General features: G+C 41.3%; 1 gene segment (V, D, J or C); it reads left to right on the forward strand.

The window, feature by feature from the left end:
• Positions 1 to 26,301: 26,301 nt before the first annotated feature.
• Positions 26,302 to 26,733, forward strand: LOC133113229 (immunoglobulin heavy variable 3-11-like; the record flags this gene model as incomplete). The annotated part of the segment is given in 2 exon segments: positions 26,302 to 26,347; positions 26,435 to 26,733. Coding segments are annotated over 2 exon segments (345 nt in total), but the record flags the coding sequence as incomplete, so codon positions are not given.
• Positions 26,734 to 72,089: the final 45,356 nt, after the last annotated feature.

Here is a 72,089-nt window from a genome sequence, read left to right on the forward strand (position 1 = left end):
GTGCTTTACAAGCATGTTTTAATCTGCCATTTACTGAATCTGCCATTTTCAGTAAAATTGTATTTGTCATGTTGTTCATTGTCATATCAATGTCTCTCCTCATTTCCCAGGTGTTGAATGTCAGACACTGACTGAGTCTGAACCAGCAGTTAAAAAGCCTGGAGAATCCCACAAACTGACCTGTACAGCCTCTGGGTTCACATTCAGCAGCTACTGGATGGGCTGGATCAGACAGGCTCCTGGGAAGGGGCTGGAGTGGACCTCAATCATTGACTATGACAGTGATAATAAATTATACTCTAAGTCTGTTCAAGGAAGATTCACAAATAGCAGAGACAACAGCAAGAACCAGCTGTATTTACACCTGAGCAGCCTGTTAGCTGAAGACACTGCTGTGTATTACTGTGCCAGAGACACACAGTGAGAGAGAGTGAGGGGAGAGCCACACAAAAACCTCTTCCCCTTTATCACACAGAGCTACAGCAGAGAGCCCTGGAATTAACTCTGCTGTATGAAGTGAAACTCAGGGTTTCTGTTAAAAATATCACTGATGTGTTTTTTGGTCTAATTCATGCTAATAGGTGCTGGTTAATTCTTGAACATCTTTTATATACCTTTCAGAGTCACCTTCTAGACTGCAGACAATAATGCTGTTGTGTCTCTACAGTATTCGGTATGGATTGTGATCATGAGGACAAGTCAGAGCAACGTGTTTCAAAATGACACCTCACAACGATATTTAAAAATCCAGTAAATCTTGCATAAATGTTTCCTCAGTGGTCCACTATCTCTTACCTATGTTCAACACACTATATGTTTATTTACTGTAAAATATAAACATACAGGCTGCTTTGTTTGAACTGTATTGGCTTAATGGCACAATTTTACTTATTACTGTCACTGAGGGGAAAGAGGACCACTTCTGTAAATGTAAATGTGCACATTACCACTCTTACACTCACAAAAGGTTTAACTTTTAAAACCCTGCGTGTTCTTTGTCATATCTGCAAAATATTAAATCAACACATTTTATACAAAAAACATCTGTCTTATTTACAGAAACATAAGCATACACAATACTTTATTTGTATGTACATTTCAGAGATATGTGGAGTAATCTATAGTCTTTGGTGTAAGGGAGGACTGTAAATAAGTACATTATCATTGGACACAAAAAGTCCAGATACAAAGATCTTGGTAAATCTGTCGATCATGAATAAAAAAAACTTGAACAGCTTGCTGATCTGCTGATTTAATTCTCCTCCAGGAGGGGGCAGCAGTGCTCCTCAGAATGGATATTCTGACCCTCTGAATGTAACTTGTTTTTCTCCTTCCTCCAACCCCCAGAGATTTAAACAAATTCAGCCCACAGTATTTCCTATTAAAGCCCCTGAAAATTCTCCTCCCAACACAGGAACATCACTTGTAAGACCGAGAGGGAGATCTGTGTGTGACAATGGGAGCTATTGTAGCATTAGCAGTGTTACTGGGAACTTTCTCTTGTAAGTAACCATGCTGTATTTAGATTTTCTGTTTTGAAATACAATTATTTGGTGATGTTTTCCAGTTTTACTTACTTTAAATACTATGTAAATATATATTTAAAAAATTTCTTCTTCATGTTTTCTGTTCATTTCTATGATTATATTGCTTAATGCGACACATATCTTTCTTATTTCTGTCTCCACAGATGGTCACTGTGTTGAACTCACACAGCAAGGCTCTATGATAGTAAAACCAGGAGAGTCTCTGACCATCTCCTGTAAAGTCTCATATTCAGTTACCAGTGAATACACAGCCTGGATCCGTCAGCCTGCAGGGAAAGCTCTGGAGTGGATTGGGTATATAGGCTCGGGTGGAGGCACTGGTTATAAAGATTCACTAAAAAACAAGTTCAGCATCTCCAGAGACACCTCCAGTAACACACTGTTTTTGAAAGGGAGCAGCCTGCAGACTGGAGACACAGCTGTGTATTACTGTGCCCGAGAGTCACAGTGCAGCAAAGCTACAGCAGGGCTGTACAAAAACCCACCCTGATGAGTTCTGCAGTAAAACACACACCATAATGCCATAAAGTGGAATACTTGGCATTAATAAGTACAATAAATAAGTACAATAAAAAAAATGCCCCAACCCAACAACCATGTCTTTTCGACAATCATCATACATTTGAGGAAAATAAATCTATTAAATGCATTTTGATTAATAAGAGGATTACACTTTGAACTCCCTTGAACTTTATTAATGCATCGAAAAAACATCCTATTATTCTGTGAGTTAGTCATAGCATCATAGAATAAGTATTATTAATTAATTAATTCATTCATTATCCTAACCCGCGTATCCTGATCAGGGTCGCAGGGGAGCTGGAGCCGATCCCAGCATTCATTGGGCGAAAAGCAGGAATACACCCTGGACAGGTCGCCAGTCCATCGCAGGGCACACACACCATTCGCTCACACCTATGGGCACTTTAGACTCTCCAATCAGCCTAACCTGCATGTCTTTGGACTGTGGGAGGAAACCAGAGTACCCGGAGGAAACCCATGCAAACACGGGGAGAACATGCAAACTCCACACAGAGAGGCCCCGGCCGATGGGGATTTGAACCCAGGACCTCCTTGGTGTGAGGCGGCAGTGCTAACCACTGCACCATCCGTGCCGCCAGAATAAGTATTAATCCATCTGAAATTTTGATCAAAAACTTATTTGATATTTGATTTGAAACTTACTGATGAGTTTCACAATAATGTTGGTGAAATATTTTTTCCATTTCTAAGTGTTACATGTGCAGCGTCTAGTGTTTACCACAGGACATCAGGGTGCTTTCTGTACTGAGTGATCCTATGCTGTCTGTGTTGGACACTCTCATTAGAGTGACTTGTGATGTACTGAGTACTGGGGAGCTCCTGGCTCCACTCTCCCACCCTCACCTGCCAGGAAACTCCCTGGATTCACTAGGAATAATAATGCAGTCATCAGCCATGGAAGAGAGACACACGGCTGTAATGATGGATAATACTCATAACTGCTATATGATCTGAGCCCCGTCTACAGCTCTGACTGCTCTATTTAAACAGTGTGAGATCTGCCCACCCAGTGAGGAGGAGTTGATGCAAACTCTGAGCTCTTCCTTCTACATTTACCTCTCTGCACTGAGGGAGAAGGGACTGTTGTTGGAGACTGACTGTAGGACTATCATCACGGACTGCAGTCAAAGACTTTCACCATGACTGTTATAACCAGCCTGCTTCTGATTACTGTGTTCTTTACAAGTATGTTTTAACCTGCCATTCATTTAATTTTTATTGAAATCTTACTTCAGATGTTGTAGAGTACTAAATCTTTTTTTATTTTACAGGTGTTGAGTGTCAGACACTGACTGAGTCTGAACCAGCAGTTAAAAAGCCTGGAGAATCCCACAAACTGACCTGTACAGCCTCTGGGTTCACATTCAGTGGCTTATATCTGCACTGGATCAGACAGGCTCCTGGGAAGGGACTGGAGTGGGTTGCCTATATTAGCACAGCGAGTTCACCCATCTACTATTCCCAGTCTGTTCAGGGAAGATTCACTGTATCTAGAGACGACTCCAACAGCAAGCTGTATTTACAGATGAACAGCCTGACAGCTGAAGACACTGCTGTGTATTACTGTGCCAGACAGTCACTGTGAGAGAGAGTGAGGGGAGAGCCGCACAAAAACCTCTTCCTCTTTATCACACAGAGATACAGCAGAGAGCCCTGGAATTAATTCTGCTGTATGAAAGGAAACACAGGGTTTCTGTTAGACATATCACTGAAGTGTTCTGTTCTTTTGGCCTAATTCATGCTAATAGATGCTGGTTCATTCTTGGGCATAATTTATATACCTTTTAGAGTCACCTGCTAATCTGCAGGCTGTAAGGCTGTTGTGCCTCTACAATATTCGGTTTGTGATCATTGTGATCAGGATGACGAGTCAGAGAAAACGTACATTGCCAGAAACATGTTTCACACTGACACCAACCTCACATGGATATTTAAAAAATATCTACATCTTGCGTACATATTTCCCAAATGGTCCACTGTCTCTTATGTTCAACACACTATATTTTTATTTTCTGCAAAATATAAACAAGCAGGCTGCTTTCATGTTTGTTTGAACTGGATTGGCTTAATGAGACAATTTTTCTTATTACTGTCATTGAGGTGGAAGAGGACCACTTCTGTAAATGTAAATGTGCACATTACCATTATCTGCAAACCATTATTATACTAAAATCATCTGTGTTATTCATGGAAACATGGACAGAAATCTGCCGTCCTTTACATTTGTTTTTCAGCATTACATTTATTTCCAGTATAATGCACTGAAAATAAGGGGAATTTGTTTTCATAATACTGTATTGGTATGTAGATTTCAGAGATATGTGGAGTTGTCTGTACTCTTTGGGGCAAGGGAGGACTGTAAATAAGCACATTATCATTGGACCCAAAAAGTCCAGATACAAAGATCTTGGTAAATCTGTAGATCATGAATAAAACTTGAGCAGCTTGCTGATCTGCTGTTTTAATTCTCCTCCAGGAGGGGGCAGCAGTGCTCCTTATAATGGATATTCTGACCCTCTAAATTTATCTTGTTTTTCTCCTTCCTCCAACCCCCAGAGATTTAAGCAAATTCAGCCCACAGTATTTCCTATAAAAGCCCCTGAGAATTCTCCTCCCAACACAGGAGCATCACTTGTAAGACAGAGTGAGATCTGTGTGTGACAATGGGAGCTATTGTAGCATTAGCAGTGTTGCTGGGAACTTTATCTAGTAAGTGATCCTGCTGTTTTCATATTTTTATTTCACTTTAAGATTATTCTGTGACCATGCTGTATTAATAGTTTCTGTATTAATATTTTCTGTTTTGAAGTACAATTATTGGGTGATGTTTTCCAGTTTTATTTACTTTAAAAATCATGTAAATATTTTTTTTTAAATTCTTCATGTTTTCTATTTATTTCTATGATTATATTGCTGAATGAGATACATATCTTTCTTATTTCTGTCTCCACAGATGGTCACTGTGTTGAACTCACACAGCCAGGCTCTATGATAGTAAAACCAGGACAGCCTTTAACCATCTCCTGTAAAGTCTCATATTCAGTTAGCAGTGAACACACAGCCTGGATCCGACAGCCAGTAGGGAAAGCTCTGGAGTGGATTGGGTTTATAAGCTCGGGTGGTAGCACATATTATAAAGATTCACTGAAGAACAAGTTCACCATCTCCAGGGACACCTCCAGTAACACAGTGTCTTTACAAGGGAGCAGCCTGCAGACTGGAGACACAGCTGTGTATTACTGTGCCCGACAGACACAGTGCCACAAAGCTACAGCAGGGCTGTACAAAAACCCACCCTGATGAGTTCTGCAGTAAAACACGACCATCATGTGCCCACAGAATAATTCACAAAATAATGCCCCATCCGAACTACCACATCTTGACAACATTCATTCTTTAAAGCTACTCACTTAATTTAGATGAATAAGATGATTATACTTTGAATCCTTTGATCTGTATTACTGCATTTCAGAACTGAACAGATCATATTATTCTGAATCAGTCATAGCAACATAAAGTATTCATTAATATGACATTAATATGATATGGTTATTGTTGTTCTACTAGCGAATGGCACAACTGTGTGAACACAAAGTATGTGAAACATTTAAACCGTAAATAAACAGCTCGTTATAACAACTAGTGAAGTTGCCAATTATACCGAGGCGTGTTTCGAGTACGTAAGCTCTGCTTCGAGGAAAATCACGTGACCGAGGACACGAGTGAAGAACCACCTGATCGGTTTGGTTTGAGCATTGATCTCTGGTTTGAGTTTCGGGTTGTCGATATAAGGAAGCAAATCCCCACTTTCCCTCGCGGGTTGTCGTGGTGGTCGTTAAGTGCCGAGAGTGTCCCCAGTTACATAAGCACTTTTACTGCCCAGTCTAACCCAGACAAATTGTTCCTCTTTATTTCAATTTCCCGCATTGTGTTGTCAACAGGCACTTAACATAGGCTAATTGTATTTTTGACCTATTTTTTTAAACTTGTTGAATAGGACTTTATAAAATAAATTAGTAGGGAATAATTACATCAGCAAACATAGCCTAATGATAACTGTATCATGAATCATGAAGCGATCCCATGACAATCCTTCTTGGCAACACCACTCGTACATACCAAAACTGTTTCGGTCCGCTCCGGCGTGCTAGCTAATCAGTAAGGTAGTCTCGTATACGGAAAAGACAGCCCTTAGTCCCGGCTCATTTAGTGTTGTGATTAGTGCAACTGTCTTTCATGCAGAAGATTGCGGTTAAAAACGTACTAACTACGTCCTTTCCCCTCTTTGTTTCACTTAAAAAAAAATATATATATATTTAAGTATTTTATTTTTTTCCACCTCAGTGAAACAGGTCCATTGGAACAACGTTCAGTTGGGCAACTCCATTCCTGGAGGGCTGATGAGTTTGTCACTGTTACGACCCTGGCTCAAGGAATATAACAATAGAAACAGATAGTTAGTGTTTGAAAATAACGAAATTCATTGTAACACAGGAACTATGAACTGCTCAAAGCAAACCGGGGGCAGTTGAGGGCCCTGCTGTTGCAGAGCTGTCTGCCAAGACAAAGAGAGAGAGAGCATGTGGACCAAGGGGAGGAGTTTATATACTCCAGCCTATGGCAGGTGTGGTGGGTGAGTAATCAGTGCAGGGTACACCTCCTGGCTCCACCTGCAGGGCGAGACTAGAACCACATATACCCCCATACATAACAATCACTACCGGAAAAAGAAAACATTGAGAAATCACCGGCTCTCCCCCACCTCAGGGAAGGTCTCCTGGAAGCACATGAGCCAGCAGCCTGTCTTTGTCCCACACAGGGGACACCATGACCTCTGTACGAAGGGTGTGTCCTGTACAATTGTGGGAAGTTTGGATATAGTCTACATATTGAGCTGCTGTGCTTTAACCCTGTCATAACTGTAATCAGAATGTCAGGAATCAGAACACTGAACCCAAGAGCGAGACCACAAAAGTTAACGTTAAAGTCTTTATTGACTTCAAAACAGAACAACCAGGCAGGGGACGATATCCAGCAAACAGTAGTGACAGAGGTCAGGCTGTCTGAAAACGAGAGTCCAGACAAAGGGTCGGGACACAAGTAAACGGGTTCAGCAGGGATAATCCAATATGTGGCCGATGTGACAAGCAAAGGGTTGATAACAGATGGGCAGTGCAAACAAAAGGAGAAACCAAAATCAAAAGCCAGATAGGGAAACAGAGTCCAAACACAACGGGTCAAATCAGAACAAAAGGGTAAATCAAGAGACAGCAGTCTAGGTCAAAACAGGAGTCCACTGGAGAGCATGGCTAAGGCTCATGCCAGTCTGCCAACTAACTGCACAGAGGGTAACATAACACAGAAACACTAACCACTTAAACAAAAACGTGACAATGAAAAACACAGAACCTGACACAGAAATTGGCAACACAACAAGCAAAGCGCAATAAATGAATAAGATTTTCTGGAAATAGGACAAAATGTTATGAACAGTGCAGCCACTGTTTCTGTATACGGAGCTCTTTATCTCTCTCCCCATGCAGTTTGTACACTATCCTGCGGCTAATTTGTGACTCGCTGCACCTGCGGTGGCTCTATATATGACGTGGCCCAAGAGTCTGTTTCTGAAAAACAGGAAATACCTTCATTCCAGTTCTGTTATTACATGTAACACCCGTCGATGGTCATATTGATTAAAAATAGTGGCATCGCAACTGTTGATACTGAAAATATATAGAATTTATATCATATTTATATTATTTGAAATATTTGTACTGGTACAGGTTACTGGGCCGCTGCTCTGAGGGTTGAGGCCGTTGCTCACTTTCCGGCCACCAGGGAGCAGGGCTGCAGTGGCGAGTCCTCAGCAATACATGGTGGGGATTGAAGAAAAAATTGATACAATTGGCCAGGAAATTGGGAGAAAATGTTTTGTTTTTTTTTAAAGTGTGATTTTAAGAGGGGGGTCACACTTTTCCTACAAGCACACCTTTGAGTGTAAACAGCTGTCTGAAAAGATAGAGGAGGGATGGAGGTCCAGTGTGAGGCAGTTCTACAACTGTTTGGGTAATCTGGACTTGAATGTGAAGATCTTTATGAACGGGTAGAGATCTGCCCACCCGGTGAGGAGGAGTTGATGCAAACTCTGAGCTCTTCCTTCTACATTTACCTCTCTGCACTGAGGGAGGAGGGACTGTTGTTGGAGACTGACTGTAGGACTATCATCACAGACTGCAGTCAAAGACTTTCACCATGACTGTCATAACCAGCCTGCTTCTGATTACAGTGGTCTTTACAAGTATGTTTTAATCTGCCATTATTTCATTTTTTCTGAATTCTTACTTCAGATGTTGTAGAGTACTAAATCTTTGTTACTTTCACAGGTGTTGAATGTCAGACACTGACTGAGTCTGAACCAGCAGTTAAAAAGCCTGGAGAATCCCACAAACTGACCTGTACAGCCTCTGGGTTCTCATTCAGCAGCTCTAGGATGGCCTGGATCAGACAGGCTCCTGGGAAGGCACTGGAGTGGATTGCTTTTATTAGCACAGCGAGTTCACCCATCTACTATTCCCAGTCTGTTCAGGGAAGATTCACCATCTCCAGAGACGACTCCAACAACAAACTGTATTTACAGATGAACAGCCTGACAGCTGAAGACACTGCTGTGTATTACTGTGCCAGAGACCCACAGTGAGAGAGAGTGAGGGGAGAGCCACACAAAAACCTCTTCCCCTTTATCACACAGAGCAACAGCAGAGAGCCCTGGAATTAACTCTGCTGTATGAAGTGAAACTCAGGGTTTCTGTTATAAATATCACTGAAGAGTTCTGTTCTTTAGTTCTCATTCATACTATTAGATGCCTGATAATTCTTGGACATCTTTTAAATACCCTTTTGAGTCACCTGCTAACCAGCAGGCTGTAATGCTCTTCTGTCTCTACAATATTTGGTTTGGATTGTGATCATGATGACAAGACACAGACACATGTTTCAAATGTACACCAATCTCACAAGGATATTTTCAAAATCCAGTAAACCTTGCATGAATATTCCCAAATGGTCCACTGTCTCTTATGTTCAACACAATATATATATATTAATTTAATGTAAAATATAATCAAGCAGGCTGCTTTCATATTTGTTTGAATTGGATTGGCCAAATGGCACAATATTACTTACTACTGTCATTGAGTTGGAAGAGGACTACTTCTGTAAATGTCTATGAAGAAATTACCACTCTTACACTGACAAAAGCAGATAAAAACCTTCCTGTTCTTTGTCATATCTGCATACCATTAATGCAACAAAATTTATACCAAAATCACGTGTCGTATTTACGGAAACATGAACGTACAGAAAATACTTCAGTCATTTACATTTGTTTTTCAGCATTACATTTATTTCAATAAACAATTAACTGAAAATAAGGGGGAACTGTTTTTGGAATACTTTCTTGGTATGCAGATTTCTGAAATACACATGTGGACAAAATTGTTGGTACCCCTCTGTTAATGAAAGAAAAACCCACAATGGTCACTGAAATAACTTGAAACTGACAAAAGTAATAATAAATAAAAATTTACTGAAAATTAACCAATGAAAATCAGACATTGCTTTTGAATTGTGGCTCAACAGAATCATTTTAAAAAACAAACTAATGAAACAGGCCTGGACAAAAATGATGGTACCCTTAACTTAATATTTTGTTGCACAACCTTTTGAGGCACTCACTGCAATCAAACGATTTCTGTAACTGTCAATGAGACTTCTGCACCTGTCAACAGGTATTTTGGCCCACTCCTCCTGAGCAAACTGCTCCAGTTGTCTCAGGTTTGAAGGGTGCTTTCCCCAGACGGCATGTTTCAGCTCCTTCCACAGATGTTCAATAGGATTTAGATCAGGGTTCATAGAAGGCCACTTCAGAATAGTCCAATGTTTTGCTCTTAGCCATTCTTGGGTGTTTTTAGCTGTGTGTTTTGGGTCCTTATCCTGTTGGAAGACCCATGACCAAGCTTTCTGACACTAGGCAGCACATTTCTCTCCAGAATGCCTTGATAGTCTTGAGATTTCATTGTACCCTGCACAGATTCAAGACACCCTGTGCCAGATGCAGCAAAGCAGCCCCAGAACATAACCGAGCCTCCTCCATGGTTCACAGTAGGGACAGTGTTCTTTTCTTGGTATGCTTCATTTTTGCGTCTGTGAACATAGAGTTGATGTGCCTTGCCAAAAAGCTCTAGTTTTGTCTCATCTGTCCAAAGGACATTCTCCCAGAAGCTTTGTGGCTTGTCAATATGCATTTTGGCAAATTCAAGTCTCGCTTTTTTATGATTTGCTTTCAACAGTGGTGTCCTCCTTGGTTGTCTCCCATGAAGTCCACTTTGGCTCAAACAACAACGAACGGTGCGATCTGACACTGATGTACCTTGACCTTGGAGTTCACCTTTAATTTCTTTGGAGGTTGTTCTGGGCTCTTTGGTTACCATTCGTATTATCCATCTCTTCAATTTGTCATCAATTTTCCTCTTGCGGCCACGTCCAGGGAGGTTGGCTACAGTCCTGTGGACCTTACACTTCTGAATAATATGTGCAACTGTAGTCACGGGAACATCAAGCTGCTTGGAGATGGTCTTATAGCCTTTACCTTTAACAGGCTTGTCTATAATTTTCAGACAACTCTCTCCTTCGCTTTCTGTGGTCCATGTTCAGTGTGGTACCACCAAACAGCACAGTGACTACTTGTCACCCTATAAATAGGCAGACTGACTAAAGTTTGAAGACACCTGTGATGCTAATTAGAGGACACACCTTAGTTTAACATGTCCCTACGGTCAAATTATTTTCAATCTTTTCTAGGGGTACCATCATTTTTGTCCAGGCCCGTTTGTTTTTTAAAATGATTCTGTTGAGCCACAATTCAAAAGCAATGTCTGATTTTCATTGGTTAATTTTCAGTAAATTTTTATTTATTATTACTTTTGTCAGTTTCAAGTCATTTCAGTGACCATTGTGGGTTTTTCTTTCATTAACAGAGCGGTACCAACAATTTTGCCCACGTGTGTATGTGGAGTTATCTATACCCTTTGGGATAAGGGAGGATTGTATGAGTACATTATCATTGTGTACTTACAAAAAGTCCAGATACAAAGATCTTAGTAAATCTGTTCATGAATTAAACTTGAACGGCTTGCTGATCTGCTGTCTTAATTCTCCTCCAGGAGGGGGCAGCAGTGCTCCTCATAATGGATATTCTGACCCTCTGAATTTATCTCGTTTTTCTCCATCCCCCAACCCCCAGAGATTTAAACAAATTCAGCCCACAGTATTTCCTATAAAAGTTCCTGAGAATTCTCCTCCCAACACAGGAGCATCACCAGTAAGACAGAGAGGGAGATCTGTGTGTGACAGTGGGAGCTATTGTAGCATTAGCAGTGTTACTGGGAACTTTCTCTTGTAAGTGACCATGCTGTATTAATATTTTCTTTTGAAATACAATTATTTGGTGATGTTTTCTAGTTTCACTTACTTTAAATATTATGTAAATATTAAATATACATATTTTTTTCTTCTTGATGTTTTCTGTTAATTTCTATGATTATATTGCTTAATGAGATACATATCTTTCTTATTTCTGTCTCCACAAATGGTCACTGTGTTGAACACAGCCAGACTCTATGATAGGAAAAACCAGGAGAGTCTCTGACCATCTCCTGTAAAGTCTCATATTCAGTGAGCAGCGAACACACAGCCTGGATCCGCCAGCCTGCAGGGAAAGCTCTGGAGTGGATGAGGTGTATACGCTCGGGTGGAAGCACTGATTATAAAGATTCACTAAAGAGCAAGTTCACCATCTCCAGAGACACCTCCAGCAACACAGTGTCTTTACACGGGAGCAGCCTGCAGACTGGAGACATAGCTGTGTATTACTGTGCACGAAACACACAGTGCAGCAAAGCTACAAAAACCCACCCTGATGAGTTTTGCAGTAAAACACAACCACCATGTGGACATACATAAAATAATAAATAAAATAATGCCCCATCCCAGCTACCACGTCTTTACTGTGGGAAATTCAGAAACATATCTCAATTTCATGACTGTACATTTGATTACATTTGAATTCGATATCAAAATTCTACATTTAAATTCAAAAAGAGGACAGCTAGTTCGGCGTACATAAACGGAAAACTTACGGCACTCCTGGATAGAGTTTTCTGAGCTGCACTCCTTCGTTAATTGCGTCTTCCTAGCTATAATAGCTAGCTACTAGTGGGAAAGCAAAAGTAAGGGTATCCATTTTCCCGACCCGCACTGTATGAAATAAAACACATACGAATTAAGTTAGCTAACTTAACTTAGTAGTCAGCTAATAATGTATTTGTCTGTGTAGCTATAATAACAAATGTCACTTGCTAAAGTAACCTAAATTAGATAGAGCTGTAAGTTCGCTCAATGTAACTGCTAGCTCTAACGTTAGTTAACTGTCATATTGGGTGTGATCTGGGGGTGGCTACGGTTATCTTTTCATCAGATACTTTAAATTCGCCAAATTCATCTTGCAAACTCGTCCACAACGTTGATGGAAGTACGGCAAGCAACATAATATCGTGGATCTTGCTTTTGCAGTAGCCTACTTGGAACGGGCCTTTGAGGGATCTTGTGGAACAGGTGCAATCCATGTATTTAAATCAATATTTGACTCCCACTCTGTCCTTGACATTTTTTTTGTATTTTCCCCACTTATCCAACTTTAAAAACTGATGGCGTGGGCTGTATTAATGATAGCCTAGGCAACGTTTGATTTTCGAATGTGTCATTAGCAGAGATCGTTGCCTCAGTGCCGAAACAAAAGCAAGTGAAAACAAACCATGTAATAATATATTTTATATCTGTATTTATTGTTTGATAACAACTTGTTTGGTTACAATGTGTAATTTGTCAGAAAACAAAAACCGCCCAATAGTGTAAAAAGTAGCCCGAATTTTATCTATCCTCGGGCACCCGCCCAAACTGGCAACATTTATAGAATTTATCGTCAATGAACAGCAAAATATAACTTTTTGCCAGTAGATGGTATAAGCGTATAAGAAATTGGGAGAATGGTATTTTCTTGACTTAAATTAGCTAGTGAGCCAGTCAATTTATTTAATATCAGTTTAATTGATCAGAAGAATAATATGATGTCATGTAGCCTAAATGCGTAAAAAATAAATTAGAACGTCTTGTTCTACACAAACTGAATATAAACTACAGGACTGTAGCAAGTTGTCAGAGATCTGTGCTTATACACCTGGATGGAGAACATGTCGATGTAAGCGTTATGGCTGATCAGTTTCTTTTCCTGTCTTTTGAGGTTTTCAGCAAATGCAAACATTTAACTTAAAACCTAGTTTTTTTGCGATTAATATTAATATAAATCACAAAATGTACTCTACATTTCTGTGCAGAAATGAATGTGTTGAACTGAATGTGATGAACACTATGTTTCTGTGCAGCTGGAGTGAGTGTGGTCAGCAGTGGCCCTCACTCTGCCCTCCCCTAGAGGATGGTGCAGTGCAAACCTCCCACAGCTTTAAATGGAGCCAGTGTCAGTGTGAGAAGCAGAGCAGCAGTCAGTGGGACTCAGTCTGTACTTTAACTCAGCACTCCTCCTTCTCTCCTGCAGCCATGAAGCTCCTACCAGCCCTGCTGCTCCTCACAGCTCTCACTCTCTCAGGTCTCTCTCTCTCTCTCTCTCTCTCTCTCTCTCTCTCTCTCTCTCTCTCTCTCTCTCTCTCTCTCTCTCTTTCCTTTTATCTCTGCTTCTTCCATGTTCCACAGATAAAATCTAATTTTTATTTTAATTACAGGTGTTCAGTGTGAGATTGTCCTGACAGAATCTGAAGCGGTGGTAAAGAGACCAGGAGACTCTCACACACTGACCTGTACAGCCTCTGGGTTCACATTCAGCAGCTACTGGATGGGCTGGGTCAGACAGGCTCCTGGGACGGGACTGGAGTGGTTGGGATCTCAGTATAGCAGCTCGAGTTATTATGCCCAGTCTGTTCAGGGAAGATTCACCATCTCCAGAGACGACTCCAACAGCAAGCTGCATTTACAGATGAACAGCCTGACAGCTGAAGACACTGCTGTGTATTACTGTGCCAGAGACACACAGTGAGAGAGAGTGAGGGGAGAGCCGCACAAAAACCTCTTCCCCTTTATCACACAGAGCTACAGCAGAGAGCCCTGGAATGAACTCTGCTGTATGAAGTGAAACTCAGGGTTTCTGTTATAAATATCACTGAAGTGTTTTGTTCTTTTGTTTTCGTTCATACTATATGCCTGATAATTCTTGGACATTAAATACCCTTCTGCTAACCTGCAGACTGTATTGCTGTTCTTTCTTGACTATATTATATTCAAAAGTTTCAAAGTTTTTAATATATATTCAAAAACTTACATTCACAGAAACATGTTTCATACTTACACCAACCTCTTTAAAAATCCTGTAAACATTGCATAAATGTTTCCCAAATGGTCCACTGTCTCTTACGTTCAACACACCACACTATATGTTAATTTACTGTAAAATATAAACAAGCAAGCTGCTTTCATATTTGTTTAAACTGTGTTGGCTTAATGGCACAATGTTACTTATTACTGTCATTGAGGTGAAAGAGGACCACTTATGTAAATGGAAACTTTACCACTCTTACAAAAGGTCCAGATGTAAACTTTCCTGTTCTTTGTCATATCTGCAAACCATTAACACAACACATTTTAGACTAAAAGTGTCTGTGTTATTCATGAACATGAAATCTGCCAGTATTTACATTTGTTTTTCAGGATTCGGCGTTAAAACTACATCACTTCCCTGAGATGTCCTGCAATTCTATAAGACAATCAGCAGGGAGGTTGTTCCAAGCGTGTTGGAAAAGTTGCCACAGTTCTTCTGCAGACTTTGGTTGGCTCCTTGCTTCTGAAGTTTTTTTGTAAAAATTAGTCAATTGCTGACAGTAATATATTACTTGTTAAAAATTAAATACAAAAATGTCTCTGTAAAATTAAATCTTTTGGAAAATGAATATTTGGAAATCTCAAATGTGTTCTTTTATACTATACATGGAGTTATCTATAGTCTTTGGGGTAAAGGATGATTGTAATTGAGTACATTATCATTGGACACTTGGACAAAAAGTCAGACAGGCTTCTTGGTAAATCTGTATAAAACTTGACCAATTAGCTAATCTGCTGTTTCAATTATCCCCCAGGAGGGGGCAGCAGTGCCCCGTCATAATGGATATTCTGACCCTCTGAATTTATCTTGTTTTTTTCTTCCTCCAACCCCGGGAGATTAAACAAATTCAGTCCAGAGTATTTCCTATAAAAGCCCCTGAGAATTCTCCTCCCAACACAGGAGCATCACCTGTAAGACAGAGAGGGAGATCTGTGTGTGACAATGGGAGCTATTGCAGCATTAGCAGTGTTACTTGGGATTTTATCTTGTAAGTGTGCATAAATTATTTTTGTATTTTCAGATTTCATAGACTACTATTAACTTTTTTATTTAAATGTCTCTTTAAATATTGTACCAAGTACCTAATGCATTTCTAACACATTTCTAATAATTATCCTTTTCATCTTTAACACAGATGGTCACTGTGTTGAACTCACATAGCCAGCTATGGTTGTAACTCCAAGACACTCTCTGACCATCTCCTGTAAAGTCTCTGGGTATTCCCTGACTGACTGAGCAGCTACTGTACAGGCTGGATCCGACAGCCTGCAGGGAAAGCTCTGGAGTGGGTTGGACGTGTCTGTGGCAGTGGAAGCACTGCTTATAAAGATTCACTAAAAAACAAGTTCACCATCTCCAGAGACACCTCCAGTAACACAGTGTTTTTACAAGGGAGCAGCCTGCAGACTGGAGACACAGCTGTGTATTACTGTGCCCGATACACACAGTGCAGCAAAGCTACAGCAGGGCTGTACAAAAACCCTCCCTGATGAATGTTGTGGCAGAACACAAACATTGAAGAGCTCAGTGAAGTCTGCACCCCATATAACCAGAACATTAATTAAAATATATCAATGGAATACCAGTTTGGGACGTATGTTTGGAACTCAAAAGTTGTAGGTTCAATTCCCTACTGCATTGTACTCATTCAGAAGGCTTTTCCTGGACTGTCTGACTGATAATCCAGCTGCATCGATGGAGTCCATGAATGTCACTAACATTTAGTTTCATGATGCCATTAATGAACCGGTAATGAATGCATTATGAACATGTCAAAGGTGATGTAGAGTATATGCTTCATGAAAGCCTTATTTAGTTAGTTATTTATACATAAAATGTGTGAAGAATTTCTGTCACACTTAATTACTAAATTCTAGAGGTATGGAGTTAATTATTGACACTCAATTAAAAGAGATCTGGCTCAGTACAATTTATTTACGATTGTCTTTGTAAATGAGTAAATCTTCACTGTATGCAAATAAAAGTTCTATATACAATCCTTGCTGCACTTTGTGCATTTATATGATATCTGATTAGCCTTGTGTTTGCTATAGCTTATAATAGCATTTATGTACAGTCATTGTGCTATTTGGGGTATTCTTGCTGCAGGAGGGGGCAGCAGTGCTCCTCATAATGGATATTCTGCGCATCTGTGCTCCGGAAAAGGACACGTCATTATTCGGCAGCTGTACATTATTTCACCAGCAGGTGTCACCAGTGTGCACTTGAGCCCGCAAGAAACACATCCGTTTTTCCAAGACAATTGGCTGTAAATTGTCAACGGTTCAAGAAGCCTGAAGAAAACATCAGGAGCTGAAACATGGATCTGTATCCATGGGCGTGGCTTTTGATTGACATTTGTATGCAGTCGTGATGAACAATAAAGAACTAACGTGGTGGTAACGAATTATACAAGGTGGGTCTTTTTGAAACCAAATAAACACTGCCTTAATCCAATTGCATGCAGTCTTTTATTAATTCATGCTGAATTTTCAAAATTTACGATATGGCCTTTTGTTCATTTGTGTCTTGAGTTTTCATTATCATGGTAATTTCATAATTGGAAATGTGGCCAGGAATAGCTTCCATATTTGGGTGATTTCTGAATTCCGGGAAGATGAGTGTTGAATCCGGGCCTGTGTGTGAACCAGCAGTTAAAAAGCTTGAAATAGTGAATGTGTGAGTCACACACTAAAGGCTCTGCTGGAATTGGTCACCTGCTGTCCCCCACCTTAGTGAAGGTCTTCTGGAAGCACATGAGGGACGTTACAGCAGCGCTGGAATTCTGCTTCAGACACATCAGCCAGCAGCCTGTCTTTGTCCCACAGAGGGGACCCTGTGACCAGTGTGCAAAGGGTGTGTCCTGTGGAATTGTGGGAAGTTTGGGAGTCTTCATACTGAGCTGCAGTGCTTGAACCATGTCATAAATGTAATCAGAAATTGGCTAAACAGCAAGCAAAGCACAATGCATGAATCAGATTTTCTGTAAATACGACCAAATGTTTTGAACAATGCAGACACTGTTTCTGTATTTTGAGCTCTTTCTCTCTCCCTTTGCAGTCCGTACACTGTCCTGCACCTGGCTCTATATATGACGTAGCCCAAGAGTCTCTGTTTCTGAAAAACAGGAAATACCTTCATTCCAGTTCTGTTATTACATGTAACACCCGTCGATGGTAATATTTAATAAAAATAGTGGCATCGCGACTGTTTATACCTATAATATATAGAATTTATATCATATTTATATTCATTATTTGAAATATTTGTAATGTTACAGGTTACTGGGCGGGTGAGGGGGGGATTTGGCAGGGAGGATCACCGCATACAGCACCCCTAAGCACTCTGGAATCACAGTCTGGGGCTTGAGAGGGCACGGCCTGAAGAAGCGGTGTTGCACTCCTTCTGCCCACCAGGGGGCAGGGTTGTAGTGGTGAGTCATCAGCAGCACATGGAGGACTGAGGAAAAAACAGGGTACGATTGGCCAGAAATTTTTTAAGTATGATTTTAAGAGGAGGGTCACACATCTCCCATAAGCACAGCTTTGAGTGTACTGTCATTAAGCAGCTAGACACACTTCTGTCTGAAAAGATAGAGGTTGGGTGGAGGTCCAGTTTGAGGCCAGTTTGGGTATTCTGGACTTCTGCAGAATGTGAAGATCTTCATAAACAGTGTGAAATCTGCCCACCCAGTGAGGAGGAGTTGATGCAAACTCTGAGCTCTTCCTTCTACATTTACCTCTCTGCACTGAGGGAGGAGGGACTGTTGTTGGAGACTGACTGTAGGACTATCATCACAGACTGCAGTCAAAGACTTTAACCATGACTGTTATAACCAGCCTGCTTCTGAATACAGTGGTCTTTACAAGTATGTTTTGACCTGCCAATCATTTAATTTTTACAGAAATCTTACTTCAGATGTTGTAGAGTACTAAATATTTCTTACTTTCACAGGTGTTGAATGTCAGACACTGTCTGAGCAGTTAAAAAGCCTGGACAATTCCACAAACTGACCTGTACAGCCTCTGGGTTCACCTTCAGCAGCTCCTGGATGGGCTGGGTCAGACAGGCTCCTGGGAAGGGACTGGAGTGGGTTGCCACTATTGGCACATATAGTTCACCCATCTACTATTCCCAGTATATTCAGGGAAGATTCACCATCTCCAGAGACGACTCCAACAGCAAGCTGTATTTACAGATGAACAGCCTGACAGCTGAAGACACTGCTGTGTATTACTGTGCCAGAGAGTCACAGTGAGAGAGAGAGTGAGGGGAGAGCCGCACAAAAACCTCTTCCCCTTTATCACACAAAGCTACAGCAGAGAGCCCTGGAATGAACTCTGCTGTATGAAGTGAAACTCAGGGTTTCTGTTATAAATATCACTGCAGTGTTCTGTTCTTTTGGCCTAATTCATGCTAATAGATCCTGGTTGATTCTTTTTTATACCTTTTAGAGTCCCCTGCTAATCTGCAGGCTGTAATGCTGTTGTGCCTCTACAATATTCGGTTTGTGATCATTGTGATCATGATGACGAGTCAGAGAAAACATACATTGCCAGAAACAGTTTTCACACTTACACCAACCTCATATGGATATTTAAAAAATATTTAAATCTTGCATAAATATTTCCCAAATGGTCCACTGTCTCTTATGTTCAACACACTATATTTTTATTTACTGCAAAATATAAATAAGCAGGCTGCTTTCATATTTGTTTCCACTGAATTGGCTTAATGACACACTATTTGTCATTACTGTCAATGAGGTGGAAGAGGACCACTTCTGTAAATGTGAATGTGCACATTACCACTCTTTCACTGACAAAAGGTCCAAATAAAACCCTTCCTGTTCTTTGTCATATCTGCAAACCACGAATGCAACACATTTTATGCTAAAATCATCTGTGTTATTCAGGAAAACACAAACATACAGATAAAATCAGCTTTTTTTACATTTGCTTTTCAGCATTACATTTATTTCCAGGATAATGAAGTGAAAATCATGGGAAATGGTTTACTTTACTGGTATGTAGATTTCAGAGATATGTGGAGTTATCTATACACTTTGGGGTAAAGGAGGACTGTAAATATGTACAATATCATTGTCCAGATAGTCCAGATAGTCCAAGTTCAGATAAAAGCTTCTTGGTAAACCTGTAGTTCATGAATTAAACTTTAGCAGCTTGCTGATCTGCTGATTTAATTCTCCTCCAGGAGGGGGCAGCAGTGCTCCTTATAATGGATATTCTGACCCTCTGAATTTATCTTGTTTTTCTCCTTCCTCCAATCCCCAGAGATTTAAACAAATTCAGCCCACAGTATTTCCTATAAAAGCCCCTGAGAATTCTCCCCCCAACACAGGAGCATCACTTGTAAGACAGAGAGTGAGATCTGGGTGTGACAATGGGAGCTATTGTAGCATTAGCAGTGTTGCTGGGAACTTTATCATGTAATTGTGCAAATTTGGATCTTTGGCAATATATTTCAGTATTCATATTTTGAAGAATATTTTTAGTTTTCATGAAATATTTTTTATTTTTTCCTTAAATATTTTAACAAGCACTTTTTGATAATTCCATTACTTAATACATTTCTCATGCATTTCTAATAATTGTCCTTTTCATCTTTCACACAGATGGTCACTGTGTTGAACTCACACAGCCAGGCTCTATGGTTGTTACTCCAGGACACTCTCTGACCATCAGCTGTAAAGTCTCTGGGTATTCCCTCACAAGCACGTATTGTACAGGCTGGATCCGACAGCCTGCAGGGAAAGCTCTGGAGTGGGTTGGGATCATTTGCTATGATGGAAGCACTGCTTATAAAGATTCTCTAAAAAACAAGTTCACCATCTCCAGAGACACCTCCAGCAGCACAGTGTCTTTGCAAGGGAGCAGCCTGCAGACTGGAGACACAGCTGTGTATTACTGTGCCCGAGAGACACAGTGCAGCAGAGCTACAGCAGGGCTGTACAAAAACCCACCCTGATGAGTGTAGTGGTAGAACACAAACATTGAAGAGCTCAGTGAAGTCTGCACCCCATATAACCAGGACATTAAATAAAATATGTCAATGGCATACCGGTTTGGGACCTGTGTTTGGAACTCAAAAGTTGTAGGTTCAATTCCCATCAATGGAGTTCATGAATGTTACTGAAATTTAGTTTCATGATACCATTAATGAACCAGTAATGAATGCATTATGAACATGTGAAAGGCGATGTAGAGTATTACATTAATGGCATTTGGCAGACGCTCTTATCCAGAGTGTACAGTTGATTAGACGAAGCAGGAGACAATCCTCCCCTGGAGCAATGAGGGGTTATTTATCTCATGATCTCTTTATTCCTCTTTGTCCTGTGGAATTGTGGGAAGTGTGGGGTTTTCCAGAGGCTTAGTAAAGAGCAGCAGGGCTTCTCCATGTCAGGAAAAGCATCTTTAATGTTTTGGGAACAGAGCTTGTAACTCTGAAATTGTAGGTGCAGCTCCCTGCTGGAGATAGATATCCAAGCGCTGAACATGATGCTCGTTTGCATCAGTCAGACTTCAGCTGCAGAAATGGACTGCAAGTAAAAATGTCATTAACACTGACTGTGTCCTGTATGGAAGCATTAATGAAAGTGTCAAAAATGTATTATTTATCTCATGATGGCGGAGCATATGCTTCTATGTGGTAGCTTTATTTAGTTTTACATCATAAAGAGTGTTACCAGTTTATTAGTGCTTCTTACAGACATTAGTATTGTCATTGTAGAGGTCATATCACTGAATGCAAACAAAAGGTCCTGATCAAAACCTCTGTATTTGTTGTATAATGAGAATATTTTTACTGCAAATATCATGAGATCAGCTGATGTCTTTCCCATAGAAGAACAAGCATCCTGTCCTGATTTTTCAATAGTTCTCCAGTAGAGGGCAGAAGTGCTCCTCATAATATATGTTCTGGCCCGCTGAATTTATCAAAGGATTGATCAAATGTAGTACTGCCTGTGTTGAGTATGTATTGGCAGTTTATGGCTCTGTGCTTCACACTCATCACCAGAATCAAAATACTGGGAAAAAAGTAGACATGTGTCAGACATACAGCATCCAAAGTTTACGGCTGGATATCAGGGTGATTCATGTACTGAGTGGTCCTATGATGTCTGTGTTGGACACTCTCATTAGAGTGACTTGTGATGTACTGAGCTCCTGGCTCCACTCTCCCACCCTCACCTGCCAGGAAACTCCCTGGATTCACTATGAATAATAATGCAGGCATCAGCCATCTGAGAGACACACGGCTATAATGATGGATAAAACTCACAACTGCTATATGATCTGAGTCCCGTCTACAGCTCTGACTGCTCTATTTAAACAGTGTGAGATCTGCCCACCCAGTGGGGAGGAGTTGATGCAAACTCTGAGCTCTTCCTTCTACATTTACCTCTCTGCACTGAGGGAGGAGGGACTGTTGTTGGAGACTGACTGTAGGACTATCATCACAGACTGCAGTCAAAGACTTTCACCACGACTGTTATAACCAGCCTGCTTCTCATTACAGTGTTCTTTTCAAGTATGTTTTAATCTGCCATTCATTTCATTTTTACTGAATTCTTACTTCAGATGTTGTAGAGTACTAAATCTTTGTTACTTTCACAGGTGGTAAATGTCAGACACTGACTGAGTCTGAACCAGCAGTTAAAAAGCCTGGAGAATCCCACAAACTGACCTGTACAGCCTCTGGGTTCACATTCAGTGGCTTATATCTGCACTGGATCAGACAGGCTCCTGGGAAGGCACTGGAGTGGGTTGCTTATATTGACACATCTAGTTCACCCATCTACTATTCCCAGTCTGTTGAGGGAAGATTCACCATCTCCAGAGACGACTCCAACAACAAACTGTATTTACAGATGAGCCGCCTGACAGCTGAAGACACTGCTGTGTATTACTGTGCCAGAGACACGCAGTGAGAGAGAGTGAGGGGAGAGCCGCACAAAAACCTCTTCCCCTTTATCACACAGAGCTACAGCAGAGAGCCCTGGAATGAACTCTGCTGTATGAAGTGAAACTCAGGGTTTCTGTTATAAATATCACTGAAGTGTTCAGTTCTTTAGTTGTTATTCATACTATTAGATGCCAGATAATTCTTGGACATCTTTTAAATACCCTTTTCAGTCACCTGCTAACCAGCAGGCTGTAATGCTGTTCTGTCTCTACAACATTTGGTTTGGATTGTGATCATGATGACAAGTCACAGAAACATGTTTCAAATGTCCACCAATCACACAAGGATATTTTTAAAATCCAGTAAACCCTGCATAAATATTTTCCAAATGGTCCACTGTCTCTTATGTTCAACTGACTTTATATAAATTTAATGTAAAATATAAACAAGCAGGCTGCTTTCATATTTGTTTGAATTGGACCGGCTAAATAGCACAATATTACTTACTACTGTCATTGAGGTGGAAGAGGACTACTTCTGTAAATGTCTATGAAGACATCACCACTCTTACACTGACAAAAGGTCCAGATAAAAACCTTCCTGTTCTTTGTCATATCTGCAAACCATTAATGCAACAAAATTGATACTAAAATCACGTGTCGTATTTACGGAAACATGAACGCACAGAAAATACTTATGTCATCTACATTTGTTGTTCAGCATTACATTTATTTCCAGGATAATGTACTGAAAATAAGGGGAAAATTGTTCTTTTCATCATGTTTTCTGTCTCCACAGATGGTCACTGTGTTGAACTCACACAGCCAGGCTCTATGGTAGTAACACCAGGACAGCCTTTAACCATCTCCTGTAAAGTCTCATATTCAGTGAGCAGTGATGCTACAGCCTGGATCCGCCAGCCAGTAGGGAAAGCTCTGGAGTGGATTGGGTATTTAAGCTCGGGTGGAAGCACATATTATAAAGATTCACTCAAGAGCAAGTTCACCATCTCCAGAGACACCTCCAGTAACACAGTGTCTTCACAAGGGAGCAGCCTGCAGACTGGAGACACAGCTGTGTATTACTGTGCCCGAGACACATAGTGCAGCAAAGCTACAGCAGGGCTGTACAAAAACCCACCCTGATGAGTTCTGCAGTAAAACACTACCATCATGTGCACACAGAATAATTCACAAAATAATGCCCCATGCAAACTACCACATCTTTACAACATTCATTCTTTAAAGCTACTCACTTAATTTAGATAAGAAGATTATATTTTGAATCCTTTGATCTGTATTACTGCATTTCAGAACTGAACAGATCATATTATTCTGAATCAGTCACAGCAACATAAAGTATTAATTAATAGGAGATTAATATGTTATGGTTATTGTTGGCTGGTTCTACTAGCGAATGGCACAACTGTGTGAACACAAAGTATGTGAAACGTTTTAACCGTAAATAAACAGCTCGTTATAAAAGTATAGTGCTGTTGCCAATTATACCGAGGCATGTTTAGAGTACGTAAGCTCTGCTTCGAGGAAAATCACGTGACCGATGACAAACGAGTGAAGAACCACCTGATCGGTTTGGTTTGAGTTTCGGGTTGTCGATATAACGAAGCAAATCCCCACTTTCCCTCGCGGGTTGTCGTGGTGGTCGTCAAGTGCCAAGTGTCCCCAGTTACTTAAGCACTTTTACTGCCCAGTCTAACCCAGACAAATTGTCCCTCTTTATTTCAACTTCCCGCATTGTGTTGTCAACAGGCACTTAACATAGGCTAATTGTATTATTTACCTATTTTTTCACTTGTTGAATCGGACATTATAAAATAACTTAGTAGGGAATAATTACATGAGCAAACAGAGCCTAATGATAACTGTATCATGAATCATGAAGCGATCCCATGAAAATCCTTATGGGCAACACCACTCGTACCAGAACTGTTTCGGTCCGCTCCTGCGTGCTAGCTCATCAGTCAGGTAGTCTCGTATACCGAAAAGACAGCCCTTACTCCCGGCTCATTTAGTGTTGTGATTCGTGCAACTGTCTTTCATGCAGAAGATTGGGGTTAAAAACGTACTTACTTCCTTTTTCTCTTTGTTTCACTTAAAAACTTTCAGTTGGGCAACTCCATTCCTGGAGGGTGGATGGGTTTGTCACTGTTACAACCCTGGCTCAAGGAATATAACAATAGAAATAGATAGTTCGCTTTTGAAAATAACAAAATTCATTGTAACACAGGAACTATGAACTGCTCAAAACAAACCGGGGGCAGTTGAAGGCCCTGCTGCAGCAGAGCTGTCTGCCAAGACAAAGAGAGAGAGAGAGCATGTGGACCAAGGGGAGGAGTTTATATACTCCAGCCTAAGGCAGGTGTGGTGGGTGAGTAATCAGTGCAGGGTACACCTCCTGGCTTCACCTGCAGGGCGAGACTAGAACCACATATACCCCCATATATAACAATCACTACCGGAAAAAGAAAACATTGAGAAATCACCGGCTCTCCCCCACCTCAGGGAAGGTCTCCTGGAAGCACATGAGCCAGCAGCCTGTCTTTGTCCCACACAGAGGACACCATGACCTCTGTACGAAGGGTGTGTCCTGTACAATTGTGGGAAGTTTGGATATAGTCTTCATATTGAGCTGCTGTGCTTTAACCCTGTCATAACTGTAATCAGAATGTCAGGAATCACAACACTGAACCCAAGAGCGAGACCACAAAAGTTAATGTTAAAGTCTTTATTGACTTCAAAACAGAACAGCCAGGCAGGGGACGATATCCAGCAAACAGTAGTGACAGAGGTCAGGCTGTCTGAAAACGAGAGTCCAGACAAAGGGTCGGTACACAAGTAAACGGGTTCAGCAGGGATAATCCAATATGTGGCCGATGTGACAAGCAAAGGGTCAATAACAGACGGGCAGTGCAAACAAAAGGAGAAACCAAAATCAAAAACCTGATAGGGAAACAGAGTCCAAACACAACGGGTCAAATCAGAACAAAAGGGTAAATCAAGAGACAGCAGTCTAGGTCAAAACAGGAGTCCACTGCAGAGCATGGGTAAGGCTCATGCCAGTCTGCCAACTAACTGCACAGAGGGTAACATAACACAGAAACACTAACCACTTAAACAAAAACGTGACAATGAAAAACACAGAACCTGACACAGAAATTGGCAACACAACAAGCAAAGCGCAATAAATGAATAAGATTTTCTGGAAATAGGACAAAATGTTATGAACAGTGCAGCCACTGTTTCTGTATACGGAGCTCTTTCTCTCTCTCCCCATGCAGTTCGTACACTATCCTGTGGCTAATTTGTGACTCGCTGCACCTGCGGTGGCTCTATATATGACGTGGCCCAAGAGTCTCTGTTTCTGAAAAACAGGAAATACCTTCATTCCAGTTCTGTTATTACATGTAACACCCGTCGATGGTAATATTGATTAAAAATAGTGGCATTGCAACTGTTGATACTTATAATATATAGAATTTATATCATATTTATCTTCATTATTTGAAATATTTGTAATGTTACAGGTTACTGGGCCACTGCTCTGAGGGTGGAGGCTGTTGCTGCACCTGATTGGGTAATCTGGACTTGAATGTGAAGATCTTTATAAACAGTGAGAGATCTGCCCACCCAGTGAGGAGGAGTTGATGCAAACTCTGAGCTCTTCCTTCTACATTTACCTCTCGGCACTGACGTGGGAGGGACTGTTGTTGGAGACTGACTGAAGGACTATCATCACAGACTGCAGTCAAAGACTTTCACCATGACTGTTATAACTGGCCTGCTTCTCATTACAGTGTTCTTTACAAGTATGTTTTAATCCGCTTTTACAATTGACAGTCATTATATTTGTGAGGTCGTAAATTATGAGTACTAAATCTTTCTTCATTTCACAGGTGTTGAATGTCAGACACTGACTGAGTCTGAACCAGCAGATAAAAAGCCTGGAGAATCCCACAAACTGACCTGTACAGCCTCTGGGTTCACATTCAGTGGCTACTATATGGCCTGGGTCAGACAGGCTCCTGGGAAGGGACTGGAGTGGGTTGCCTATATTGGCACATATAGTTCACCCATCAGCTATTCCCAGTCTGTTCAGGGAAGATTCACCATCTCCAGAGACGACTCCAACAGCAAGCTGTATTTACAGATGAACAGCCTGACAGCTGAAGACACTGCCGTGTATTACTGTGCCAGAGACGCACAGTGAGAGAGAGTGAGGGGAGAGCCGCACAAAAACCTCTTCCCCTTTATCACACAGAGCTACAGCAGAGAGCCCTGAAATGAACTCTGCTGTATGAAGTGAAACTCAGGGTTTCTGTTATAAATATCACTGAAGTGTTCTGTTCTTTTGGTTTAATTCATGCTAATAGATACCTGAACTTTCTTGGACATCTTTTATATACCTTTTCAAGTCACCTGCTAACCAGCAGGCTGAAATGCTGCTCTGTCTCTACAATATTCGAAAATGATTGTTTCTACATTTCTACATTAGTAACTTTGACTAATACAAGACTCAAGAGTTGTATTGTCATACGCACAGTAAAACACAACAGTGACAGCATACAATTAAATTCTTACTCTGCTTATCCTCCTTCCACGAGAAGAAATTAAAAATTAAAAAGTATGAAGAAATATATATTTATATATAGGCCTATATAAGCATTAGCAGTGTTACTCATGACTTTATCTTGTAAGTGAGCAAGATGTTTTCATACTTTTACTTTCAATTTAAGATTATTCTGTGATAAAGTTACTTTCAGAAATGTTACACCAGCAGTTTAATACTGTGTGCTGTTGAAATGAGTAATTATATTACTTATTGATACACTCTCAAACATCTTTTTTATTTCTGTCTCCATGTCTCTGACGATTTTTTTTTCTAATTTCTCAGACTCATAATGGCTTCTTTGACTGTTATTGGCACAACTCTGGCCCTCATGTTGACAAACATTGACAAAGCAGACTCCAAAGACAATTCAATGCCTCAAATCAATACCATATACTGAAAGCTTTCTTTTACCTGTACTCAGTTGAATGACCTGAGTAATCAGAAAAGGCTGAGGGGCTGTCCAATTATCTTTGGTCCCCTAAAATGAAGGGACTGTTTAAAAGGGGATGTAATTCCTACACTGATCACCTGATGCGGCTGTAAATGCCCTCAGATTAAAGGAGTCAGTCTGTACTTTAACATAGTCATTGCTTCATTTCCAATTCAATGTGCTGGAGTACAGAGTAAAAGAACATACATTCTACTACTGTCCAAAGACCTACAGACTGCCCTGTATATCACCTCCCTTTGCTTTTGCCTGGACGTAATGGGGATAATAAGACTGCCAAATCCAAGAAGTAAAAGAGCACTCAAATGCACTTTTGTGTAGTTTGTTGTGCAATGTTGATTTAATACATCACAAAGCATGCATATCAAAATCATAACTATGAGAGCATTCATTCTGAATTGAAACCTTTAGCTTTATGAGTGACATCAATTCCAGAGTAGAATCAGTCTCCGGTTTTAATTCTCCTCCAGGAGGGGGAAGCAGTGCTCCTATTAATGGATATTCTGACCTTCTGAATTCATCTCGTTTTTCTCCTTCCTCCAACCCCCGAGAGATTTAAACAAATTCAGCCCACAGTATTTCCTATAAAGGCCCCTGAGAATTCTCCTCCCAACACAGGAGCATCACCTGTAAGACAGAGAGGGAGATCTGTGTGTGACAATGGGAGCTATTGTAGCATTAGCAGTGTTACTGGGAGCTTTGTCTTGTAAGTGACCATGATGTATTAAAATGTTCTATTTTGAAAGACAATTATTTGATGATGTTTTCCAGTTTTTCTTACTTTCAATCTTATGTAAATATTAAATATATTACATATTTATATATTTATGTATTTTCTGTTTATTTATATGATTATATTGCTCAATGAGGTACATATATTTTCTATTTATTTCTGCGCAGATGGTCACTGTATTGAACTCACACAGCCAGGCTCTATGGTTGTAACTCCAGGACACTCTCTGACCATCCAGACACCCACAGTGAGAGAGAGTGATGGGAGAGCTGCACAAAAACCTCTTCCCCTTCATCACACAGAGCTACAGCAGAGAGCCCTGGAATGAACTCTGCTGTATGAAGTGAAACTCAGGGTTTCTGTTATAAATATCACTAAAGTGTTCTGTTATTTTCTTTATGTCTCATAATTTATGCTATTAGATGGCAGGAAATTCTTGGTCACCTTTCAAATTCTGTTTAGTTACTCCTCACTACTACATTTTAGAGGCATATAGTTAGTTATTGCCACTGATTTAAAAGAGATCTGCTCAGCACAATTTCTGTATGTGTAAATAAACAGATCACCACTGTACACTAATAGACGGCCCAGATACAAACCTGTCTGTTCTTGGATCATCTATGGAATATTTATACTTCTCCTGGGCGAAGCACACAAATACACACATTATTTAATAAAATAAATACATTTATTTTTCCAGGAGGTTTTTTAAATTTTGTCAGGAGAATAGATTGTAAAAAAGACGAGACAACACTCTAGATGGAAAGCATCTGATTTTGCAAATATTAAGATCATAATTATGTGAACATCCATCCATCCATCCATCCATCCATCCATCCATCCACCATCCAACAGCAATCAGCCCAACCTGCATGTCTTTGGACTGAACCCAGGACCTCCTTGCTGTGAGGCGGCAGTGCTACCCACTGCACCATCCGTGCCGCCCAACTACGTGAACACTCACTCTGAATTTAACCCATGATCATTATTACTGATGTAAATTCCAGACGAATGCTGGTGGAAGCAGTCTGCTGTTTTAATTCTCCTCCAGGAGGGGGCAGCAGTGCTCCTATTAATGGATATTCTGACCCGCTGAATTTATCTTGTTTTTCTCCTTCCTCCAACCCCCAGAGATTTAAACAAATTCAGTCCACAGTATTTCCTATAAAAGCCCCTGAGAATCCTCCTCCCAACACAGGAGCATCACCTGTAAGACAGAGAGGGAGATCTGTGTGTGACAATGGGAGCTATTGCAGCATTAGCAGTGTTGCTGGGAACTTTATCTTGTAAGCGAGCATGCTGTATTGAGATATTCATTTCACATGAAAATTATTGTGAAATATTTTATAAAGCTTCATTTTAATAATTTGCAATGAAAAGTGTTTTCCTGTTTTATTTAAATAATTATATGACTTTATTATTTACTTGATTTATACAAAAACCCTTTTCTTATTTCTGTCTCCACAGATGGTCACTGTGTTGAACTCACACAGCCAGGCTCTACAGTAGTAACACCAGGACAGCCTTTAACCATCTCCTGTAAAGTCTCATATTCAGTGAGCAGCGATCACACAGCCTGGATCCGACAGCCTGCAGGGAAAGCTCTGGAGTGGATTGGGTATATAAGCTCGGGTGGAGGCACTGCTTATAAAGATTCACTAAAGAGCAAGTTCACCATCTCCAGAGACACCTCCAGTAACACGGTGTCTTTACACGGGAGCAGCCTGCAGACTGGAGACACAGCTGTGTATTACTGTGCCCGATACACAGTGCAGCAAAGCTACAGCAGAGCTGTACAAAAACCCACCCTGATGAGTGTAGTGGTAGAACACAAACACTGAAGAGCTCAGTCAAGTGTGCACCCCACATAACCAGAACATTAATTAAAAGATATCAATGGAATACCAGTTTGGGACCTGTGTTTGGAACTCAAAAGTTGTAGGTTCAATTCCCTACTGGATTGTTCTCATTCAGAAGGCTTTTTCTGGACTGTCTGACTGATAATCCAGCTGCTTCGATGGAGTATATGAATGTCACTGACATTTAGTTTCATGATGCCATTAATGAACTGTTAATGAATGCATTATGAACATGTCAAAGGTGATGTAAAGTATATGCTTCATGAAAGCCTTATTTAGTTAGTGATTTATACATAAAATGTGTTAAGAATTTCTGTCACACTTAATTACTAAATTCTAAAGGTATGGGGTTAATTATTGACACTCAATTAAAAGAGATCTGGCTCAGTACGATTTCTTTACGATTGTCTTTGTAAATGAGAAACTCTTCACTGTATGCAAATGAAAGTTCTGGATACAATCCTTCCTGCCCTTTGTGAATTTATATTATATCTGATTAGCCTTGTGTTTGCAATAGCTTATAATTGTACTTATGTACAGTGTTACGCCCCCCTCTGATGGTCGGAGGCCGCCGGCGTAACATAGACAGTGAGGGGGTGGAAATGGAGGAGGCAGTGACACCAAATTGTTGTAACAATAATTTATTAACAAAAAAAACAACCGGAACACAGGGCCGAGAGACAACATGTACCCAACCCCCTGAGCTATGCAGCGACTACTAAAAGAAAAAGCCCAAAACAAACTAACCCTACCTAAACACACAAAAACAACCCCAGGACTAATCCCCCTAGCCTAACCCCCTTGACAGGCGCGCTAGCACCCCAAAGACATGGGTTAGTGTCGCCGCTCTAACTGTTGTACTAATACAGAGAGAAGTCTACATGTGGTGCAGGACAAGATGTAGACCTGCAGGCGGATACCCAAGTTCCCTACCTCTCGTACCCTGCGTCCGGCTGAATCTAGAAAAAAGACAAAAAGAGAACAAAGTTACCAAACAGCTGGTAAACTGAAAAAGGTAAAAAAAAAAAAAGTGAATCAAAAACTACATAATCAAAACAGAATCAAAAGTATCAAACAAACAAACAGAGAAATCTGAGACCTGCCACATCCCCTGACTGGGAGCAAACAAAGAACTTAAATAGGGTGTGTGTGATGATAGGTTGATTGGGTGACTCCAGCTGCAGGCAATCCAGATGATTAGCTGACAGAGGAATCTACTAAGGGATGACAAAAGTGAATTACTGAAATGAAACCAGAGGGAAAACACACACAACGAAACAGAACAGAACTACATGTACACAGATCTAACTATGAACAAAAACCCCACCACCCGTAACAATAGTTATTGTATTGTTTGTGGTATTCTAGCTGCCGACCATGGTATACTAGTGGGTAAGTTGATGTACTCTTCAAGGGTTCAAGTTGTATCTACGTGATCACTCAAGGACTCAGAACTGTACTTTCCTCTCTAGGGTCCTCAACGCACTTGTCCCTGGGTTTGATTTGCACTTTATTGCATATCAGTCTGGATAACAGTGTCTGCTAAATGCCTGTAATGCCATTGGCACAACTCTGGTCCTCGTGTTGACAAATGTCAAAGCAGACTCCAAAGGCAATTAAACGCCTCAAATAAATACCATATACTGAACGCTTTCTTATACCTGCACTATAGACACAGTTCATGCACCTGAGTAATTAGAAACAGCTGAGAGGCCAACTGTCCAATTATTTTTGGTCCCCTTAAATGAAAGGATTGTATAAAAGAAAGGGGATGTAATTCTGAGACTGATCGCCTGATGTGGCTGCAAATGCCTTCAGATTAAAGGGGACAGTCTGCACTTTAACGTAGTCATTGCTTCATTTCAAATTCAATGTGCTGGAGTACAGAGTAAAAGAACATACATTCGACCTCAGTCCAAACACTTACGGACTGCCCTGTATATCACCTCCCTTTGCTTTTGCCTGGACGTAATGAGGGTAATCAGACTGCCATATCCAAGAAGTAAAAGAGCACTCAAATGCACTTTAGTGTATTTTTACTTATCTTGATGTAATGTATCACAATGCACAGATAAATCATAACAATGGGAGCATTCATTCTGCATTTAAACCTTTAGTTATGTGACTGACATCGATTTCTGAGTGGAAGCAGTCTGCTTTTTTAATTTTCCTCCAGGTGGGGGCAACAGTGCTAATGGATATTCTGACCCTCTGAATTTATCTTGTTTTTCTCCTTCCTCCAACCCCCAGAGATTTAAACAAATTCAGCCCACAGTATTTCCTATAAAAGCCCCTGAGAATTCTCCTCCCAACACAGGAGCATCACCTGTAAGACAGAGAGGGAGATCTGTGGGTGACAATGGGAGCTATTGTAGCATTAGCAGTGTTGCTGGGAACTTTCTCTTGTAAGTGACCATGCTGCATTAAAATGTTCTATTTTGAAATACAATTATTTGGTGATATTTTCCAGTTTTTCTTACTTTCAATCTTATGTAAATATTAAATATATTACATATTTATATATTTATGTATTTTCTGTTTATTTATATGATTATATTGCTCAATGAGGTACATATATTTTCTATTTATTTCTGCGCAGATGGTCACTGTATTGAACTCACACAGCCAGGCTCTATGGTTGTAACTCCAGGACACTCTCTGACCATCCAGACACCCACAGTGAGAGAGAGTGAGGGGAGAGCCGCACAAAAACCTCTTCCCCTTTATCACACAGAGCTACAGCAGAGAGCCCTGGAATGAACTCTGCTGTATGAAGTGAAACTCAGGGTTTCTGTTAGAAATATCACTGAAGTGTTCTGTTATTTTCTTTATGTCTCATCATTTATGCTATTAGATGGCAGGAAATTCTTGGTCACCTTTCAAATTCTGTTTAGTTACTCCTCACTACTACATTTTAGAGGCATATAGTTAGTTATTGCCACTGATTTAAAAGAGATCTGCTCAGCACAATTTCTGTATGTGTAAATAAACAGATCACCACTGTACACTAATAGATGGCCCAGATACAAACCTGTCTGTTCTTGGATCATCTATGGAATATTTATACTTCTCCTGGGCGAAGCACACAAATACACACATTATTTAATAAAATAAATACATTTATTTTTCCAGGAGGTTTTTTAAATTTTGTCAGGAGAATAGATTGTAAAAAAGACAAGACAACACTCTAGATGGAATGCATCTGATTTTGCAAATATTAAGATCATAATTATGTGAACATCCATCCATCCATCCATCCATCCATCCATCCATCCACCATCCAACAGCAATCAGCCCAACCTGCATGTCTTTGGACTGAACCCAGGACCTCCTTGCTGTGAGGCGGCAGTGCTACCCACTGCACCATCCGTGCCGCCCAACTACGTGAACACTCACTCTGAATTTAACCCATGATCATTATTACTGATGTAAATTCCAGACGAATGCTGGTGGAAGCGGTCTGCTGTTTTAATTCTCCTCCAGGAGGGGGCAGCAGTGCTCCTATTAATGGATATTCTGACCCGCTGAATTTATCTTGTTTTTCTCCTTCCTCCAACCCCCAGAGATTTAAACAAATTCAGCCCACAGTATTTCCTATAAAAGCCCCTGAGAATCCTCCTCCCAACACAGGAGCATCACCTGTAAGACAGAGAGGGAGATCTGTGTGTGACAATGGGAGCTATTGCAGCATTAGCAGTGTTGCTGGGAACTTTATCTTGTAAGCGAGCATGCTGTATTGAGATATTCATTTCACATGAAAATTATTGTGAAATATTTTATAAAGCTTCATTTTAATAATTTGCAATGAAAAGTGTTTTCCTGTTTTATTTAAATAATTATATGACTTTATTATTTACTTGATTTATACAAAAACCCTATTCTTATTTCTGTCTCCACAGATGGTCACTGTGTTGAACTCACACAGCCAGACTCTATGGTAGTAACACCAGGACAGGCTTTAACCATCTCCTGTAAAGTCTCATATTCAGTGAGCAGTGCTCACACAGCCTGGATCCGACAGCCTGCAGGGAAAGCTCTGGAGTGGATTGGGTATATAAGCTCGGGTGGAGGCACTGCTTATAAAGATTCACTAAAGAGCAAGTTCACCATCTCCAGAGACACCTCCAGTAACACGGTGTCTTTACACGGGAGCAGCCTGCAGACTGGAGACACAGCTGTGTATTACTGTGCCCGATACACACAGTGCAGCAAAGCTTCAGCAGGGCTGTACAAAAACCCTGACGAGTGTTGTGGTAGAATACAAACATTGAAGAGCTCAGTGAAGTGTGCACCCAATTTAACCAGAATATGAAACATGAAATAAAATATGTCAATGGCATACCGGTTTGGGACCTGTATTTGGAACTCAGAAGTTGTGGGTTTAATTCCCAGCTGGATTGTACACATTCAGAAGGCCATTCTTGGACTATCTGGCTGATAATCCAGTTGCATCAATGGAGTTCATGAATGTCACTGACATTTAGTTTCATGATACCATTAATGAACCAGTAATGAATGCATTATGAACATGTCAATGGTGACGTACAGTATATGTTTTATGAAAGCCTTATTTATTTATTTACCCACCCTGATGAGTTCTGCAGTGAATCACCCACCATAATACCATGAAGTGGAATACTTAATAAGTCCATAAAAAAACACCCAATCCCAACTACCACAACTTTACAAAATTCACCATACATTTGAGAAAGAATTCTAGAAATCATTTTCATGATTAAGAAAATTATACTTTGAAGCCTTTTCACACAATGTCGATGCTGGCATATGAGCAGTAATTATGACACAAATTAAATTAAATTACAATCACTTTGTAGATGCTCATACAGAGTGATATCCAGTGATAAATAACTTTATTACATCATATTCTGTGAATAAGTCGTGGCAACATTGAGTCAGTATTATCAAAAATCTATTACTGACACATTCTACTGTAATTTTGGTGGTTTCTGTTTGTAAGTGTTACACATGCAGGGTCTAGGGTTTACCAGTGGATATCAGGGTGCTTTCTGTACTGAGTGGTCCTCTGCTGTCTGTGTTGGACACTCTCATTAGAGTGACTTGTGATGTACTGAGTACTGGGGAGCTCCTGGCTGCACTCTCCCACCCTCACCTGCCAGGAAACTCCCTGGACTCACGATGAATAATAATGCAGGCATCAGCCATGGAAGAGAGACACACGGCTGTAATGATGGATAATACTCATAACTGCTATATGATCTGAGCCCCGTCTACAGCTCTGACTGCTCTATTTAAACAGTGTGAGATCTGCCCACCCAGTGAGGAGGAGTTGATGCAAACTCTGAGCTCTTCCTTCTACATTTACCTCTCTGCACTGAGGGAGGAGGGACTGTTGTTGGAGACTGACTGTAGGACTATCATCACAGACTGCAGTCAAATACTTTCACCATGGCTGTCATAACCAGCCTGCTTCTGATTACAGTGGTCTTTACAAGTATGTTTTAATCTGTCATTAATTTCATTTTTTCTGAATTCTTACTTCAGATGTTGTAGAGTACTAAATCTTTGTTACTTTCACAGGTGTTGAATGTCAGACACTGACTGAGTCTCAACCAGCAGTTAAAAAGCCTGGAGAATCCCACAAACTGACCTGTACAGCCTCTGGGTTCACATTCAGCAGCTCTAGGATGGCCTGGATCAGACAGGCTCCTGGGCAGGGATTGGAGTGGGTTGCCTATATTAGCACAGCGAGTTCACCCATCTACTATTCCCAGTCTGTTCAGGGAAGATTCACCATCTCCAGAGACGACTCCAACAACAAACTGTATTTACAGATGAACAGCCTGACAGCTGAAGACACTGCTGTGTATTACTGTGCCAGATGCCCACAGTGAGAGAGAGTGAGGGGAGAGCCGCACAAAAACCTCTTCCCCTTTATCACACAGAGCAACAGCAGAGAGCCCTGGAATGAACTCTGCTGTATGAAGTGAAACTCAGGGTTTCTTTTATAAATATCACTGAAGTGTTCTGTTCTTTAGTTGTCATTCATACTATTTGATGCCAGATAATTCTTGGACATCTTTTAAATAACCTTTTGAGTCACCTGCTAACCAGCAGGCTGTAATGCTCTTCTGTCTCTACAATATTTGGTTTGGATTGTGATCATGATGACAAGTCACAGAAACATGTTTCAAACGTACACCAATCTCACAAGGATATTTTCAAAATCCAGTAAACCCTGCATAAATATTTTCCAAATGGTCCACTGTCTCTTATGTTCAACAGACTAGATACATTTAATGTAAAATATAAACAAGCAGGCTGCTTTCATATTTGTTTGAATTGGACTGGCTAAATAGCACAATATTATTTACTCCTGTCATTGAGGTGGAAGAGGACTACTTCAGTAAATGTCTATGAAGAAATTACCACTCTTACACTGACAAAAGGTCCAGATAAAAACCTTCCTGTTCTTTGTCATATCTGCAAACCATTAATGCAACAAAATTGATACTAAAATCACGTGTTGTATTTATGGAAACATGAACGTACATTTATTTCTAGGACAATTAACTGAAAATAAGGGGAAAATGTTTTTGGAATACTTTCTTGGTATGTAGACTTCAGAGATATGTGGAGTTATCTATACTCTTTGGTATAAGGGAGGACTGTATTTGAGTACATTATCATTGCGTACTTACAAAAAGTCCAGAAACAAAGCAATTAAACTTGAGCGGCTTGCTGATCTGCTGTTTTAATTCTCCTCCAGGAGGGGGCAGCAGTGCTCCTCATAATGGTTATTCTGACCCTCTGAATTCATCTTTTCTCCTCCCTCCAACCCCCAGAGATTTAAACAAATTCAGCCCACAGTATTTCCTATAAAAGCCCCTGAGAATTCTCCTCCAAACACAAGAGCATCACTTGTAAGACCGAGAGGGAGATCTGTGTGTGACAATGGGAGCTATTGTAGCATCAGCAGTGTTGCTGGGAACTTTATCTTGGAAGTGACCATGTTAAAATGTCCTCTTTTGAAATACAATTACTTGGTGAGCATGTGATATCATTATTATCTTTTATGCAATTCTTTGGAAATATATTCCATTTTTTTTTTTTTTTCAATATGTGAATAAGTTGAATTCAGTTTTAAATACTGTTTTCTGTTCATTTATATGATCATATTGCATAATGGGATACTGACATATCTTTTTTTTTTCTTTTTTTTTTTCTGTCTCCACAGATAGTCAGTGTGTTGAACTCACACAGCCAGGCTCTATGGTTGTAAATCCAGGACACTCTCTGAACATCAACTGTAAAGTCTGTGGGTATTCCCTGACTGATAGCAGCTATAACACGAATTAGGCTAATTGAACGTTCTACTAAACAGACATGAGAAACCGTTGGCGTTTTGTCCAGTAACTGTATCGCGGGCAGGCGTAGGCACACTGACAGCAGCAGCAGCCAGTCTGACGGACTGCATAACGTGGCTAGCAAGCACTCAATTGATGAAAACGGAGTAAATAATCGGATGCAGTAAAGCGAGGGCGGTCAAAAAGAGGCCAGCTAGTCCGGCGTACATAAACGGAAAACTTACGGAACTCCTGGATGGCGTCTTCTGAGCTGCACTCCTTCGTTAATTGCGTCTACCTAGCTATAATGGCTAGCTACTACTAGTGGGAAAGCAAAAGTAAGGGGATCCATTTTCCCGACCCGCACTGTATGAAATACAACACAAACGAATTAAACATCCGGCTAAATTTGCTAGCCAGGTGACATACCATTGCGAGGTTAGCTAACTTAATTTAGTAGTCAGCTAATATTGTATTTGTCTGAAGCTAGAATAAGAAATGTCACTTGCTAACGTAACCTAAGTTAACTAGTGCTGTATGTTCGCTCAATGTAACCGCTAACGGCTCTAACGTTAGTTAACTGTCATATTGGGTGTGATCTGGGGGTGGCTACGGTTATCTTTTCATCAGATATTTTAAATTCGCCAAATTCATCTTGCAAACTCGTCCACAAAATTGATGGAAGTCTGGCAAGCAACATAATATCGTGGATCTTGCTTTTACAGTAGCCTACGTGCAACAGGGCTTTGAGGGATCTTGTGGAACTGGTGCAATCCATGTTTTAAAATCAATATTTGACTCCCACTCTGTCCTATACATTCTTTTTGTATTTTACCCACTTCGACATAGCTATCCAACTTGAAAAACTGATGGCGCGGGCTGTATTAATGATAGCCTAGACAATGTTTGATTTTCGAATGTATCATTAGCAGAGATCGTTGCTTCAGTGCAGAAACAAAAGCAAGTGAAAATCATGTTATAATACATTTTATATCTGTATTTATTGTTTGACAACAACTCGGGCACCCGCCCAAACTGGCAACACTTATAGAATGTATCGTCAATGAACAGCAAAATATCACTTTTTGCCAGTAGATGGCAGGAGCGTATAAGAAATTGGGAGAATGGGAGAGGAGGGTGCAGTGCAAACCTCCCACAGCTTTAAATTGAGCCAGTGTGAGAAGCAGAGCAGCAGTCAGTGGGACTCAGTCTGTACTTTAACTCAGCACTCCTCCTTCTCTCCTGCAGCCATGGAGCTCCTCCTCTCTCTCTCTCTCTCTCTCTCTCTTCAAACCCATAGTGTAATGGGTTCATCTATATTTGTCAGGGGTTCGAGCACACCTTTTGGAGAAGAGCAGTCTTTGTATAACTTATTCTTTTTTAATGGAAACCCAAACCTACAGAAAAGATTCAAGCTTATTTGCATTTGGTTTGACTTACTTTTTAAGATAGATAAGCTAAGATTCCTCAAACAGGGCAAATAAGGAAGGACTCTTCTTAACTTCTTTACATTTTTTGTGACCTAAATGGAATAAATTCCATTGTGTAGGAATATGAATCATAATCGTAAATTCTAGAGAAATTTGTAGAGTATTTGCTTCATTACATTAATGGCATTTGGCAGACGCTCTTATCCAGAGTGTACAGTTGATTAGACCAAGCAGGAGACAATCCGCCCCTGGAGCAATGAGGGTCTATTTATCTCATGATCTCTTTATTCCTCTTTGTCCTGTGGAATTGTGGGAAGTGTGGGATTTTCCAGAGGCTTAGCAAAGAGCAGCAGGGCTTCTCCATGTCAGGAAAAGCATGTTTAATGTTTTCAGAACAGAGCTTGTAACTATGAAATTCTAGGTGCAGCTCCCCGCTGGAGATAGATATCGAAGCGCTGAACATGATGCTCGTTTGCATCAGTCAGACTTCAGCTGCAGAAATGGACTGCACGTAAAAATGTCATTAACACTTAACACTGACTGTGTCCTGTATGGAAGCATTAATGAAAGAGTCAAAAATTTATTATTTATCTCCTGAAGGCGGAGCATATGCTTTATGTGGTAGCTTTATTTAGTTTTACATCATAAAGAGTGTTGCCAGTTTATTAGTGCTTCTTACAGACATTAGTATTGTCATTGTAGAGGTCATATCACTGAAACAAACAAACAAAAGGTCCTGATCAAAACCTACCTGTATTTGTTATATAATGAGAATATATATACTGCAAATATCCTGAGATCAGCTGATGTCTTTCCCATAGAAGAACAAGCATCCTGTCCTGATTTTTCAATAGATCTCCAGTAGAGGGAAGAAGTGCTCCTCATAATATATGTTCTGGCAGTTTATGGCTCTGTGTTTGATACGCATCACCAGAATCAAAATACTGGAAAAAAAGTAGACACGTGTCACACATACAGCATCCAAAGTTTGCGGCTGGATATCAGGGTGCTTTCTGTACTGAGTGGTCCTATGCTGTCTGTGTTGGACACTCTCATTAGAGTGACTTGTGATGTACTGAGTACTGGGGAGCTCCTGGCTCCACTCTCCCACCCTCACCTGCCAGGACACTCCCTAGATTCACTATGAATAATAATGCAGGCATCAGCCATGGAAGAGGGACACACGGCTGTAATGATGGATAATACTCATAACTGCTATATGATCTGAGCCCCGTCTACAGCTCTGACTGCTCTATTTAAACAGTGTGAGCCTATTAGCTAACCACAGCCTTTTATTTGTTACCTCTTCTCCTGTAATTGTTTGCTCGAGGGTACAATAAGCACAATATTAACATTTTATTCTTCATGCCACAGCAAAGCTATTTCTGGCATCACATGCTTTTAGGTAAATAATCATTTCTATGATGAAAAACACAATAGTAAGAAAGATTAACAGCTCATTTAAATTATTCGATGGCAATTGGGGATGGAACAAAAACCAGCATACACAGGGGTACTCCATGGCCGAGTTTGGGAACCACTGTAAGAGCCCACGATGCGACTGAAAGTGCAGTTTATAATATCTACCACGTGAGGGCAGCAGAGCTCCTCATAATAGATAAATGTGCATGTCTGAATTAATCAGCCGTGCTCGAGGAAGTCCGCTCAGGACAATTTCTCAATGATCAGATCATCACTGTACGTGAACAAAAGCTCCAGATATAAACCATTCTGTTCTTGGTACATCTATAAAATATATTTTTTACAACAATATACTGTGATAAACCTGACATTAGTCCCCATAGAAGCACAACAATACACAAAAACATTTAATCATTCACTTTACTTTTTTCCAGCAGTGACATTTCTACTGAAAATGAGGCAATAAAGCCGTTAAGTGCATTTTTAGCCATCAAAATGGAATGCAATAGCTATGTGAACTTAAAATTTATCGCATTAGCTTTGTTATTGTTTACTTCAAGAGTAATGTTTGTGTCTGCTGTTTTAATTCTCCTCCAGGAGGGGGCAGCAGTGCTCCTTATAATGGATATTCTGACCCTCTGAATTTCTCTTGTTTTTCTCCTTCCTCCAACCTCCAGAGATTTAAACAAATTCAGCCCGCAGTATTTCCTATAAAAGCCCCTGAGAATTCTCCTCCCAACACAGGATCATCACCTGTAAGACAGAGAGGGAGATCTGTGTGTGACAATGGGAGCTATTGTAGCATTAGCAGTGTTGCTGGGAACTTTGGGTTGTAAGTGATCATGCAGTTTTCATATTTTTATTTCACTTCAAGATTATTCTGTGATAAAGTTCCAATATTTTACTTTTAAAATGCTTAAATCCACAGTTGATCACTGTGTGCTGTTTCATTCAGTAATTATATTACTTGTTGATACACTCACAAGTATCTTTTTTATTTCTGTCTCCACAGATGGTCACTGTGTTGAACTCACACAGCCAGGCTCTATGATAGTAAAACCAGGAGAATCTCTGACTATCTCCTGTAAAGTCTCTGGGTATTCACTGACGAGCTACTATACAGGCTGGATCCGCCAGCCTGCAGGGAAAGCTCTGGAGTGGATTGGATCTATGGCTGGAGGTGGGAGTTCGTATTACAAGGATTCACTGAAGAGCAAGTTCACCATCTCTATAGACACCTCCAGCAGCACTGTGACCTTACAAGGGAGCAGCCTGCAGACTGGAGACACAGCTGTGTATTACTGTGCCCGAGACACACAGTGCAGCAAAGCTACAGCAGGGCTGTGCAAAAACCCACCCTGATGAGTTCTGCAGTAAAACACACACCATGATGCGGAATATTTAATAAGTAAATTTAATTATAATGCCCCATCCCAACAACAAGTCTTTACAACATTCATCATAGATGTGAGAAAAAAATATATATTATTTGATAAATCCAAAAATTATGCTTCGAAGCCTCTGAATACAATGACTATGCTGACAGATGAGCAGTAATTATGACACAAATTGAACACATGACATTCCATTACAATCACTTTGTAGATGCTCTTATACAGAGTGATACACAGTAATAAATAACCTTATTATTGCATTGTAGAACTGAACAGATGATCATTTTAGAACTGACCTAAACATATTACTTACAAGTTACACAATAATGTTGGTGGAAGAATGTTTCTGTTTGTAAGAGTTAAACATGCAGGGTCCAGTCTTTACCAGTGTGGTCCTATGCTGTCTGTGTTGGACACTCTCATTAGAGTGACTTGTGATATACTGAGTACTGGGGAGCTCCTGGCTCCAATCTCCCACCCTCACCTTCCAGGAAACTCCCTGGATTCACTATGAATAATAATGCAGCCATGGAAGAGAGACACACGGCTATAATGATGGATAATACTCATAACTGCTATATGATCTGAGCCCCGTCTACAGCTCTGACTGCTCTATTTAAACAGTGTGAGATCTGCCCACCCAGTGAGGAGGAGTTGATGCAAACTCTGAGCTCTTCCTTCTACATTTACCTCTCTGCACTGAGGGAGGAGGGACTGTTGTTGGAGACTGACTGTAGGACTATCATCACAGACTGCAGTCAAAGACTTTCACCATGACTGTTATAACCAGCCTGCTTCTCATTACTGTGGTCTTTACAAGTATGTTTTAATTTCCCATTCATTTCATTTTTACTGAAATGTTATTGTGTGAGGTTGTGGATTGTGAAGACTATGTCTCTCTTCATTTCACAGGTGTTGAATGTCAGACACTGACTGAGTTAAAAAGCCTGGAGAATCCCACAAACTGACCTGTACAGCTTCTGGGTTCACATTCAGCAGCTATGTGAGACGGGTGCGTGGGGGTTGGACCCAAAATGCACGACTCAGAAACAATAGTAAAATAAAGTCCCGTTAGGGCTTTATTCGGGACGAGTCCCAGGAGCGTAGTCAACACAAGCAAAGTCCATACACGAAGATCCAGCCAAACAAATACAAAACAAACAAAAAGCACGGTGCCGAGTAGTCGGTAGGCGTGCAGGGAGGTCCGGTAGCAGGAGAGCTGTCAGCGGGGCAGATGAACAGGCGGACGGCAGGCAGAGGCGTAGTCGTGGGCGAAGCGGGAGTCGAAACCATGAAACAATCAGCGGGGCAAAAGTACAAAAACGGTAGGCGGGGACGTAGTCAAGAAACAAAACGAAGGTCACAAAACAGAAATCAATAATCGATGGTCGGTAAACAGGCGTGGATCGTAACGTGTAATCAAACAGTAAATAATGCTCAAGAGTTGCGTGGTAAACAGAGGCAGACAATTTCGCAGTGAACAGTTGCGCGACTGGGCTATAAATGCAGGTGTAGACAGGTGTAGACAATTAGAGCGTAGCAAGGAAATGGAAAACAGGTGCGATGGATGACAAGTTTAACAAGGAGATTAGTAATCGTTAGTAATAAACCTATCCTGCCCTAGCATTAGTAAATTAGTAAATGACATGCACGAGAAACGTAAGGTAACATGAACACATGATTAGTCTTGTTAGTTTCTACCCAATCCTGATCTAGCGTTAGTAGTTTTAGTAAATAGACAAATAGAAACACTAGGGGAGTGAAGGACAGAACGAGAGAGAGAGAGAGAAAAGGCAGAACGCAAGGTTTGCGGAAAAACATGTAAAAGTGTATGCATAACAACGACCAGTTAACGTAACAATAAACATGCATCGAAACATAACACAAAGCGAAACTAAGACGATAATCACTCAACATAACCAGGTAATATAATCGTAACGAAACATAACTAGACATGACGAGAAAATAAATCGTAACAAGAAATAAACTAAACAACATGACGAACCTAGACTAACATAATACATGATAAGACACTACGTGACTAAGACAACATGAATAAACATAAAACATGGCGAGACAGACCTGAAACGTGACAGGACCCCCCCCTTAACGACCGACTCCTGGCGGTCCTTGGAATTTATCAGGGTGGTCACGATGGAAGTCTCTGATGAGCGATTTGTCCAGAATGAGACTGGGAGCGACCCAGGAACGCTCCTCAGGGCCATAGCCCTCCCAGTCAACCAAGTATTGCACCCCACTCTTACGAATGTTCAAGAGTTTCTTAACAGTGAATGCGGGGTGGTTGTCAATAATGTGGGGGGGAGGTGGTGGGGGATCCGGGGGACATATGGGGTGAGAGGATACAGGCTTAATACATGAGACATGGAATGTGGGGTGAATCTTAAGGAAAGCAGGGAGTGACAGTTTAACAGAGGAGGGGTTGATGATTCTGTGGATCTTAAAGGGACCAATAAAGCGGGGTTGTAGCTTGTGAGAGGTGGCTTGGAGGGGAATGTCCTTAGTGGACAGCCAGACGGAGTCACCTGGTTTGTAGGCTGGAGCTGGAGTGCGGTGGCGATCAGCAAAACGCCGATTACGATCTGCCGTGCTTAGCAGCGCGGCCTTGGCATCCCTCCAAACCTTGGAGCACCGTTTCATGTGGATGGCGAGGGAGGGAACAGCGATCTCGGCTTCCTGGTCAGGAAACAGTGGAGGTTGGTAGCCCAAGGAGACCTCAAACGGAGATTTCCCGGTGGCGGCGCAGGGTAAGGTGTTGTGAGCGTACTCCACCCAGGTAAGCATCTTGCTCCAGCCGGCTGGGTTCTTGGCCGATACGCAGCGTAGAGCGGCCCCCAGGTCCTGATTGGCCCTCTCAGTTTGGCCATTGGATTGAGGATAGTAGCCCGAAGAGAGGCTAGCTGTGGCCCCGAGGGCCACGCAGAACGCTTTCCAGACTTGGGAAATGAATTGGGGGCCGCGGTCAGATACGATGTCTGATGGAAGTCCGTGGATGCGGAACACCTCTCTCACCAGAACATCCGCGGTCTCTTGGGCGGTGGGCAATCCAGCCAGGGGGATGAAGTGTACCGCTTTGCTGAATCGGTCCACCACCGTCAGGATGGTGGTGTTACCCTCGGAAAGGGGAAGTCCGGTCACGAAGTCCACTCCGATGTGACTCCAGGGTCGGCTGGGCACCGGCAATGGTTGAAGCAGTCCCACAGGGGCCTGGTGAGATGCTTTGCTTCTGGCGCATGTGGTGCAAGCCTTGATGAAGCGTCTGGTGTCGGGGATCATGGCACTCCACCAGAATCTCTGCTTCAGCACCGCCAAGGTGCGGGTAAAGCCGGGATGGCAGGAAAGGAGGGATGAATGGGCCCATTGCAGCACCTGTGTCCGAGCGGCTGAGGGGACGTATAGGCGTAATCCGGGGTTGGACCTGGGATCGGGATCCTCCCGTAGAGCCCTCTGGATCACCGCCTCGATCTTCCATGTGACAGATCCGATGGTGCAGGAGGTAGGAAGGATGTTCTCAGGGGTCTCACGCTCAGAACAGGTGTTGAATTGACGGGACAGGGCATCGGGCTTAACGTTCTTCGAACCTGGACGGTAGGTCAGAGAGAAGTTGAACCTCCCGAAGAACAGCGCCCATCTCGCCTGTCGATAATTCAGCCTTTTGGCTGTCTGGAGGTATGCCAGGTTCTTGTGGTCGGTCCAAACGATGAACGGCTTCTCGGCCCCCTCCAGCCAATGTCTCCACTCCTCCAGCGCCAGTTTGACTGCCAGCAGCTCACGGTTTCCAACGTCGTAGTTCCTCTCCGCCGGGGACAGCTTCTTGGAGAAGAAGGCGCAGGGGTGTAGTCGGTTGTCAGCGGCCGCCACCTGAGAGAGCACTGCTCCCACCCCTGTGTCGGAAGCATCCGTCTCGACCACAAACTGGCGGGTGGGGTCTGGGTGTACCAGGATGGGAGCGGAAGCGAACAGTCTCTTGACCTTGGTGAAGGCCGTCTCAGCTTCGGGGCTCCACCGGAATGGCACCGCTGGGGACGTGAGCTTGGTTAGAGGGGAGACCACTTGGCTATAGGAACGGATGAACCTTCGGTAGAAATTGGAATCCCAAGAAGCGCTGGAGTTGCTTGCGTGAGGTGGGTGTGGGCCAGTCGGTGACCGCCAGAATCTTCTTGGGATCCGCCCTGATCTGTCCCTTCTCAAGGATAAACCCAAGGAACTCAACTGTGTCGGAGTGGAAGACGCACTTCTCTGCCTTGACAAACAATTTGTTTTCTAGAAGCCTTTGTAGAACTTGCCTGATGTGGTTCTCATGATCCTTGGCATTAGTGGAGTAGATCAAGATGTCATCCAGGTAAACGAACACATGGCGACCCAACAAGTCCCGGAGAACGTCATTCACCAGGGCCTGGAACACAGCAGGAGCATTGGTGAGGCCGAATGGCATGACCAGGTATTCAAAGTGTCCGAGAGAGGTATTGAAGGCGGTCTTCCATTCATCGCCCTCACGGATCCGGACCAGGTGGTACGCGTTGCGAAGATCCAGCTTGGTGAAGATGGTGGCCTCGTGAAGTGGGTGGAACGCGGAGTCCATCAGGGGCAGAGGATACTTGTTCCTCACCGTGATGTTGTTCAGCTCCCTGTAGTCGATGCACGGGCGTAGGGAGCCATCCTTCTTCTGGACGAAGAAGAATCCCGCACCGACGGGAGAGGAAGAAGGGCGAATTAGTCCGTTAGCCAGGCAGTCACGGATGTATGTCTCCATAGCCTCCCTTTCAGGTCTGGAGACGTTGTAAAGGCGACTTGAGGGAAGTGACGAACCAGGAAGGAGCTCGATGGCGCAGTCGTAGGGTCGATGAGGCGGCAGAGACTGCGCTTGTATCTTGGAGAACACTGCACCCAGGTCATGGTAAGGTGTGGGAACCCTTTCCAGGGAGGGCTTGGGAGTCTGTGGTGGAGCTGGTGCTCCCTCTGCTGGTGGTGGAGCGGAACGCAAGCAGGACAGATGACATCTAGAATCCCAGGCTTGAACTTGATTGGAACTCCAGTTGATCGTGGGGTTGTGTTTCTGGAGCCAGGGTAATCCCAAGATGAGTTGGTCATTGGGGGACTGGATGACGCGGAACTGGATCATCTCTCGATGGTTCCCAGAAATGACCAGTTGACAGGGAATAGTAATGTGCGTCATGCGGCAGAAAGTCCTTCCATCCAGCGACCGCGCATTCTCAGGGTGGGGTAGAGGGAGGGTGGGGATGTTCAGTTCGGACACCAACACTTCGTCGATGAGATTGGCGTCCGCTCCAGAATCCACCAACGCGTTAATCCGGGTTGTTCTGTCAGGAAGAATCAACAGCGTGGTGAGCGTGGGACGATGGTTCTCTCTGTCAGCACCCTCATGCCTGTCGACTGCTCTCACCTCTACTGGTCGCCTGGTCCTGAAGGAGCACCGCGCCTGGGTGTGACCTGGCCTCCCACAGTAGAAGCACGAACCGGTGGTTCTGCGGCGTGCTCGTTCCTCGGTAGAGACCCTGGTACCGGCCCGGGACAGGTCCATGGGTTCGGATCCCTCCGACTGCTGCTCCTCTCGTCGAGGACTTGGGCCCTGCCTGGGGTACGGGTTGCCGGGAAGGATCGGTCTCTCCGACCGGCGTTGTCTGGCGCGGTTGTCCAGGCGGATCGTGGTGCGCACGAGTTGGTCGAGCTGGGTGATGGGATCCAGTCGCGCCAACTCGTCCTGGAGCGTCTCGCTCAGGCTGGCCAGGAAGAGATTCGCCAAAGCTGCATCGTTCCAACTAGTAGCTGCTGCGAGGGTGCGGAAGTCGATGGAGTGGTCTGCCGCGGTCTTCCGTCCCTGGCGCAGAGCAATCAGTCTCTGGGATGGCTCCTGGTCGCTGGATGCGTGTTGGAACACCTTTCGAATCTCATCGGCGAAGACTGGGTAACGAGGAGGGAAAGAATCCCCGGACCACACCGCCGTAGCCCAATCCAACGCCCTCCCCTTGAGTAGTCCCATCACCTAGCCAATCCGACGGTCGTCGCTGTTGTAGGTCTGGGGCTGTTGTTTGAATACAAACTCACATTGGAGTAGGAACGCCTTGCACCTTTCAGGTTCTCCACCGAACCTCTCCGGGGGGGGTTGTTGGGGCTCCCGGAATTGCCAGGCTCCTGAGGGGTTGACCGTCGGGGAAGTGGGTGGGTGGGTGGGTTCCTCCCGTGGTTGTGGCAGGACCGCAACGGCGAGCCTCCTCATCTCTGCACACAGTTCACGAATCTCTAGGTGAAGCTCGGAGATTCCTTGTGAATGCTGCCGGACGATGGCTCCTTGTTCCTGGAGGGCGTGGAACATGGCAGTTGAGTCAGCAGGGTCCATAGTGGCGAAATTGTTCTGAGACGGGTGCGTGGGGGTTGGACCCAAAATGCACGACTCAGAAACAATAGTAAAATAAAGTCCCGTTAGGGCTTTATTCGGGACGAGTCCCAGGAGCGTAGTCAACACAAGCAAAGTCCATACACGAAGATCCAGCCAAACAAATACAAAACAAACAAAAAGCACGGTGCCGAGGGAAGAGGCAATCTCGTAGTCGGTAGGCGTGCAGGGAGGTCCGGTAGCAGGAGAGCTGTCAGCGGGCCAGATGAACAGGCGGACGGCAGGCAGAGGCGTAGTCGTGGGCGAAGCGGGAGTCGAAACCATGAAACAATCAGCGGGGCAAAAGTACAAAAACGGTAGGCGGGGACGTAGTCAAGAAACAAAACGAAGGTCACAAAACAAATCAATAATCGATGGTCGGTAAACAGGCGTGGATCGTAACGTGTAATCAAACAGTAAATAATGCTCAAGAGTTGCGTGGTAAACAGAGGCAGACGATTTCGCAGTGAACAGTTGCGCGACTGGGCTATAAATGCAGGTGTAGACAGGTGTAGACAATTAGTTAGAGCGTAGCAAGGAAATGGAAAACAGGTGCGATGGATGACAAGTTTAACAAGGAGATTAGTAATCGTTAGTAATAAACCTATCCTGCCCTAGCATTAGTAAATTAGTAAATGACATGCACGAGAAACGTAAGGTAACATGAACGCATGATTAGTCTTGTTAGTTTCTACCCAATCCTGATCTAGCGTTAGTAGTTTTAGTAAATAGACAAATAGAAACACTAGGGGAGTGAAGGACAGAACGAGAGAGAGAGAGAGAGAGAAAAGGTGGAACGCAAGGTTTGCGGAAAAACATGTAAAAGTGTATGCATAACATCGACCAGTTAACGTAACAATAAACATGCATCGAAACATAACACAAAGCGAAACTAAGACGATAATCTCTCAACATAACCAGGTAATATAATCGTAACGAAACATAACTAGACATGACGAGAAAATAAATCGTAACAAGAAATAAACTAAACAACATGACGAACCTAGACTAACATAATACATGATAAGACACTACGTGACTAAGACAACATGAATAAACATAAAACATGGCGAGACAGACCTGAAACGTGACACTATGCTATGAACTGGATCAGACAGGCTCCTGGGAAGGGGCTGGAGTGGGTTGCCTATATTCACCCTAGCAGTGGCACCATCTACTATTCCCAGTCTGTTCAGGGAAGATTCACCATCTCCAGAGACAACTCCAACAGCAAGCTGTATTTACAGATGAACAGTCTGACAGTTGAAGACACTGCTGTGTATTACTGTGCCAGAGAGTCACAGTGAGAGAGAGTGAGGGGAGAGCCGCACAAAAACCTCTTCCCCTTTATCACACAGAGCTACAGCAGAGAGCCCTGGAATGAACTCTGGGGTCGATAACAGATGGGCAGTCCAAACAAAAGGAGAAACCAAAATCAAAAATTACAATCAGGTGTGGAAACAATCAGGTGGGAGACAGGTGAAACAAATGACAGGGAATGAATGAATTAACACAGACCATGGTGAGCACAGAGGGTAACATAACACAGAAACTCTAACCACTTAAACAAAAAGGAGACAATGAAAAACACAGAACCTGACACAGAAATTGGCACCACTGTAAATAGGACAAAATGTTATGAACAGTGCAGCCACTGTTTCTGTATACAGAGCTCTTTCTCTCTCTCCCCATGCAGTTCGTACACTATCCTGTGGCTAATTTGTGACTCGCTGCACCTGCGGTGGCTCTATATATGACGTGGCCCAAGAGCCTCTGTTTCTGAAAAACAGGAAATACCTTCATTCCAGTTCTGTTATTACATGTAACACCCGTCGATGGTAATATTGCTTAAAAATAGTGGCATCGCAACTGTTGATACTTATAATGTGTCACGCCCCCCTGCTGCATTTTAACATTTTCCCCTTATGCCTTCCAACAGGATGCTTGGTGGGCGTGGTCCCTCCACAAGCGGCACCTGGAGTGAGTTTAATTCCGGGTTAAAGGAGCTCCACCATACAATGAAATTCTTACTTTGCTTATCCTCCTTCCACGAGCAAGAATTAAAGATTGAAAAGTTTTTGTTTTTTTTAAAGACATGTATATATATATATATAGGCCTATATAAGTTATACGCACAGTATTGTGCAAAGAGCAGGTACTTTAAAGTAACTAGTACTGCAGGTCATAAAGTGCATAATGATCACGTAGAAGACAGTGTAAATAAAAGATAAATTAATAAATAAAAACTGAATGAGACAGCAGCAGTAACGTGTCTATGTGTTTGCAGAGTGAGTGTGTGTGTGTGTGTGTGTGTGTGTGTGTGGAGTGAGTGTGTGTGTGTGTGTTTGTGTGAACTGTTAGCTCTTCAAAACAGATTCAATTATTCTCTCAATAGTAAACATGTGGTACCCAATGGAATTGTTAATGATTCATAAAGACCATATCTCATTATACATCATATAAATTGTGATCCATATTGTTATGAGTTCATGCGCACATTTTTGAGAATACTTTTGTATTGTCAGTAGAATGAAGAAGGACCAGGCACTCCAAATTATTTCATGAAAAAAGTAATGAGAAAAGTAAAATATAAACTCATTTGAAAATAAACATATAATAAACTCAAATATTTACTTATTGAGGTCACCTGATTATTTTTCATGGAAACCCAAACCATAGCAAAAAATGTACTCTGTTTTTCCTTTTTTGCCAGGATAAGATATGATTCGGCAAACAGGATAAATATGGAAGGACTCTTCTTAACTTCTTTTTTTGTGACCTAAATGGAATGCATTCCAGTGTGAAGAAATATGAATCATAATTACATGAGCTTTAATTCGAAAACAATATAATGAATCGAATATTACTGTTACTGATGTAAATTCCATAGTAATGCTGGTGGGCTGAATAGCAGTGATGCTACATTCTGGATCCGACAGCCTGCAGGGAAAGCTCTGGAGTGGATTGGGTATATAAACAATGCTGGAGGCACTGCTTATAAAGATTCACTAAAAAACAAGTTCACCACAAGTATTACTGTGCCCGATACACACAGTGCAGCAAAGCTTCAGCAGGGCTGTACAAAAACCCTCCCTGATGAGTGTAGTGGTAGAACACAAACATTGAAGAGCTCAGTGAAGTCTGCACCCCATATAACCAGAACATTAATTAAAATATGTCACTGGCATACGGGTTTGGGACCTGTGTTTGGAACTCAGAAGTTGTGGGTTTGATTCCCAGCTGGATTGTTCACATTCAGAAGGCTATTCCTGGACTATCTGACTGATAATCCAGCTGCATCAATGGAGTTAATGTAAAAATGTAACTGACATTTTGTTTCATGATACCATTAATGAATAGAATTTCTGTCACACTTTATTACTAAATTCTAGAGGCATGTAGTCTGCCTTATTTCTTTATGATTGTCTTTGCAAATGAGAAAATCTTCACTATATGCAAAGAAAAGTTCCAGATACAATCCTTCCTGCACTTTGTGCATCGATATAATATCTGATATTCAAATCATAACTACGTGAATATTCATTCTGAATTTGCCCCATTAGCTTTGCGACTGATCGACTGACCCTCTGAATTTATCTTGTTTTTCTCCTTCCTCCAACCCCCAGAGATTTAAACAAATTCAGCCCACAGTATCTCCTTTAAAAGCCCCTGAGAATTCTCCTCCCAACACAGGACCATCACCTGTGAGACAGAGAGGGAGATCTGTGGGTGACAATGGGAGCTATTGTAGCATTAGCAGTGCTGCTGGGAACTTTATCTTGTAAGTGACCATGCTGTTTTCATATTTTTATTTTACATTTACATTACAGTTTAGTGGTAATTGCTATTCCTATCCATCAATATATATCTAACTGGTATACTCATGAATGTCATTTTGTGTTTGTGTGTCCACAGATGGTCACTGTTATGAACTCACACAGCCAGGCTCTATGGTAGTAACACCAGGACAGCCTTTAACCATCTCCTGTAAAGTCTCATATTCAGTTAGCAGCTATACTACAGCCTGGATCCGCCAGCCTGCAGGGAAAGCTCTGGAGTGGATTGGAGTTATAAACTCGGGTGGAGGCACTGCTTATAAAGATTCTCTAAAAAACAAGTTCACCATCTCCAGACACACCTCCAGTAACACAGTGTTTTTAGAAGGGAGCAGCCTGCAGACTGGAGACACAGCTGTGTATTACTGTGCCCGACACACACAGTGCAGCAAAGCTACAGCAGGGCTGTACAAAAACCCACCCTGATGAGTTCTGAAGTAAAACACACACCATAATACCATAATGTTGAATACTTGATAAGTATATTAAAAAATTATGTCCTACCCCAACGACCACACATTTATAACATTCATCATACATTTGAGATTTCATTACACGCATTTTGATGAATCAGAAGATTATGCTTTGAATCACTTTGTAGATGCTCTGATACAGAGTGATATACAGTAATACATTACTTTCTTACTGCATTTCAGAACTGACCAGATCCAATTATTCTCTGGATCAGTCATAGCAAAAGAGATTAAGTTAATTCATCAGAAATTTTAATCAAAAACCTATTACTGACAAGTTTCACAATAATGTTAGTGTAATAATTTTTCCCTTTGTAAGTGCTACACATTGAGGGTGCAGTGTTTACCACTGGATATCAGGGTGATTTCTGTACTGAGTGGTCCTATGCTGTCTGTGTTGGACACTCTCATTAGAGTGACTTGTGATGTACTGAGTACTGGGGAGCTCCTGGCTCCACTCTCCCACCCTCACCTGCCGGGAAACTCCCTGGACTCACTATGAATAATAATGCAGTCATCAGCCATGGAAGAGAGACACACGGCTGTAATGATGGATAATACTCACAACTGCTATATGATCTGAGCCCCGTCTACAGCTCTGACTGCTCTATTTAAACAGTGTGAGATCTGCCCACCCAGTGAGGAGGAGTTGATGCAAACTCTGAGCTCTTCCTTCTACATTTACCTCTCTGCACTGAGGGAGGAGGGACTGTTGTTGGAGCCTGACTGTAGCACTATCATCACAGACTGCATTCAAAGACTTTCACCATGACTGTTATAACCAGCCTGCTTCTGATTACAGTCTTCTTTACAAGTATGTTTTAATTTCCCAGTAATATAATTTTTCCTGAAATGTAATTTTGTGAGGTTGTGGATTGTGAAGACTATGTCTCTCTTCATTTCACAGGTGTTGAAGGTCAGACACTGACTGAGTCTGAACCAGCAGTTAAAAAGCCTGGACAATCTCACAAACTGACCTGTACAGCCTCTGGGTTCACATTCAGCAGCTACTGGATGGGCTGGATCAGACAGGCTCCTGGGAAGGGACTGGAGTGGATCTCAATCATTGAATATGACAGTGATAGAAAATACTACTCTAAGTCTGTTCAAGGAAGATTCACAAATAGCAGAGACAACAGCAAGAACCAGCTGTATTTACACATGAGCAGCCTGACAGCTGAAGACACTGCTGTGTATTACTGTGCCAGAAACCCACAGTGAGAGAGAGTGAAGGGAGAGCTGCACAAAAACCTTGTCCCCTTTATCACACAGAGCTACAGCAGAGAGCCCTGGAATGAACTCTGCTGTATGAAGTGAAACTCAGGGTTTCTGTTATAAATATCACTGAAGTGTTCTGTTCTTTTCTTTATGTCCACCATTTATGCTATTAGGTGGCTGGAAATTCTTGGTCACCTTTCAAATTCTCTTGAGTTACTCCTCACTACTACATTTTAGAGGCATATAGTTAGTTATTGCCACTGATTTAAAAGAGATCTGCTCAGCACAATTTCTGTACGTATAAATAAACAGATCATCACTGTACACTAATAGAAGGCCCAGATACAAACCTGTCTGTTCTTGGATCATCTATGAAATATACACAATATACTGAGACAAACCTGATATTTCTCCTGAGAGAAGCACAAAAATACACACATTTTAAAATAAAGTAATGAAATAAATGTCTATTTTGTATTTTTGTCAGGAGAATATATTCTAAAAATGACAAGACCACACTCTATATGGAATGCATCTGATTTTACAAATATTAAGACCATAACTATGTGAACATCCATCCATCCATCCATTGTCTGAACCCGTTTATCCTGAACAGCAATTAGCCTAACCTGCATGTCTTTGGACTGAACCCAGAACCTCCTTGCTGTGAGGCGGCAGGGCTACCCACTGCACCATCCGTGCCACCCAACTTTGTGAACACTCACTCTGAATTTAACCCATGATCATTATTACTGGTGTGAATTCCAGACTAATGCTGGTGGAAGCAGTCTGCTGTTTCAATTCTCCTCCACGAGGGGACAGCAGTGTTCCTCATAATGGATATTCTGACCTTCTGAATCTTGCTTTTCTCCTTCCTTCAACCCCCAGAGAATTAAACAAATTCAGTCGACAGTATTTCCTATAAAAGCCCCTGAGAATTTTCCTCTCAGCATAGGAGCATCACCTGTAAGACAGAGAGGGAGATCTGTGTGTGACAATGGGAGCTATTGCAGCATTAGCAGTGTTGCTGGGAACTTTCTCTTGTAAGTGACCATGCTATATTTATATTTTATGTTTTGAAATACAATTATTTGGTGAGCATGTGATATCATTATTCTTTTTTATGCAATTCTTTGGAAATATATTGCTTTTTTTTTTTTTTCAATATGTTAAAACTTTTTACTGTTTTTTACTTTTTACCTTTTGCTGATAATATTGCACAATGGGATACTGACATATCTTCTTTTTTTCTGTCTCCACAGATGGTCACTGTGTTGAACTCACACAGCCAGGCTCTATAGTTGTAACTCCAGGACACTCTCTGACCATCAACTGTAAAGTCTCTGGGTATTCCCTGACTGATAGCAGCTATAATACACACTGGATCCACCATGGAAAGCTCTGGAGTGGATTGGGTTTATAAACAATGCTGGAAGCACTGCTTATAAAGATTCACTAAAGAGCAAGTTCACCATCTCCAGAGACACTTCCAGTAACACAGTATCTTTACAAGGGAGCAGCCTGCAGACTGGAGACACAGCTGTGTATTACTGTGCCCGATACACACAGTGCAGCAAAGCTACAGCAGGGCTGTACAAAAACCTTCCCTGATGAGAGTAGTGGTAGAACAGAAACATTGAAGAGCTCAGTGAAGTCTGCCCCCCACATAACCAGAACATAATTAAAATATATCAATGGCATACGGGTTTGGGACCAGTGTTTGGAACTCAAAAGTTGAGGGTTCGATTCCCAGCTGGATTGTTCAGAAGGCTTTTCCTGGACTGTCTGACTGATAATCCAGCTGTATCAATGGAGTTGATGTAAAAATGTAACTGACATTTAGTTTCATGATACCATTAATGAATTGGGAGTGAATGCTTTATGAACATGTGAAAGGTAACCTCCAGTGTATGCTTTATGAAAGCCTTATTAATATACACATTAATTTATTCATTTATGCAGAGAATTTCTGTCACACTTTATTACTAAATTCTAGTTCATTATTGACACTGAAATAAAGAAGCCTGCCTTATTTATTTATGATTGTCTTTGCAAATGAGAAAATCTTCATTGTATACAAATAAAAGTTCCAGATTCCAGTTTCCTGCACTTTGTGCATCTATATAATATCTGATATTCAACTACGTGAACATTAATTCTGCTTTGCTACTGATCTACTGACCCTCTGAATTTATCTTGTTTTTCTCCTTCTTCCAACCCCCAGAGATTTAAACAAATTCAGCCCACCGTATTTCCTGAGAATGCCCCTGAGAATTGATGCATCAGCACTAACACCAGCAGGCCTGTAGACCACACTCTGAGAAACAGCTTCATACAGGGACCTCAGAGCAGTCCCTTAAGCTTTTCTTCAGCTTTTCAATAAATGAACATAAATTGGCAGATCGAGATAATCAATAAGAGAGGGGGTTGGCAGTCCGTCATCTGTAAGAACATGGTTGCACACCCCATCCTAAAACACACCTCTCAGTGCAGGGGTCTCAAACTCCAGTCCTGGAGGTCTGTAGTCTCTGCTGGTTTTTGTGATTCTCTCTCAATCAGCAGCCAGTTTAGGTCTTGTGCAGACTCTCTCCAATCAGAGACTTAAATGAAACATGTAAGTGTAGGAAAACATAAAAAACCAGCAGACACAACGGCCCTCCAGGATTTGAGTTTGAGATCTCTGTAACTAAGTGCAACATGTGTCCCAATGTTACACTGTTGATTTGGATCAATGTTCTCACACTTTCTAATCAAAAACAACTTCTGGCTCCTGAATATATTTGACCTGCTTTTCCCCCAAATTAAATTGCACTGTTTCCCTGACTTAGGTTTTACCTTTGAAATGTTCAAACTCTCTCATTTTTATTTTCAAAGGAGAGAAAACAACAAGTATAAGAATCATTTCAGTAATGACAGATAGATGATAAGAGACTCCTGACCCAGACAACTTCACAGGGACTAGTCTGAAATAAGAGACGCTAAACCACACTCACCTCAGAGAAATGTACTCTTTTTAATGGACGGAGGGGCTGATGTAAGAACGTTTTCCTCAGAGTCAAAAACAGACAGCTTTTTTCCCCATGTAAAAGCAGATTGATTCTGATCACATTGTGAAGTTCCATTATAAAATCTCTCTGTGCAACCAATGCGTAGCTTCAGAACTTCCTGCCTTGTTGAAAAACTATCAATTAAACTGGATTTATCTCCTGGAGTATCTCCGCAAACCATCTCATTCCGGTACACTGCAGTTCTGTCACTGACCACAAGATGTCCATCTCACAACAATGAATACATGATTGACCATTCCCAAGAAAAAATGTATCAATGAATGGAAAAGTGTCTTTAAATGCGTAAAAAATATCCAGTATGTACTCTTTCTTTTGCAGGAATCAACCCACAAGATTACTTAATGACTGATATCTCCAGAGACACCTCCAGCTGCACAGTGTCTTTACAAGGGAGCAGCCTGCAGACTGGAGACACAGCTGTGTATTACTGTGCCCGATACACACAGTGCAGCAAAGCTACAGCAGGGCTGTACAAAAACCCACCCTGATGAGTTCTGCAGTAAAACACACACCATAATACCATGAGGCGGAATATTTAATAAGTACATTTAATAATAATGCCCCATCCCAACAACATGTCTTTACAACATTCATCATAAATGTGAGAAAAAATATATATTATTTGATTAATCCAAAATTTATGCTTTGAAGCCTCTGAATACAATGACTATGCTGGCAGATGAGCAGTAATTATGACACAAATTGAACACATGACATTCCATTACAATACCATTGTAGATGCTCTTATACAGAGTGATATACAGTAATAAATAACTTTATTACTGCATTGTAGAACTGAACAGATGATCATTTTAGAACTGACCTAAACATTATTACTTATAAGTTCCACAATCATGTTGGTTGAAGAAAGTTTCTGTTTGTAAGTGACACACATGTAGGGTCTAGTGTTTACCACTGGGTATCAGGGTGCTTTCTGTACTGAGTGGCCCTATGCAGCTGAGTGGTCCTATGCAGCTTACATCTGCACTGGCTCCTGGGAAGGGACTGGAGTGGGTTGCCTATATTAACACTAGCGGTAGCACCATCTACTATTCCCAGTCTGTTCAGGGAAGATTCACCATCTCCAGAGACAGCTCCAACAGCAAGCTGTATTTACAGATGAACAGCCTGACCCTCTGAATTTATCTTGTTTTTCTCCTTCTTCCAACCCCCAGAGATTTAAACAAATTCAGCCCACCATATTTCCTATGAAAGCCCCTGAGAATTGATGCATCAGCACTAACACCTGCAGGCCTGTAGACCACACCATGAGAAACAGCTTCATACAGGGACCTCAGAGCAGTCCCTCAAGCTTTTCTTCAGCTTTTCAATAAAAGAACATAAATTGGCAGATTGAGATAATCAATAAGACAGGGAGTTGGCAGTCCATCAGTAATAACATGGTTGCACACCCCATCCTAAAACACACCTCTCAGTGCAGGGGTCTGAATCTCCAGTCCTGGAGGTCTGCAGTCTCTGCTGGTTTTTGTGATTTCCTCTCAATCAGCAGCCATTTTAGGTCCTGAAAAATGGTGTGCAGACTCCCTCCAATCAGAGTCTTAAATTAAACATGTAAGTGTAGGAAAACATAAAAAACCAGCAGACACAACAGCCCTCCAGGATTTGAGTTTGAGATCTCTGAACTTAGTGCAACGTGTGTTCCAATGTTACACTGTCGATTTAGATGAACGTTCCAACACTTTCTAATCAAAAACAACTTCTGGCTCCTAAATATATTTGACCGGATTTGCCCCCAAATTAAATTGCATTATGTTTTCCTGACTTACGTTTTACCTTTGAAATGTTCAAACTTTCTCATTTTTATTATTATAGGAGAGAAAATAACAAGTACAATAATAATTTCAGTCATACAGTTCCTTTGCTTTGGATATTGAAAACTGCTGCATCCTCTTTATCTCTTCTGGTCTGACTCTATCTCAGAGACAACTCAGTCAATTGAATTCTTCTTTGAACATGATTCTTCTCTTGTATTTTGACTCTGCTGAACCAACAATTTCTTCATGAACAGGCCAAACTGATTTCATTCCTGTTTTGTACTTGAACTTTTCAGGTCAAAGCTAATAAATTCTGAATTGACCTCACTGGTCATATTCCTCTATTCAGCATGGACTTTACCAGGACAGATAGATGATAAGAGACTCCTGACCCAGACAACTTCACAGGGACGAGTCTGAAATAAGAGACGGTAAACCACACTGGGCCCAGAGAAATGTAGTCAAAAACAGTATTAGCATGAAAAAAGCAGATTGATTCTGATTTGACACATCACATTGTGAAGTTCCATTATAAAATCTCTCTGTGCAACCAATGCGTAGCTTCAGAGATTCCTGCCATGTTGAAAAACTATAATTAAACTGGATATATCTCCTGGATAATCTCCCCAAACCATCTCATTCAGGTACACTGCAGTTCTGTCTCTGACCACAAGATGTCCATCTCACAGCAATGAATACATGATTGACCCTTCAAAATTAAATGTATCAATAAAACTTTTCCAATGAATGATGGAAAATTGTCTTTACATGTGTCAAATGTGTTTATAAAATATCCAGTATTCTCTCTTTATTTTGCAGGAATCAACCCACAAGATTACTTAATGACTGCTATGCATATGTTATTATGAAGTGGCAGGCCATGGATAGGTGCAGTTGTCCTATAGATTTAGTCTCCTCACTGTAAAGATTAATATTAATATCACTATTAATGTACACTTCATTTTTGTGGAGGGTTTCATGAATTAATGTGTGCTGCACTGAATGTGATGAACACTATGTTTCTGTACAGGGTTACAGAAATGAATGTGTGTTGTACTGAATGTGATGAACACTGTTTCTGTGCAGGGTTACAGAAATGAATGTATGTTGTACTGAATGTGATGAACACTATGTTTCTGTGCAGGGTTTCAGAAATGAATGTGTGTTGTACTGAATGTGATGAACACTATGTTTCTGTGCAGGGTTTCAGAAATAAATGTGTGTTGTACTGAATGTGATGAACACTATGTTTCTGTGCAGGGTTACAGAAATGAATGTGTGTTGTACTGAATGTGATGAACACTATGTTTCAGTGCAGGGTTACAGAAATGAATGTGTGTTGTCCTGAATGTGATGAACACTATGTTTCTGTGCAGCACCTGTGAGTTCCCTGTGCTGCTGCTTCTACACTGGAGTGAGTGTGATCAGCAGTGGCCCTCACTCTGCCCTCCCCTAGAGGAGGGTGCAGTGCAAACCTCCCACAGCTTTAAATGGAGCCAGTGTCAGTGTGAGAAGCAGAGCAGCAGTCAGTGGGACTCAGTCTGTACTTTAACTCAGCACTCCTCCTTCTCTCCTGCAGCCATGAAGCTCCTACCAGCCCTGCTGCTCCTCACAGCTCTCACTCTCTCAGGTCTCTCTCTCTCTCTCTCTCTCTCTCTCTCACTCTATCTCTCTCTCTCTCTCTCTCTCTCTCTTCTCTCTGCTTCTTCCATGTTCCACAGATAAAATCTAATTTTTATTTTAATTACAGGTGTTCAGTGTGAGATTGTCCTGACAGAATCTGAAGCAGTGGTAAAGAGACCAGGAGACTCTCACACACTGACCTGTACAGCCTCTGGGTTCACATTCAGCAGCTACTGGATGGGCTGGGTCAGACAGGCTCATGGGACGGGACTGGAGTGGTTGGGATCTCAGTCTGGCAGCACTAGATATTATGGCCAGTCTGTTCAGGGAAGATTCACCATCTCCAGAGACGACTCCAACAGCAAGCTGCATTTACAGATGAACAGCCTGACAGCTGAAGACACTGCTGTGTATTACTGTGCCAGAGACCCACAGTGAGAGAGAGTGAGGGGAGAGCCGCACAAAAACCTCTTCCCCTTTATCACACAGAGCTACAGCAGAGAGCCCTGGAATGAACTCTGCTGTATGAAGTGAAACTCAGGGTTTCTGTTATAAATATCACTGAAGTGTTTTGTTCTTTTGTTTTCGTTCATACTATATGCCTGATAATTCTTGGACATTAAATACCCTTCTGCTAACCTGCAGACTGTATTGCTGTTCTTTCTTGACTATATTATATTCAAAAGTTTCAAAGTTTTTAATATATATTCAAAAACTTACATTCACAGAAACATGTTTCATACTTACACCAACCTCTTTAAAAATCCTGTAAACATTGCATAAATGTTTCCCAAATGGTCCACTGTCTCTTACGTTCAACACACTACACTATATGTTAATTTACTGTAAAATATAAACAAGCAAGCTGCTTTCATATTTGTTTAAACTGTGTTGGCTTAATGGCACAATGTTACTTATTACTGTCATTGAGGTGAAAGAGGACCACTTATGTAAATGGAAACTTTACCACTCTTACAAAAGGTCCAGATGTAAACTTTCCTGTTCTTTGTCATATCTGCAAACCATTAACACAACACATTTTAGACTAAAAGTGTCCGTGTTATTCATGAACATGAAATCTGCCAGTATTTACATTTGTTTTTCAGGATTCGGCGTTAAAACTACATCACTTCCCTGAGATGTCCTGCAATTCTATAAGACAATCAGCAGGGAGGTTGTTCCAAGCGTGTTGGAAAAGTTGCCACAGTTCTTCTGCAGACTTTGGTTGGCTCCTTGCTTCTGAAGTTTTTTTGTAAAAATTAGTCAATTGCTGACAGTAATATATTACTTGTTAAAAATTAAATACAAAAATGTCTCTGTAAAATTAAATCTTTTGGAAAATGAATATTTGGAAATCTCAAATGTGTTCTTTTATACTATACATGGAGTTATCTATAGTCTTTGGGGTAAAGGATGATTGTAATTGAGTACATTATCATTGGACACTTGGACAAAAAGTCCGTCAGGCTTCTTGGTAAATCTGTATAAAACTTGACCAATTAGCTAATCTGCTGTTTCAATTACCCCCCAGGAGGGGGCAGCAGTGCCCCTCATAATGGATATTCTGACCCTCTGAATTTATCTTGTTTTTTTCTTCCTCCAACCCCGGGAGATTAAACAAATTCAGTCCAGAGTATTTCCTATAAAAGCCCCTGAGAATTCTCCTCCCAACACAGGAGCATCACCTGTAAGACAGAGAGGGAGATCTGTGTGTGACAATGGGAGCTATTGCAGCATTAGCAGTGTTACATGGGATTTTATCTTGTAAGTGTGCATAAATTATTTTTTGTATTTTCAGATTTCATAGACTAATATTAACTTTTTTATTTAAATGTCTCTTTAAATATTGTACCAAGTACCTAATGCATTTCTAACACATTTATAATAATTATCCTTTTCATCTTTAACACAGATGGTCACTGTGTTGAGCTCACACAGCCAGCTATGGTTGTAACTCCAGGACACTCTCTGACCATCTCCTGTAAAGTCTCTGGGTACTCCCTGACTGACTGAGCAGCTACTGTACACACTGGATCCGACAGCCAGCAGGGAAAGCTCTGGAGTGGGTTGGACGTGTCTGTGGCAGTGGAAGCACTGCTTATAAAGATTCACTAAAAAACAAGTTCACCATCTCCAGTGACACCTCCAGTAACACAGTGTCTTTACAAGGGAGCAGCCTGCAGACTGGAGACACAGCTGTGTATTACTGTGCCCGATACACACAGTGCAGCAAAGCTACAGCAGGGCTGTAGAAAAACCCTCCCTGATGAGTGTAGTGGTAGACCACAAACATTGAAGAGCTCACTGAAGTCTGCACCCCATATAACCAGAACATTAATTAAAATATATCAATGGAATACCAGTTTGGGACGTATGTTTGGAACTCAAAAGTTGTAGGTTCAATTCCCTACTGCATTGTACTCATTCAGAAGGCTTTTCCTGGACTGTCTGACTGATAATCCAGCTGCATCGATGGAGTCCATGAATGTCACTAACATTTAGTTTCATGATGCCATTAATGAACCGGTAATGAATGCATTATGAACATGTCAAAGGTGATGTAGAGTATATGCTTCATGAAAGCCTTATTTAGTTAGTTATTTATACATAAAATGTGTGAAGAATTTCTGTCACACTTAATTACTAAATTCTAGAGGTATGGAGTTAATTATTGACACTCAATTAAAAGAGATCTGGCTCAGTACAATTTCTTTACGATTGTCTTTGTAAATGAGTAAATCTTCACTGTATGCAAATAAAAGTTCTAGATACAATCCTTGCTGCACTTTGTAATTTATATGATATCTGATTAGCCTTGTGTTTGCTATAGCTTATAATAGCATTTATGTACAGTCATTGTGCTATTTGGGGTATTCTTGCTGCAGGAGGGGGCAGCAGTGCTCCTCATAATGGATATTCTGCGCCTCTGTGCTCCGGCAAGTGGCACGTCATTATTCGGCAGCTGTACATTATTCCACCAGCAGGTGTCACCAGTGTGCACTTGAGCCCTCAAGAAACACATCCGTTTTTCCAAGACAATTAGCTGTAAATTGTCAACGGTTCAAGAAGCCTGAAGAAAACATCAGGAGCTGAAACATGGATCTGTATCCATGGGCGTGGCTTTTGATTGACATTTGTATGCAGTCGTGATGAATGACAAATGGAACAATAAAGAACTAACGTGGTGGTAACGAATTATACAAGGTGGGTCTTTTTGAAACCAAATAAACACTGCTTTAATCCAATTGCATGCAGTCTTTTATTAATTCATGCTGAATTTTCAAAATTTACGATATGGCCTTTTGTTCATTTGTGTCTTGAGTTTTCATTATCATGGTCATTTCATAAATGGAAATGTGGCATGGAATAGCTTCCATATTTGGGTGATTTCTGAATTCCGGGAAGATGAGTGTTGAATCCGGGCCTGTGTGTGAACCAGCCGTTAAAAAGCTTGAAATAGTGAATGTGTCAGTCACACACTAAAGGCTCTGCTGGAATTGGTCATCTGCTGTCCCCCACCTCAGTGAAGGTCTCCTGGAAGCACATGAGGGACGTTACAGCAGTGCTGGAATTCTGCTTCAGACACATCAGCCAGCAGCCTGTCTTTGTCCCACAGAGGGGACCCTGTGACCAGTGTGCAAAGGGAGTGTCCTGTGGAATTGTGGGAAGTTTGGGATTTTCCTGAGTCTTCATATTGAGCTGCAGTGCTTGAACCATGTCATAAATGTAATCAGAAATTGGCTAAACAGCAAGCAAAGCACAATGCATGAATCAGATTTTCTGTAAATACGACAAAATGTTTTGAACAATGCAGACACTGTTTCTGTATTTGGAGCTCTTTCTCTCTCCCTTTGCAGTTTGTACACTATCCTGCACCTGGCTCTATATATGACGTAGCTCTATTTCTGAAAAACAGGAAATACCTTCATTCCAGTTCTGTTATTACATGGAACACCCGTCGATGGTAATATTTTTAAAAAATAGTGGCATCGCAACTGTTTATACCTATAATACCTGCCAATTTATATCATATTTATATTCATTATTTGAAATATTTGTAATGTTACAGGTTACTGGGCGGGTGGGGGGGGGGGATTTTGCAGGGAGGATCACCACATACACCCCTAAGCCCTCTGGAATCACAGTCTGGGGCTTGAGAGGGCAAGGCCTGAAGAAGCGGTGTTGCACTCCTTCTGCCCACCAGGGGGCAGGGTTGTAGTGGTGAGTCCTCAGCAGTACGTGGAGGATTGAGGAAAAAACAGGGTACAATCGGCCAGAAAATTTTTAAGTGTGATTTTAAGAGGAGGGTCACACATCTCCCATAAGCACAGCTTTGAGTGTACTGTCATTAAGCAGCTAAACACTCTTCTGTCTGAAAAGATAGAGGTGGGGTGGAGGTCCAGTTTGAGGCCAGTTTGGGTATTCTGGACTTCTGCATAATGTGAAGATCTTCATAAACAGTGTGAAATCTGCCCGCCCAGTGAGGAGGAGTTGATGCAAACTCTGAGCTCTTTGTTCTACATTTACCTCTCTGCACTGAGGAGGGACTGTTGTTGGAGACTGACTGTAGGACTATCATCACAGACTGCAGTCAAAGACTTTCACCATGACTGTTATAACCAGCCTGCTTCTGATTACAGTGGTCTTTACAAGTATGTTTTAATTTATTTCATTTTAACTGAATTCTTACTTCAGATGTTGTAGAGTACTAAATCTTTGTTACTTTCACAGGTGTTGAATGTCAGACACTGATTGAGTCTGAACCAGCAGTTAAAAAGCCTGGAGAATCCCACAAACTGACCTGCACAGCCTCTGGGTTCACATTCAGCAGCTCCTGGATGGGCTGGGTCAGACAGGCTCCTGGGAAGGGACTGGAGTGGGTTGCCACTATTGGCACATCTAGTTCACCCATCTACTATTCCCCGTCTGTTCAGGGAAGATTCACCATCTCCAGAGACGACTCCAACAACAAACTGTATTTACAGATGAACAGCCTGACAGCTGAAGACACTGCTGTGTATTACTGTGCCAGAGACACACAGTGAGGGAGAGTGAGGGGAGAGCCGCACAAAAACCTCTTCCCCTTTATCACACAGAGCTACAGCAGAGAGGCCTGGAATGAACCCTGCTGTATGAAGTGAAACTCAGGGTTTCTGTTATAAATATCACTGAAGTGTTCTGTTATTTTGGTCTAATTCATGCTAATAGATGCTGGTTAATTCTTGTATATTCTTTTATATACCTTTTAGAGTCACCTGCTAACCTGCAGGCTGTAAGGCTGTTGTGCCTCTACAATATTCGGTTTGTGATCATTGTGATCATGACGACGAGTCAGAGAAAACATTCATTCCCAGAAACATGTTTCAAACTTACACCAACCTCACAAGTATATTTTAAAAATATTTAAATCTTGCATGAATATTTCCCAAATGGTCCACTGTCTCTTATGTTCAACACACTTAATTATTTACCGCAAAATATAAATAAGCAGGCTGCTTTAATATTTGTTTCAAATGAATTGGCTTAATGGCACAATATTTCTGATTACTGTCAATGAGGTGGAAGAGGACCACTTCAGTAAATGTAAAAATGCACATTTCCACTCTTACACTGACAAAAGTTCCAGATAAAACCCTTCCTGTTCTTTGTCACATCTGCAAACCATTATTATACTAAAATAATCTGTGTTATTCATGGAACCATGAACATACATCATTGAACATTCATCATTGAACATTTGTTTTTCTGCATTACATTTATTTCCAGGATAATGTACTGAAAATAAGGGTAAAATTGTTTTTGGAATACTTTATTGGGATGTACATTTCAGAGAAATGTGGAGTAATCTATACTCTTTGGGGTAAGGGAGGACTGTAAATACAGTAAATCCTCAAATTGTGTCCGGGATTCTATTTGAAGCCGGGCCTCGGATAATAGCCAGGGGCGCGGCCAATTCGGACAAATAAAGGCTGGCCCCCAAATACAAGCCGGGGGAAATATTGCCTACCAGTAGGGCTACCAGTCCATGAGCACTAGAAGACATTGTTTCGATTTAACTAAAATCTTCTTTATAGTTTATATTGTTGGTTGGTTTTATACTGTTACCAATGAAAAGTCGTTGTCGTACACCATGGGTCTCCAACACGTTGCTCTCAAGCTACCAGTCACTTGCCGCCTCCTTCTAAGTAGCTTGCCCAAGGCTGAAGCAGTATACATTTAAACACAATTGTTGCCGTGAGGCATTCCAGCCTACGAATTTAATAAAAAGTAAGTCAGGCAAAATAAAAAATTAACTCAATTTAGGCTACTTGGTTACGCAATAAGGTTTCCATGTATTTACAGCACAGCGCACGTTCATTGAATGAATGAAAGCGGCTGCCTTGGCTCGCAATAAACAGACGGGTGGAAATCCCGACACTCTTTCAACTACATAAAACTTAACAGTCAACCATCAAATACCACCCAGATTTCAGTGCCCATCAGTCCCAACATTTAGCAATAGAATCAAACAGTCCAAAAGTAAATTAAATCCCAAACCAAAGCGAAAATCTTTTGATAGCCTACCGGTATGCTGCTCCAAACGAAACGGATGTCTCACAATAAAACGCACTTTAGGAAAAAAAGATCCTTAACTTGCTGTTATTTACGCTAATTTGTTATTGTTCATGAAGGCGTGTCTGGCAAGTTGTTATTTTATGGATTCTGGACTTCTGGACGTGTGATTTCTTGTGTTTGAGAATATTTGCAATAAACTAAGTCTGTTAAGACTGACACTATGACTTACCAAACAGTGTTTCCTGATTAGCCTACACTAATTGATTTCTGAACGGTTACAGGAAGTGTTGAACAGTGTTGCCCACTTTAAGTGTAGCCTTTTACTTTATTTGTAAGAATAAAATTCTACACCAGAAGTCTAATAAGAAATAAAGGCCTGCCTCGAATACAAGCCTGCCCCAAATAAAGGCCTGTGCTTCGTGCAGCCTAAGTAAATAAAAGACCCGGCCACAATTTGAGGATTTACGGTAAGTACATTATCATTGGACAGAAAAAGTCCAGATACAAACTTCTTGGTAAATCTGTATCTCATAAATAAAACTTGAGCAGCTTGCTGATATGCTGAACTTATTCTCCACCAGGAGGGGGTAGCAGTGCTCCTCATAATGGATATTCTGACCCTCTGAAGTTATCTTGTTTTTCTCCACCCTCCAACCCCCAGAGATTTAAACAAATTCAGCCCACCGTATTTCCTATAAAAGCCCCTGAGAATTATCCTCCCAACACAGGAGCATCACTTGTAAGACAGAGAGGGAGATCTGTGTGTGACAATGGGAGCTATTGTAGCATTAGCAGTGTTACTGGGAACTTTATCTTGTAAGTGACCATGCTGTATTAATATTTTCTGTTTTGAAATATAATAATTTGGTGATGTTTTCCAGTTTTATTTACTTTAAATATCATGTAAATATTAAATATATACTCTTTTTTCTTCATATTTTCTATTAATTTCTATGATTATATTGCTTAATGAGATACATATCTTTCTTATTTCTGTCTCCACAGATGGTCACTGTGTTGAACTCACACAGCCAGGCTCTATGGTTGTAACTCCAGGACACTCTCTGACCATCTCCTGTAAAGTCTCTGGGTATTCCCTGACTGATAGCAGCTACTGTACACACTGGATCCGACAGCCTGCAGGGAAAGCTCTGGAGTGGATTGGACGCATTTGCTCTAGTGGAGGCACTGCTTATAAAGATTCACTAAAAAACAAGTTCACCATCTCCAGAGACACCTCCAGCAGCACAGTGTCTTTACAAGGGAGCAGCCTGCAGACTGGAGACACAGCTGTGTATTACTGTGCCCGAGAGTCACAGTGCAGCAAAACTGCAGCAGGGCTGTACAAAAACCCACCCTGATGAGTTCTGCAGTAGAATACATACCATAATATTATAATGTGGAATACTTCATCAGTACATGAAAATAAAAATCGCCCCATCCGAACTACAACACCTTTACAAAATTCACCATAAATTTGAGAAATAAATCTATTAAATGCATTTAAGAAACTTGTGTTTTGAAGCATTTCAACACAATGAATATGGTGGCATATCAGTAGTAATTATGACACAAATTAAATTAAATTACAATCACTTTGTAGATGCTCATACAGAGAGATATCCAGTGATAAATAACTGGATATTTATCATATTATTCTGTGAATAAGTCGTAGCAACATGCAGTAACTAGCAACGACTATTTCTGTTATAAATATCAGTGAACTGTTTTGTTATTTTCTTTATGTCTCATCATTTATGCTATTAGATGGCAGGGAATTCTTGGTCACCTTTCAAATTCTCTTGGCTTACAACTTATTCCTACATTTTAGTGGCATATCATTAGTTATTGCCACTGATGTAAAAGAGATCTCCTCAGGAGAATTTCTGTATGTAAATAAACAGATCACTACACAAATAGAAGGCCAAGATACAAACCTGCCTGTTCTTGGGTCATCTATATCTATAGTATAGAATATCGATACACAATATCCTGGGAGAAACCAGATATTACTACCCAGAGAAGCACAAAAATACACAAATTGTTTAATAAAAATTTTCCCCAGTAGGTATTTTTATTTTATTCAGGATAATATATTGTAAAAAAGACAAGGCTAATTGGGTGTACCTAAATGGAAAACTCACGGCACTCCTGGGTGGAGTTTTCTGAGCTGCACTCCTTCGTCAATTGCGTCTACCTAGCTATAATGGCTAGCTACCAGTAGGAAAGCAAACGTACCGGTATCCATTTTCCCGACCCGCACTGTATAAAATTAAACACAAACTAATTAAACATCCCGCTAAATTTGCTAGCCAGCTCAGTGGCATACCAGTGCGATGTTAGCTAACTTAACTAGGTAGTCAGCTAATAATGTATTTGACTGTAGCTAGAATAATAAAAGTCACTTGCTAACGTAGCCTAAGTTAACTAGTGCTGTAAGTTCGCTCAACGTAGCCGCTAGCTCTAACGTTAGTTAACTGTTATACTGGGTGTGATCTGGGGGTGGCTACGGTTATCTTTTCATCAGATATTTTAAATTCGCCAAATTCATCTCGCAAGTTTGTCCACAACGTTATTGTTTGATAACAACTTGTTTGGTTATAATGTGTAATTTGTCAGAAAACAAAAACCGCCCAATACTGCAAAAAGTTGCCCAATCTGGCAATGTGACAAGTGAAAAGCGGTAAAAACAAATAACTTAAAAGGACTGAATTCATGGTCTGTAATGTGATGAAGTTAAAAGTTGAGATATAATGATATTATCAGCAAAACGATCTTATTTTGCTAACCTGATATTGCTTGCTCATTCCTGCGTTTGTGCTTTAGCATAAAGCTTAGGGGAGAACTCCATTCGTGATAAAGCCATTCGTGGAGTTGCTCTTGTGTTGAATCACAATTATTATTTCGTCCCCCTATTCAGGTAATCACTACCATTAATATGGTGAGGAAACATTTGGATGTTCTTTGTGTATATCTTGTTATCTTAGGAAAACGTTTTTACGGCGTTTTCGTCGAGTTTTATTCTGAAATTGAAAGAAGAATAGCATGCTGTTTATGTTAGCGTCCTGCCAGTACTGAAGGAAGTTAAAGCACATGTGAGGCACGCGTCTTGCTAGCTTGCACAATGCTGGATATTTCATGCCGATGAATCGGTCCAATACCTTGTACTTAATTGTGTGTTGGAGAATATGAAGTAAACCTTTATCTAGGTTATTTCAGAGAAATGGGTATCAGATAAAGTACAGTATGCATCTAGCTAGGATAGCTAAAGGCGCCAGTTTGCTATATCTATTGCTAATAGTTTTGAACTGCCCAAACATATTATTTTATGTAAGATAACAAGGATGGACATTAGTTCACGGTTTTTCTGCATATGTTACTCGTCAACTGTTTGTTTTGGCATTGTTTATTACTTACTGATTGGTGATAAAGCCATTCGTGGAGAAACACTTGTGTTGAGTCACAATTATTACTTCGTCCCCCTATTCAGGGGTACAACAGCAACACTTACAGAATGTATCGTCAATGAACAGTAAAATATCACTTTTTACCAGTAGATGGCATGAGCGTGTAGGAAATGGGGAGAATGGATTTTCTTGACTTAAATGAGCTAGTGAGCCAAATAGATATTTAGTAAATAAAGCCAAGGGTTTTATTTTTTAAAGCATATTCATAATAACCTAGCAACTATTAATTGCACCTCCTGGTGTAAAGTTAAGGAAATGAATCACAAAAAAATCAAGTTTTTAGTTAAATGTTTATTGTGTCAATTTATTTTGTATTGGTTGAATTGATCAGACGAATAATATGCTGTCATGTAAATGCAATTAAAATAATAATATAAATAAGAAAGTCTTGTTCTACACAAACTGAATATAAAGTACAGGGCTGTAGCATGTCAAAGATCTGTGCTTATACAGAGCAGGCTGATGTTAGCTTTATGGCTGATCAGTTTCTTTTTTGTGATTAATATTAATACAAATCACAAAATGTACTCTACATTTATGTGTAGGGTTACATAAATGAATGTGTGCTGTACTGAATGTGATTAACACTATGTTTCTGTGCAGGGTTACAGAAATGAATGTGTGTTGTCCTGAATGTGATGAACACTATGTTTCTGTGCAGCACCTGTGAGTTCCCTGTGCTGCTGCTTCTACACTGGAGTGAGTGTGATCAGCAGTGGCCCTCACTCTGCCCTCCCCTAGAGGAGGGTGCAGTGCAAACCTCCCACAGCTTTAAATGGAGCCAGTTTCAGTGTGAGAGCAGAGCAGCAGTCAGTGGGACTCAGTCTGTACTTTAACTCAGCACTCCTCCTTCTCTCCTGCAGCCATGAAGCTCCTACCAGCCCTGCTGCTCCTCACAGCTCTCACTCTCTCAGGTCTCTCTCTCTTTCTCTCTCTCTCACTCTCTCAGGTCTCTCTCTCTCACTCTCTCAGGTCTCTCTCTCTCTGTCCCATTTTCTCTCTGCTTCTTCCATGTTCTACAGCTAAAATCACACTTTTATTTTAATTACAGGTGTTCAGGGTGAACACCTGTCCTGAAAGAATCTGAAGCGGTGGTAAAGAGACCAGGAGACTCTCACACACTGACCTGTACAGCCTCTGGGTTCACACTCAGCAGCCACTGGTTGGCCTGGATCAGACAGGCTCCCGGGAAGGGACTGGAGTTTTTGGGACGTCGGCATGGCAGCTCCAGTGAATATGCCCAGTCTGTTCAGGGAAGATTCACCATCAGCAGAGACAACTCCAACAGCAAGCTATATTTACAGGTGAACAGCCTGACAGCTGAAGAAGACACTGCCGTGTATTACTGTGCCAGAGACCCACAGTGAGAGAGAGTGAGGGGAGAGCTGCACAAAAACCTCTTCCCCTTTATCACACAGAGCCACAGCAGAGAGCCCTGGAATGAACTCTGCTGTATGAAGTGAAACTCAGGGTTTCTGTTATAAATATCACTGAAGTGTCCTGTTCTTTAGTTCTCATTCATACGATTTGATGCCTGATAATTCTTGGACATCTTTTAAATACCCTCTTGAGTCACCTGCTAACCAGCAGGCTATAATGCTGTTCTGTCTCTACAATATACAAGTCACAGAAACATGCTCCAATCGTACACCAATCTCACAATGATATTTTCAAAATCCAGTAAACCTTGCATAAATATTTCCCAAATGGTCCACTGTCTCTTTTGTTCAAAACACTATATATTCATTTAATGTAAAATATTAACAAGCAGGTTGCTTTCATATTTGTTTGAATTGGATTAGCTAAATGGCACAATATTATTTACTACTATAATTGAGGTGGAAGAGGACTACTTCTGTAAATGTCTGTGATTACCACTCTTACACTGACAAAAGGTCCAG

This window comes from Conger conger, chromosome 2 (assembly GCF_963514075.1).
Source record: "Conger conger chromosome 2, fConCon1.1, whole genome shotgun sequence".
Classification (NCBI taxonomy): domain Eukaryota; kingdom Metazoa; phylum Chordata; class Actinopteri; order Anguilliformes; family Congridae; genus Conger; species Conger conger.